Raw genomic sequence first — 62,277 nt, forward strand, 5'->3', positions numbered from 1 at the left:
GTGCCCAGGTTGGGCAGAACATTGGTCAGAATCCTCCCCACACACACTCTATTCTCATCCTCATCCATTCATTACGATCAAATCAAACGTGTGCCAAAAGACTACTGGTCATATCCGCTAGGTAGCACTGACATTTCCTTCAGCCAATCAGGAGGGACTTAAAGCGACTCTGACTGCCAACAAAGAGCCAATGATTTTTTTCTCTTTTTTTCTTCACCACTTTAATGAAATTGTAATACAGATGTTATAGATGAAAATATATAGTATACATAAGATTACTGAATAGACATCTATATATGAATTTTTTTAAAAAGTGCCTCATTTTCGATTGTAGCCATTTTTACACAGAAAATTCTGAACTGGTCTGTGAGAGAAAAGTTAATTTATGTTCCTTGTCTTATATGTCATCTTCTTTTACTACAGTTGTGAATATGTTTAAAAGTGCAGACAAAAAGCAGTGCAAAGGTATAAGAGTAATAGTGAGCATAATCGGATTGCCTTACTGTGTTAGTGTGAAGTGTATTGAGAACAGCCTTCTCTTACTTTATGCCGTGCCTCTCGCTTCCATCAGCCAAAGGGCTGCAACTCAAGGCAGCCTACCACAACCCAGCTGAATACAACACACACACACACACACACACACACACACACACACACACACACACACACACACACACACACACACACACACACACACACACACACACACACACACACACACACACACACACACACACACACACACAGATTGTATGCTTGCACACACACTATACAAACACAGGTAGACACACAAGTTGTTAAACAGACCTGCAACCTACATGTGCACGTACAACTATAAACACATGCGTACAAATACATGCACACTTAGCATGCTAGTTACACATACACACTCACTCTCAAACATACACATACACACACACAAACAAACACAGATAACCACAAATACAACTCCAAGTACAATACAATGCAAATGTGCAAATGCACACAGAATGCTAGCATTTTTCCCATACAGTTAGAACACACTCACTGTTCACACATAACAATAATACATCTGTTTACCAGACCATGATCACATTTGTCGTCATTTGATCAGTTTTCAGAGACTGCTGTTTAGGTGTGTGTGTGTGTGTGTGTGTGTGTGTGTGTGTGTGTGTGTGTGTGTGTGTGTGTGTGTGTCTGTCTGTCTGTCTGTGTGTGAATAAGTAAGTATGAGTGTGTTTATTTGCATGTGTCTATGTTGTGTGTGTGTGTTTGTGGCAGTGATAGAGCAGCATGATCTTATGTAATGACAAATTGAAGACAGTGTTATAGTGAATTAGTCTGAATACCAGGGTGACATTACACAGCCCCTTCCTGGCTCAATTTTCAACCATACTCCCTCACACTTAAAGATATTGCATGTGTAGACATGCACAAATACATACACTCATATACACACGCACACAATTTCACACCAGTCAGAGGTCATCTCCTTGATCCTCCATTTATGTACAGATTGCTGGGTAAACTCTAAAACGTTAAAGAAACACACTCAAGTGCCTGCTTTCAGTAACACACTCTAGAGAACACACACACACTCACACATACACACACACACACACACACACACACACAAACTGCCTCTGTCACTGTCGTGTCTCCTAAGGTTTATACACACTTCTACTCACACCTTTCACATTCCAACCTCTGGTCTCCAAACAAGAACCACACAGTTCAGATTCTACCTGTCCTGGGCATCGGTGCTAAGGTTTGGGATCCCCTGGTCGGTGTCACTGAGAGAGCTGTAGCCTAATAAACTTGTAAGAAAGATTTGATTATTGAAAGGGGAATCGTGATGTGATCAGCACTATATATATCTTTTTTTTTTAATGAATGTGGGCCTAGCTGTAGATGATGATGTTTAGGAAAGATATGTCTAAAAACAGGGTCTAAATATATGCTCATATCTTTTTTAATTCACTCTCTGGATTTTTTTTTAATGATCTGTTTGTTTACTGTTTTGTTGACATCCTGAATTTGTGTAGTTGATCCACTGTAAACTGTAGCATAACAGGGGAAGACAGTCCCTGGCTTAATGGGACCTTAGTGCCAAACCATCCTCTGGCCTTGTCTACACTCCAAAGTGTGGCCTTTAATGGTTACAGAACAAGTGCAATGACATGAAGTATTTACATTATTAATACCACATGACAGCAGTGCGAAGACTCGATGAAGCACTTAATGTGAAATGACTTTGACGTGGAGCATCATTTGTGCTTCTCACGTTTTCATGTTTGTCTTTCAAAGAGGGCGTGTGCGTTCATCCTGATGCTTTCTATTTCCACGCTCTGTCAGAAAGGAGTAATTTTGAGTCTGCCAGGCCACCGTAGGATAGCGGCCTATTCAGCATCTATTCATAACGCAGCACATACAATATGTTCAAGTCATCACACTGCTGTCATGCTACCGTTTCATTCTCCTCTGAGTCCACTAGAACGTTTTCTTTTGATGCACCGCGTCCCTTTTTTTTTTCTTGAATTTTCTGTGAAAGGCATTACTTCAGTATCCTTACCAGAGAAATATAAACAAAATGAGACATCACTCGTTTTAAGTTATGATGGGGCTGGACGCATTTTTTTTTTTAAATGTCCTTAGAAGTCATGTAAACTGCATCCTCCCCACCCCACCACACCACTTCAGATTCAACCATATCAACCCAAGCAAGGTCATGGAAGAGAATTCCAACCTGAAGCTACATGTCCGTGCGAGTGTATGTGTATATGCCCAAGCCCAAACTTTGTGTATCTACCTTGAACTCTGAACTCTATCTTTCTTTCTCATTCTTTCTTTTATATACAGAAATACCTGTCTTTTATTGCCTTATCGTCTGTACTAGCTCTCACACAATACGCGGCAGCTGTAAAAACAACGCTTTGCATTCTATAATCCCAATTCTGTTGAGTCGTAAAAATTCTTAGTTCGACAACATGCAGGGGCCTTAGTACCTCTGTGGCTATAGTCTAAGGAACATAAAAGCGGTACCAAGTGATGTAGAAACAAGGCGTAGGCCTATATATACTCCAAAACAAACAAACAAAAAAACTTTACTGTCTCAGTATCTACCAATAAATGTTGGAAAAAAGGGTTTGATATGTACAATCAGGGTAATGTGGAGTTACCAAGCAGAGAGTGAATCTGTATACTTGTTCTAATGCTCGATAATGACAATGATGTACAAAAATGTCTACGGAGAGAGGGTGGGGGTCGATTCTGTATGTTTCTGTGCATAAAGAGGGTGGGTGGGCGTGAGGGTTGGGGGTGCGGGGTTGGATTGGGTGGATATGGTATGGCTAGGGTAGCAATTTCTGTGATAAACAGGAGTTCATTAATGCTTGCCTGTGATGTAGACAGAATTACTTGTTTTCTGGGAGTAAATCTGGAAAAAAAGATTGGTCAAGCTAAAATATGTGTTGTGTGTTTTTTTGTGAGTCTGAACTGGATGAATGTGGGTGGGTGGGTGTTTTTAACGGGTGTTTCTTAAAACTTGTCTAGACTGAAAACCCTCTTAGGGATTAACTTAGCATGTCATCCCACCTGCCTAGCCCTACAGCTAGTGGACAGACCCTGTGTGTGTGTGTGTGTGTGTGTGTGTGTGTGTGCGTATGTGTGTGTTTGCACTGATATATGTGTGTGTGTGGTTATCTCCAGAGCAGATAGGTTTGTCTGATTGTCTTTGATACAAACAGAAACATTTACACAGCAGTGCACACAAACACCTTTCTAGTCATGTAAAAAATGGCCTGTGCCCATGCTTGCATTTGCAGTCATTGGCCACCATGTGGTTGGTTAGAGAAAAACCTTCACCATAATTGCTATTTTTCAGACGTCTGAAAAACAACAATTACAGAAGTATTTTCCTCAAGCGGGAAGCTTCACAGTTCTGCGTGACTTGTGCTTAAGTACGCACATAAACACCCCCGAATTTCCTATTTTATTATAGCTGGTTTCTGGGAGCGTGTACAGCTCCCTGCAAATGTCTGAATGCTCATTTCATGAAGTCAGTTGATTTGGGGATTACAGAGCATTATGACCCTTCAAGCCTTTGACACCTCAAATTTATTCGTAACACCCCGTCTTCACATAAGCTTTCTAAGCTATGCAGAAAGCAATGCATTTGTCAGTTTCAATTTTACATCATTTAAAAAACAGTGTGCACTGTATCCTACAGTAACACTCCAGGGTTTCATCTGTGTATTTAAAGGCCATACATACATTTTTTAAAAACAGAAATAGACTTACATTATCTTGTTATATATCTTCCCTATTGAGTGACAATAGACAAGTTAGACATAACTTACAAGTTAACAACCGTAATACTCACTATCAAATTATCATCATCATGTATTGAAGATCGTTTACCGGTAAGTCTGTTCCTGGAGGGTTTCTGGTTGAAACATTCAAAACCAATGCAGATACTTTGAAATGAAAATTAATCATTACTCTAAAAATGACTTTAGAGTAATGCTCTACAAAATGTTGATTATTATTTTTCTGTCCCCAATTTACCATTAGCTCAATGTTGTTTTCTGTGCCACTGGCCATACCTTAGGAACACACCTGTTTATGCAGTTTAAAGGGTCTATAGGATGCATGTGACCCAAGCATCTTCAGCAGTGGTCACATAACACCCTGAGAAGGAGAGCTGCATCTTTATCTACAGGTCAGTAACTAACTGTAGATGGAAAGGAAATATGGGCTCATGCATAATTCCACCTGTTTCATTCAACCCTATTTCGTCCTTACAGAGGCTGCATGTAACGAGACATGCCACATGTTACATAGTCACAGTACTCCATCTAGTGGACTATACTTGTACTGTTCAAATATTAATTATGTCCACAACATATAACATTAATGTATAATGATGATGATGATAATGAATACTTTTACATTACTTTACACAACAATTATAATGAATTGGTGTGTACATGTACTGATAGGTGGTAGGCTACATGCACTGTACATACAAGGACAGGGACTGGAACAGAAATATGCTGAAAGTACAGAAACATTTAAAACACTCTAACATTCAAAGCATGATGGGTTTCCCCTCTATTGTTAAAAAAAACCTATTATGTACATTTATAAATAAGGAATTCAGTGAATATTTCACTTATAGGCCTAATCTTTATTTTGTGTCTTTGAACAACATCATTAACTAACCTGCAGGTAGGATCAACACAACCTGCATGAGCAGGAAATATGTTCAGCTTTCTTCCATGGTTTCAGACGTTAAACCGAGGTCCTGACTGACTGGTCATTCATGGTTGATCCTATCCTTATTGCAAAGAGAACCATGTGGTCCTAAATGTCCAACCTGGCTCATTCAATCTGGCCCGCTAATCATCCCCTATGCAATTGGCTCATTCATTCATTCCCTCACTCTCCACCTCAAGCTGGTGAGTGTTCTGGGGCATAATTGATGTGCATCACCCAAGTGGGTGCTACACATTGGTGGTGTGAGGTTCCCCCTTCACTGTGAATTGATTGAGCAAACTTGCATTATATGATTGGACTATGTTCTACACTTTCAATAAACTATTTTGAATGATTCTAGAGATGCACAATAGCCTAGGCTACGGGATTTCGATACTGTAGCCTACATCTCATTCTATTTGAGATGCTTCTTCTGAAACCGAAATAGGTTTTGCCGTTAATAGTCTTGCCAATTCATCTGCAGGGAACATCTGCAGAAATGTTCGTATCTGCTCGGTGATATAATTCTTAAGTTATTATCTGTCGATACCGCGATGTTCTTTAGTTGATTTGCATTTTTTAGCACCAGAGGTTATCCCTTGCTCCTTGTCAACTGCTCAGTTAAGACATTGTGCTTTGGAAAATAACTTAAAGAATAACCAACTAGACCTGGTCCATGGGGTTGTAGTAGATAGCCTACCTTCGCCTCGCAAGTTGATCCTAGAAGTAGGCTACTTGATAGGAAAATCCTATTAGCCTATCTGGCCCGTGTAGATCTCAGCAGTGCAAACAGATATTTGAATATGGCAATTCTATACAACGACTGACTGTTACGAACCGAATTAAACGAACTAAAATAATAAAGGACACACGAAAAACATTGTTCGACGATGCTGTCCTTAAGCCTGTCACTAAGATTTAATTTTGGGAACATTTGTGGCAGCAAAAATAGAAACAAACACAAGGTGGCGTGGCGCATTTCCCCCTAGATTTTCAATCAACAAATTAAATCACCAATAGTAGCCTAAGCCTAAACGTGTAGGCATAGCCTATATCCTATAGAAAGTAGCCTAGCCTAGCCTAAGGTAGGATGTAAGTAGGCTTGGCTAGGATATAAAAATAAAATCACAGGTCTTCACAAATAACCTACAAACGTCTCTCTCTCTCTCACTCACTCACTCTCTATCGTAAGTTACACTTTCATCACTTCACTGTTCACTTTTTTCTCACGCCCACTTTCCGGGACCTAAGTCACCGCTTTTCAAAAGCCAGTCTCTCTCATTGTGTGACTTTCAGACGCCTGGCTTCCCAGATTAGGCTATAGGCTAGCATATAATGTAGCATATAGCCTACTCTTTAATTCATCCAATCTTTAAAGCCTGCTTTTTTCGGTTGGTTTCAGCAGTTTTTTTCCTATGTGAAAATCAACTATGAACAGGCACACTCTGATAGTGGGTTTGTTGCAAGGTAAGACATCGGCATTTCAGAACTCGACGCAAAGAATCTATTTATTATCATTAGACTATGACAATAATATAGCCTAAACATTCTTTAATCATTTTAATTAGCTGAAATGAGGATAATAAAAATATACATTTAAATAACATGTAGGCCTTTAGGCTCAATCTTTTCTGCCTGACTTTGTGTTAAGGAATTGTTTACTCCTTAGAGACCATTCCTTGTTTTATCCCTTGGTGAATAGGCTATACACGTAGGCCTATAATTACATAAATGTGAATGCTGTTTAGCTTGGGCCTAATTCTAAAGCAGACTCGTATTTTAACTGGCTTATGTTATTAGTTGCATCAGTTACTTGGGGATTCAACTTGGAGAAAACCAACCCCAGAATATTTTACCAGAAGCCAGGATCATACTTTGGATACCAAGTGTGTCATTTTGGACCAAAGGGCAGTAACAGGTAGGTTATGGTAAAGGTCCATATATGAATTTGCTTAACAATGTGCAAAGGTTTCATAGGCCTACTGATTCAAGGCATCTCATTGTTTGCGTCCAAGTAAATGTAGGTTGCCAGATGCTCTGTTTTTCAGCCTATTAATTATTAGTTAATCATTTACGATATGATACAGGCCACAATGCGATATGTATCACAATACATGTTGATTCTGAATAATTACCATTTCCAAAAGAGAATTCTCTAACAGCTGTTCTTCATAATTCTGTATAACAGTGATGGCAACACCTGGCTGTCATTAGCTTTAAAACGTACAATAATATGTTCTGTTGTCTCTTATGCTTTCAGTTTTGTTGATGCCGTATTGATACAGCAATATCTGTATCGATATGTACATCAACAAGGATATACACACAATATATCGTAGGCTAATATTGATATTTTGAGCACAGCCCTAGTTAGAAAGTACTCTGTGGTTCCAGAAATCTTTACTATTTTACCTTTCTTGCTGGATTTCAATGTAGCCTACTGAGTCTTTGTCTCATTCAGTATTTTAGTTACATCCCCACTGCATCAAAATGGAACTGGTGGAGTTTATAAATGTCCCTATACGGGTCAGTGTGAATTACTTCCTATGAAAGGTAAGGTTTTATTGATTACTGGTATGTATACATTTACTGATCTAAGAGAATCAACAAAGGTTGATGTTCAACAACAGTCAACTTGTTCTAAATGTATAAGTATAAGTATATATAATCTTTTGATCCCGTGAGGGAAATTTGGTCTCTGCATTTATCCCAATCTGTGAATTAGTGAAACACACTCAGCACACAGTGAACACAGTGAGGTGAAGCACATACTAATCCCGGCGCAGTGAGCTGCCTGCTACAACAGCGGCGCTCGGGGAGCAGTGAGGGGTTAGGTGCCTTGCTCAAGGGCACTTCAGCCGTTCCTACTGGTCGGGGTTCGAACCGGCAACCCTCCGGGTAGAAGTCTGAAGCGCTAACCAGTAGGCCACGGCTGCCCCCGTTGTTCAGCTCACTGTCCTGATTTTACTGGATGATAACTATGTGTATGTGTATTAAAGGTACAGTCAGCGATCATAGCATTTCTGGAAATGTGTATTAAAGCAACACCAAAGAGTTTTTTGTACCTTAAAATAATGTTTCCTAAATCGTTTCAGTGGTTCATCAACTCGTAACAGGGTGAACGGCACTTCTGCATTCGCTTCGCGGCCCTCTATCGGCTATAACCGCACTATGTAAGTTTGCCAGATCGGGTAGCGGATCTGTAGTTCGATGGAATGAGACATTAGAAACTACAAATTTGACTTGCATCTGATGTCGCAATACATCGTACTTTCATAAAATCATGCAACATATTCTACCTTGTCTGTGGACATCGTTATTTCCAAAGCCGGTGCTGGATAAACAAATAGTGCGTGCGACAGAGGAAAAGTTCTTTGGTGTTGCTTTAAAGATACAGTAAGCAATCATAGCATTTTTTGTCAGATTCAGCGAACATCTCACATTATCCATTGAAAACGGTGGAGAGTTAGCTTGCTGGCTTACTTTCGTTGGATAGTTGGTTCACAACATTTCAGACGTGTTTAGGGATTACAATAACGGCTTTTTTAAGAATGTGCAGGGTATTTCACGCTAGTTATCACAAAACCCAAGCATAAAAAAGCCAAACAAGTGACGTTTATCTGCAAATACGGCCACTTGGGACCATTTACTGAACTCCGGTTGCCATCTAACTTCCGGTGAAGTGATGTAGCTATATTCACTAGCTCCCTACACACTTTGCAGTTCACTTTGAACTGAACACCGTCGCTCCCTACGGAATGGAATATCACTTAATATGGCTGACCACCCTGTACAGTTCACTTCGCAGTCCACTACGATGCGATGGGAATGCACCACAGGAGTTGAAGACTTCACAAATGTAATGCCAAACATCAGCATGTTCCAAACAAATAGGCCTACAGGCACTTTGCATGTCTTACCATGTAGCTCACCGTATCTGTTGGCTTGAATTAGCGCTAATATCATTGGAAAGCTTAGATTCCGCTCGTTCACATGATGTGTGATATCTGTATAGGTTTAGTTTATTTGAACCTCATCTGCCAGGTATTTGACATACCAGGTTGACACTTCAGCGTGAAAAATACTCAATAAATACTCAAAGCATACCTAAAGCAGGGAAAATGCGGGGGGAAATGCGCCTGGGATGGCTTGTGAAGTAGCATCACAAATGAGAGAAAATTTAGAAAATTCCACAGACAGGGGGTGCTCTTGAACTCCTTCACCGTCTCTGAAAGCATAACTAGTCGATCTCGAGTGGCTCAACAGGTAGATCTATAGATAAACTCATCTTTCAGGCATTTGACCGACCGGGTTGACACTTCAGGGTGAGAAATTGGGGGTGTGACATGTGAGCGTGTGAAACTAATCAAATGTGTGTGTCTCATGGCTAATGTGTGAGAGTTGGTAGCCCTGTGTGGAGCTCAGACCCGCGGTAGGAGTCACGTGACCGCGGCAATGCGGTAATACGGTTACCTTCCCAGCCCTAGCTTGAACGTTAAAAATATATATGTGTCGCGACTAAACCATGGGAAATTGTGGGTCCCAAAGCCAGACCACTTAAGAACCACTGCTCTATATTGTATCAGAGGTATGTTTATAGTTTGTAGCAAAGACGCATATGTAGTTAATTTATTGTTGCGCTTCTCAAATGTAGGGGGACCCAAGAGCAAATCCCGTTTTAGTGCAATCACTGACTGCACCTTTAAATGTGCTTTAAGCAATGTTGGGTAACATCACTTGTCAACGTTCAAACAAAACAGAGAGCTAGCTCTCTACTTCCTCCCCCTCCCTCCTCCTAAACACACATCTCGTCGGTGATTGGCTGGAATAGTTTGTTATATTTTTATGGTCCAGGCTGGGCCAGGTTGTTTTTGTTGCTGTTTTTGGAGCTTGGGCTGTCCACAGAGACCGCATTTTTTTACAGTGTATTCAGGGCACAGGCAACTAACGGATGGCGAGGTGATGTTTGCTGTATGTGACAAAAAATGGTTTAGCTTAGAAACCGTATAACATCACTTAGAGCACCTTTAAGCTCACATGCTCATATTTATGAAAACTAAGATGTTCTTCAAAATTACCCTGCAGAATTCCCTGACAGTCAACTATGGAACAAGTTCACAGCAAAGCACTGCCATTTACATGATGATTGTATGGAATTAGTCATGTCAGATGTCATCTTTCACACAGATGTCATGACATAGAGCCCTAATTTGAATGATGGGCAAAGTCTTGAGTCAAACTAAAACTAATTTTATTACAAGGCAAAATCTTTTTGCTATTTTAACAAGACGGGTAAAACCATAAGCTCAAACACTGATGAGTCTGCTGAATTCTCCGACATCGTATAGCTACACGATAGCTATAGTTCATGCACAAGAACTTTGCCTGTTGACAGACTTTGTACTTTGCTCACCTATTAAATGATGCCCCCATAGTCTGGAATTACATGCATATTTCATCCATACTCTGATGTATCACCTTACTGAAGTTTTCGTCATGGTAGCGTCATTTCATTTCTCACTGTTGGTTACTGAATTAGTGTGGCAGTTTCACAACCATTTTTGCATGTTCAATTCCTCGTGCAGAAACATCAGTTTTCCACTTCTCTTTTCTAATGTATTAAGGGAAAATACAACAAAATATTCCAGATTTCACAAAAGAACACAGAATTTTAATCAATATTCAGAGGTTTTGGATATATCATCTGTTCAATCTCTCTCTGTAGTGAATCCAGGAATTTCATTGGGAATGTCACTAGCATGCACAGCGGACAGGGCCATGGTGAGTGTTTTTGTTTTCACAACTGTTAAGTTCCCTGTGCTTCCCCATAATTCTCACTTGTACACTGTAGTGTTATATGAAACAAGATGATGGTAGGTATGTGTTGGAGACTAAGTATGTTTTTCCATGTCAATAATTAAAGACTAGATGTCCTTCTTACTATACTGTACTATACATGTGCGTACAATACTGGCCACAATAGCACCAATAGCTGTACGATGGAAATCTGTTGTAGCCTACCTTTTGTGGCTAAACATTTATATTTTAAGAAGTCTTTGTCCTAACATTTAAGATGTAAGTATTAGGTGGCTTGTGTAATCAAACAACCTCCCCCCTCCCCCCAAAGAAAAGCATAAATCAAAATAGTGTCCTTCAGTGGAATTTTTTTTTTTAGCTCTGGAGTTAATGGCTATCCGGCTTGGAAAGGGAAGTGGCTGTCCCCTGTCCCCTTTGACCTATCCTGTTACTTTCAGTTTCTCCTACAACACTCAGGAGCTCATGTGAATATGGCGCACACATCTTGTGCTATTTTCACTGGTAGCCCTCTCCTGACCCCCAACTATTAATCAATATCACAAGGCATCATGAGCCTCAGCAAGACTCTGTGGATTCCTGGATTGAGCAAAGAGGTCATGGAGTGGACCAGTCGTGTAGACAAACGACTGAGTGTGTATGAAACGTTCCTGTTGAAGTTAAACAATTTTGTCCTTGCTTTTCATCCCTCGGTATCAGACTGTCAGTCAAACGTTTTTGTCTCGCAGGCTTTCAAAATGCTAATAAATCATTGTTTTTTACATTATTTTTTACTCCTCCCACTCATTGACTGCAGGTGTGTGGGCCACGCCTTACGGAAGAGTGTAATCATCTGACTCATCTCAATGGATTATGTGTGGAAATTAGCCAGAGATTCACAGAGAGTAAAAGTATCAAACCGGCTTTTCAAGGTAGAATTCATATGCTGTTCATACTCAAGATGGTGTGCTTTGTGCTGTATATTCTAATATTCCAGTATTTTAAGGGTAAAAAATCATCTTAGTTTGTGTGATCTGTCTTCAGTAGTAGAAGTGTCCCATAGTAGTGTTTTTGGTCTCCCTCTAGAGTGCCGCGATATTTCCTTGGATGCAGTAGTTCTTTATGATAGCTCCCAAAGCATCTCAGACCTTGAGTTTAGAACTATGATCGAGTTCATCAAGGCCATTATCCGCATGTTTACTGATCCAGGAACACAAGTAAGTGTGATTGTCTGTGTGTGTGTGTGTGTGTGTGTGTGATGATCCTGACACACACAAACTAGATCTTCAAATCAGGGTGTAGGCTAGTTAGTGTGTGTCAGGGTCTGGTATGTGTGTTTGTGTTTTGATGTGTTGTTGTGATAAAGGATATAGAAATATATTTGTTCTCATGGCAAATGTCACAATCTGAAAGTTTTTTTTTTTACCCAGGTGGTGTCACTCATTGTTGGTCATCTTTAAGTTTGGTTTTCTCTAGTAATTAGTAGGCTAACTATAGTTTTTTCCCTTCCCTTCACTGAAAATTGTATGTCTTTTATTGCTTATTACTTATTTAGTTTTGGTATATTTTTACATTTCAATACAACAAATGATCTTCTATTTCTTTTGATGTTGTTTTATTGTTATTGTAATCTCAGCATCACTGAAAATGAGGACTACCCTCAATGAACTTCTGAGAATAAATGAAGATTGAATGAGGTGTTAAAGTATGGATGGATGGAATTGAGGTGTTAGCTGAGGTGATGTGCTATGGACAGCTTCTACTCTAACCCACAGGTGGTTGTGGCTCAGGGTTAGTGTAGTTAGTGTGTGTCAGGGACTGGTATGTGTGTTTGTGTTTGTATGTGTTGTTATGATAAAGGATATGTTGGTCATCTTTAGTACGGGTTCTCTAGAGCAGTGTTTCTTAACTGGTGGGTCGGGACCCAAAAGTGCTACTTTATCAGATGTAATATTGGACCTTTATTTTATAGACTTTTTTGTATCAGTCATTGCCATGGACATAGGCAATCTTAATGTGACAGATCATGTTAGACATCAGTTTAGTGGTATAAGGGAAGTAGGCTACAACCCTGAATATTTAAAGTAGGGTATGGATTTACTTAAATTGAGGACAAAATGGGACTGAGACCCCAGTGTGTGGTCTGCAATGATTTGGTGGCACATGAGAGCATGAAACCATCAAAACTAAAATGCCACATGGAAACTAAGCACCCCTGTCAAAGACAAATCTGTCGAGTACTTTGAAGGGTGACATCAAGAGTTGAAGACTTCACAAATGTAATGCCAAATATCAGCATGTTCCAAACAAGTAGGCCTACAGGCACTTTGTGTATCTTACCATGTAGCTCACCGTATCCGTTGGCTTGAACACTAAAAACATATATGGGTCGCGACTAAATAAACATGGGAAATTGTGGGTCCCAAAGCCAGACCAGTTAAGAACCACTGCTCTATAGTAACTCCATGTAGTTCTAGCTGAGCTGATGTTCTGTGGACAGCTTTTACTCTCTGAGGATGGACCAGCCAACTCTGACTATATGTATAATTTATCATTGTTTATAATACATCATATATGTGACTCCCACAGGTGGCTGTGGCTCAGTATGCTACCGATAACCACGCTGTTTTCAACTTTGAGAACTTTGCTGCTAAAAGAAAAGAAAACCCTGTTGATCTGATGAATGAAGTGCGTCACGAGAAGGGCAACACTTACACCGCGGCAGCCATACGTTTTGTGCTGTAAGGAACTGCTATTTCTGTCCTTCTCTGTCTCTGCCTCTGGTTCTCCATGGGTGTATCAGAGAACCTGGTGAGAGAACATGAGAGAACCTTACCACACAAGAGTTTAAATGTCTGAGTTACAGTCTCTCTCTCTCTCTCTCTCTCTCTCTCTCTCTCTCTATCATTTCATCTCATCCTAAATTTTCTTTTAGTGAAAATATGTTTACTGAGGATAAGGGAATGCAGAAAGATTCAAAGAAGCTACTTATTGTGATAACTGATGGAAAATCCAATGACAAAACAGAGACACTTGATGCCGTTCTCCCACTGGCCCAAGACATGAATGTGACCATGTATGCCATTGGGGTAAGGGCAGTATCCTGTATGAATGTGACCATGTATGCCATTGGGGTAAGGGCAGTATCCTGTATGAATGTGACCATGTATGCCATTGGGGTAAGGGCAGTATCCTGTATGAATGTGACCATGTATGCCATTGGGGTAAGGGCAGTATCCTGTATGAATGTGACCATGTATGCCATTGGGGTAAGGGCAGTATCCTGTATGCCTGACATAACAAATACCATTATCATCAGTAAATAACAAAGCAGTCATTCATAGCAGATGTGTGATCACGTCTCATCTGCCCCTACATCAGGTCGGCAAGCAATTTTCCTACGACGAACTGCTGAAGATCTCACTGAACAATTCAAAGAATGTGATGATGACAGAGAGCTTTGATGCTCTGAACTCTATTCAGAATGAGCTGAAATCCAAGATTTTTGCAATAGAAGGTATAGAAAGAAAACAATGATGTGAAAAGTAATGCTTGCTCAAAGTCAACTTTTTGCAGTTGGGTAGTCTCATCTGTGTGCTTATTATCTGTCCTACTCACCTGTAGGCACAGGTGCTGTGTCGAACCACAGCTCGTTTGAGAAGGAATTGTCACAGGGTGGCTTCAGCATTGCTCTGTCTGAAGTAAGGAACTCTCACCACCACACACCAACAATATAATAACTGAATAACTGTAATAACTAACTGCAATAGATGATGTTCCATTACACTCATCCTACCCCTTGCTCCCCCTCTCCCTTAAGGATGAGAGTACGTTCGGGGCTGTTGGGGCATACACCTGGTCAGGTGGGCTTGAGAAGTATGGCCTCAGGCTTGATGCAACGTTTATAAATGCGTCCGCAGAGGAGAAGGACTTGAGAGACTCCTATCTGGGTGAGAACAGAGCAACAAATCATTGCTCCCAGAGTCCTGTTCCTGAAGCTGTTCCTGATATGGTGTACCATAAAAAAGAAGACACACTCAGCCTAGGTCCAGATAGTGACACTGAAATTGACCCTGATCAGGCCCTTTTCCAACTGATCTCGACAGTTCTGTTGCAGACCAGGGTCAGACAACCTGGGTTTAGCCCTTTCAGACATAAAATCAGAAGCATTGGTATAAAAGGGGGGTAATACTCAAATGGGTTTATTAAAGGCTGCCTTTGTAAATGTGACACATACTGTAAATGAAAGTGTCATCTTTGATGCTAAAGATGTGAAGTTAGCAACAGGAGTTATGACAGGAAGAGTGGTGGTTCTAACAGGAAGCTAACTGCAACTGTAAAAGTTTGATTCTGATGTGCTTTCTCATCAGACTTGTTATTGCGGTTGAGGACTTTCCATATTTTGTGAGGAAAACAATGCTCTGTACATACATCTGTCTCACACTTAATCATGCTCCTCTTTTACTCACTTTCTTTCTCTCTGTCTATCAGCCATTCACTTTCTCACTTTCAACAAGCCTGAAACATAGGACAGGCATACGGTATGTATATAACATGGATGTTCATCTCCTCTCTGTTTGTTTGTAGGCTATTCAGTGGCTCTACTGAGTGTAAATCGGAGAGCAGTCTACTTTGCGGGTGCTCCACGGTACAGACACACTGGTCTTGTGCTGGGCTTCCAACAGTCTCATAATGACACCTGGACCATTACTTACAGGATACCCGGCTCTCAGGTATCAGTGATCCCAGAGCTACAGTAACATTTGATATTGTCATGGTTGTTTTTCCGAGGTGACTTAAAGCTGCAGTTGGCAAGATTTTTTTGATCATATTCACTGAAACCGACACTATGCTCCGACAGAACAACATAAATCAGCCAGTTTTAGAAAAAAACCCGCACTTCTACCTCTACCTATAGCCTGTTATTTGTTTTGCAAAAATCCACAGCTCCCGGTTCTTCTGGTCCAATCAGAGCAGGGCTGTGTGACATCTGACTGTCAATCACAGTCTGGTGCGCACTGATGAGCACAAACTTGATGAGAGGGTGCTCGGTGGTAGTGGGGGAGGGGCATGAGAGTTGTAAATATTCAACATTTTGGCTAAGTCCCCTCAATCTGCCAGACTTGCCAACTGCAGCTTTAAGTTCAAGGCATTTTCTTTGTCTTTTTTGTTTTTACCCAGTTGTTTATTTTTACATTTGTAATTGTGTGTTTTGTTCATTTTTTACCCTCCCATGCAGTTTGGTTCATACTTTGGGTCAGCACTTTGCACGTTGACAGGGAAGAGTTACGGCACTAATGGACTGTTGGTCATCGGGGCTCCTTCCCACCATGGCAAAGGTGTTGGGGGAGAAGTGCACATTTGCCAGATGGAATATGAGGTGAGATGTTGTCAAACCTGCTACATGTCCACAAACACACATTCACACATCACAACTACAAAGACATTTGAGCATCTTAGGAAAACAAGCACAGACAGCACATACCCAAAGTAAGTTCATAGTTGCATCCCAATTTTATTTTCACCCCTGACCTGCACAGACTCCCAACTGCTCCCAGCGCCTGAGGGGTACTCCCGGAAACGAGCGCGGCCAGTTCGGATCGTCTCTGTCCTCGTGCCCAGATCTGAATGGGGACAGAGCACCTGAATTAGCAGTGGGGGCTCCATCTGAGAACAACGGGAAGGGAAGCCTTTATATCTTCCTCAGCGACAGCAGGGGCATCAGGTCTGAGTACAGTCAGGTGAGCAGAGATTCATCATTTTTTTATAATATATATATATATTTATTGTTGGGGCTTTCTATGCCTTTAATGTGATAGGACAGTGGAGAGAGTGACATGAGAAATGACTTGGGCCGTACTCAAACCCGGATCCCTGTGGGCACATGGACCCGGGTGCTGTAACCAGTTGCGCCACAGCACCCCCCAAATCATCTATTCTTTATTCAGGGAGAATATGGAGCAATGAGCTCATTTACAGCAATGCCCTGAGTAGACACATGCGCGTAGATTTAGTGAAAGATGAAACCTATCCTATTTTTGACAGTATTGTGTATATGTGAGTGGCAAAAGAGCCAGCAGACTTTTGTTATACTAAAATCTACTTCTGACCATGTCTCAGTACTCTCAGAAAAACATAGGCTTACATTTACATGAAGGTATCTACATAAGAGTGACATGAAACTGTCATGACACATGAACCCTAACCCTAACTCTGATTTCCTAACCCTAACTTGTCATGACAAAAAATGAATGACACTTAATGACAGGAGCACAGGACATAAACGTTTATAAATGTTTATAATGTTTTGGGGCAGCCGTGGCCTACTGGTTAGCGCTTTGGACTTGTAACTGGAGGGTTGCCGGTTCGAACCCCGACCAGTAGGCACGGCTGAAGTGCCCTTGAGCAAGGCATCTAACCCCTCACTGCTCCCTGAGCGCCGCTGTTGTTGCAGGCAGCTCACTGCGCCGGGATTAGTGTGTGCTTCACCTCACTGTGTGTTCACTGTGTGCTGAGTATGTTTCACTAATTCACAGATTGGGATAAATGCAGAGACCAAATTTCCCTCACGGGATCAAAAGAGTACTTATACTGTTTATGACATGTTCATGATAGTGTCATGTCTCTCTTGTAGATACCTTCAAGTAAAGTGTAACCAAACATAGTTTATTTTAGATGACAGGTATTTGTATGAAACTGTAAAATGAAAGTGAAATAAAATGAACATTATTGTGTGTAGGTAGGTACACGTCTCAGACTAAGAGTTATGTTATAACACATTTGACTGTGCATACATGCAAGAACGAGTCTGGGTGAGGCAGTACATTCTTGACATTGACATAACAATGACAGCGCAATCTGTGCACTACAGTTGTTGGAAGAAGTCAGGAAGATTGCAAATGAGTCTTTGACATGGTCATTTGGTATGGTAATTGTATAACGTACAGTGGATTGTGGCTCCTCAATATCAGTTTACAGCCACAGCTCTTCAATTTATGTAATTTCAGTTTCAAGAAGCACAACATGTCACCCACAAAAGAAAGGTCCCTAGAATACTGTAAAGAATTACCCTGTGATCCTGTTCTCAGTAATACGCATAGCATAGAATAGAAGATAGTGTCATAATGTGGTATCTGTGGCATGTCAGGAGAAGTGTCAGTTTGAAAGATAACTGTTTGTTATGGTTGTTCCAGTAATGTGTTGAATGTTCAAAACTGGGTAGGTTCTTGTGGTGTTTTACTGGTGTAAGAGGGCAACACAACTAGGAAATGTGCAATACAATATTACTGTCATTAGAGGCTATGTGGAATATTAATGGTTAAAGTGTGGTTCTTATGCTCAGATTGAGGTACTGATTCCTATGTCTGCTGTGCTTACTCTATTTTATTCCTGCTGTCTTTTATGTGGCATGTGGCGTTGAACTGGTGTGTGTTTTGTATGGTAAGCAGCTGAATGTAGCACTGTATGCCCAAGACAAATTTCCCTTCTGGGACAGTAAAGTTCATCTAATCTAATCTAATCTAATCTATTTTCAGTTCCAAATGAAGGGCTATTTTCCAAAATGCTCTATCCACCATTTTACTGCACTTTATTGATATTACCTGAAATACATAATTTATAGCGTTTTGGAAAAGAGCTCTTCAAATAAAACCCAGTCATTGGATTAGATTTGATCTACTGTGAAAATTATAGGAAGGTGTTGATTGCTTAACATGTATATCATGTGCATACATATTTGACTGTATAACTGCCTATAATTTCAGCAATAATGTAAACTAATATTAGTACATTCGCTAACACTTTACTTGACGGGTGAGTTCATAACACATTCATAGCAGCTGTCATAAACTGCACATAAAGCATTCATGACTATTTCATGAGACATGACTCAACATTCATACGAAACCTTTCATGAATGTGGAAGACAGAACAACGACAACTTGTCAAAATAAAAGTCCAACAATCGCAAAGGTAAACTAGCCTACATTCAGCTGACCCGTATTTGTGTAACCTGGATACCATTCATTTAATCTCTCCAGCCTTTGTAAATATTTCATGAATATCTTATGAAGTCTACATCAAATGTCACTTTACTATACAAGTTGTGAAGTATTCATAATCACTGAGTTTAACACTGGGAGGTAAACTAGCCTACTGTACATTCAGCTGACCTGTATTTGTGTAACCCGCAACGGTTGGACATTCCCAGTAGCAAAAGATGAGAAATCATCTGCAAAGGTTACATCATAAAACAAATACATTTTTATGAAACAAAAATTATTTGCTTGACCATGTTCTGTCTTTTATTTTGACAAGTTGTCGTCGTTCTGTCTTCCATATTCATGAAAGGTTTGGTATGAATGTTGAGTCATGTCTCATGAAACAGTCATGAATGCTTTATGTGCAGTTTATGACAGCTGCTATGAATGTTTTATGAACTCACCCATCAAGTAAAGTGTTACCGTAAATTCTTTTTATTGTAATATATATTTTTGATGTGTCCTGCAAACATTGCGTCACCTCAGCATTATCTGTGCCTTCATGCAGAGAATTGCAGGCTCTCAGCTAAACAGCAGACTGCAGTACTTTGGTCTGTCTGTCCACTCTGCTGGAGACCTGAGCTCAGATGGCCTGACTGATCTGGTGGTTGGTGGAAAAGGAAGTGCCACCATAATACGGTAAGAGAGAAAAAGAGCGAGAGGAGTGAGAGAGAGAGAGAAATAATGAGAGAGAGAGGGAGAGAAAGTCAAAAATGTCACCCAAGGACAGAAAACAGCAGAAGAAGAAAAAAAAGGGTAGAGAATCTAAGTGAATGTTGTTCTTGTTGTCAGTTGGTCAGGCTTTTTATACAACGCTTCTGGTGTCCAGGTCCCACCCAGTGATGTGCCTGAGGGTGTCCGTCACTCTGGACCCACCAATCATTCCGCAAGACAGCTTTCACTGCTCCGACCCCCGTGGCCTGGACAGGCCAGTGTCCACTGTTCACGTCTGCGTCACTCTCCAAGAGGTTGTCAAGGGAACCATACAGAGTAAGCGAATGCTGCATTGTCACTTTAGATTCGCACATATTGTGCAAACTGTTTTGTGTTAACATTTCTTGACCCCAAAAGCTTGGGAGTATAATAAGCTGGTTTTTTTTTTACAATCACCGGTATTGTGTCTCTTGAGGTTTTCATAGATATGTGCAAAGCTTCAGATGTGTAATGTTAAGTAACAATTGTTCAAATTAATCAAATCAACAAACGGTACAACAACCAGCACACCAGCACCATTCCCCATGACTCACATGGCTGTGGTGTTAACTTGGGTTACTCCTTGGCAGTTCCTTTTAAGACGGCGGTATCCGCATCCCTGGAGCTGGACGAGCAGATTAAACCACTTCGCTTGGTCCTTTCATCCAACCGTCAATGGAACATGAATCTGACCGGCAGCCAGACATTCTGCCAGAACCTCACCCTCAACCTACCGGTCAGTGTGCCTCGACAGGTTCAACTTCAGGTTCCATTTATTTGCCAATTTTGTGTCTTAAAGCAGCAATGGCAGTGAAAATTGATGATGAAAGCACTAATTTTTAAAGCAACGATGCCAGTTATATAGACGGTAGACATTTAAACAAACCAAAGGAATTATTACTGATAGATTATATGTAGAAATCTATACATGTGCCGATGTTCAGCTTTTCTTGTTCCCTTGTAGGCGTGCATATCAGATTATCATGACCAAGATCTGTTAGGAACGCTAGTAGCCGACGTAGAGGACATTCCAGGGTCCAATGGTTTAAGGCCAATGCTTAGCCCAGATTGCCCCTTGGAGTTTTTGAGCAAGGTAATAGTGTCTATGTGTGTGTGTGTGTGTGTGTGTGTGTGTGTGTGTGTGTGTGTGTGTGTGTGTGACCACAACAATACAACAACATTTCTAATACATTTTCACTAACATACACATCTCCTCAGTCAGTATATGCATGTATGTGATATTGGATGTGTGTGTATGTGATATTTTGGATTTGTATCGGAAAGTTACCTATTTCCGCCCTTTTTACGTATGTGTCACTTGATATTAATTTCTATACAAACCAAGACGGTGGATTCCTAAAGTGGAAATAGGGCACCCACCAGCCCAGCATCAAATCTACACCATTATGGCTACTGAAAAATAGGGGCGGAAATTGGTAGTTTTACGATATGTAGCCTATGTGATGTTTTGGATATGTGTGTACGTGATGTTTTGCATATGTGTGTTTGTGATGTTTTGGATAAACTGAGTCTGTCTGTGGGACCCAGGTGCTACTGGAGAAGGTGTGTGGAGAGGATCACGTGTGTGTCCCAGACCTTCATGTTTCAGTAAAATTCACAAGGTCTGACACACATCAAAGAGAATGAATCATATTTAATATAATTATGTACATTGTATGCCATCATGACAATGTTATGCCTTCTTAAAACCACACTCCTATACCAAACAATTATTTCAAATATTTATGTATAATTACATCAGTACTTCTTTAGAGTTCAGTGTTTTACTTGTTTGTTCATTCCTCATCTCATTTCCTCCTCTGTCTTGCTGCTATATAGTCCAGTGGTAGTTAACATCAGTGGATTTCAAGTGGAAGTCTTGGTGGATGTGTTGAATAACGGAGAAGATGCTTCAGCCATTAAGATGGAGCTCCTTTTCCCCTCCTCGCTGTCCCTCACTAAAGTCAGACAGGTCAGAACCAAACCAGAACTAGAACCAAAACTAGACGACAGTATACCCATAAGGGCACGTGTGAACATGTTTGTTTGGGAGGGTTCCCTTTTGAAAGCTCTCTGTCTGTGGCCTCGGTGTTCTCCTGCAGACTGTGGATAAGAGCCCTGTGCTCTATGGGCTCAACAGCACAGGAAAAGGCCTTTACTCCTTTATGGCCTCTGACCTTGGACCAACTGTGATCCGTCAAGGGGCAAGAGTGAGTGTTAAGAGTGTTGCATACCATTCATTTCTCTTTCTCTTTCTCTCTTTCCTTTTCTCACACACACATTTTGGTAAATTTTCACTGTTCCTGACTTTTTTATTATCAGTATATTTTAGTGAAGAGCTACTCACCCACTTGACACACATTGGTTACCTTGGTCTAGTTCCTTACAAGTGATGGTCAGATACAATCTGTGCCCAAATGCCTGAGTTTCCTTATGAGTGATGGTCAGACACAATCTGTGCCCAAATGCCTGAGTTTCCTTATGAGTGATGGTCAGACACAATCTGTGCCCAAATGTCTGAGTTTCCTTTCTTCTTATTTGTTTCCTTTCTCCCTTTTTCCAGACAGCGATACAGATATCACTCATGGTCTTCAATCAGACTTCTCTGAGTGACATACTGTCTGTGAATGTGTCTGTCATGAGGTCAGTCAGCATCTCTCTTCCATTTTCTCTCAATGTCCTAACAGGTCACTTCTCAGATCCAGTTACACAATCCAACTGTTGTCATGTCGATTAGCATATCAATCTCAAAGAGGATCGAGCTATATTTGGTGAATTGTTAAAAACTCAAATTGTGGAGTAAGCAGTTAGTGTGCTTTTTTGACTACACCCTGTCTGCATTGCTTTCCCACTCCCAGTGTCGATATGCTGTGGTTATTAGTCAATCATGGGTAAATTGCACCACTGAGTCCCACATTACAAGACCTCACTAACCTTTACTAAGATTCCTTAGGGAGTCTTTACTGTAGGTGTGGTTGTGAAATATGTAACAGAATGATGCAAAATAAGCCACTGTCCACCCCTCCTTTGCATGTTAACAGCAAGAATGAGGACGTCCTGAAACTGCAGGACAACTCTGCTCAGGCCACTGTGCCAGTGAAGCTGCCTTTTGATGTCATCATTCAAGAGTGAGTTGCAACCTGCTGATCTGGTCATTCAGCTGTGGTCAGATTAAATGTATGATTAAAATGTGTGTGTGTGTGTGCGTGTGTTGGTTTTGTGTTTCAGGGGAGAATCTACTACTCGTTATATCCGTTTCCCAGACAAAACAGAACTCAAACACGAATTTAAGGTGCCCAAACACAAATGTTTCTTCTCTACACCAGGTCTTGCCATATCAAGACAAGAATGCTGTGTACTGCATTATATATATTATCATGTATGATAACACCTCAATTTATTTAAAATTTTTTGTTAGGTTGAAAATATTGGAGAATTGGCCGTGCCTGTTAATGTGACTTTTGTGCTGCCGGTCCAGATGGAGTTTGGCTTTTCGTGGTCTGTGGGCCTATCAGGCAGAGTAAGTGATTTTGAAGCGTTAGTTTATTTCTCTGCAAAGAGGATATTGCAAAATACCACTCTGACACCCTATGCTGTAACAGTTACTCATGCAGCCTGCTTTATGCTCTGTAGAAATGACTCTGCATGCAGAAATTTTGTAGAAGTGGCCAGTTCACTCATGATAAAAGTAATGAAAGATTATGGAATACGTTTCTGCAACTGGAGGTAACGAGTTGCTCTGTTTTAATATTATGGGAAAAGTTCAACTCTGAAAAACAAGCCTTGACTAAAAAAGTTAGTCAAACAAGCAGCAAACACATACAGTACTCAGTGGTCATTAGGTTTATACATGGCAGAGCTAATTTTACAAACACATTACTAGCACTGTTAAATGTATAGTCCTTCAATGCCCGGTTGTCCTATAGCTGTAGTAATTGATCTTCATTTTGACTCTGAAAGTGTCATGAGAACTATTCAGATCACCAGATGCCTGTTTTGATTGGAGGAAATATCAGCCATAAGGGATATTTTTCTCCAGACTTCCTCTTTTTCATATCACTGTTTGTATGTGTTCATATGCACGTCTGTTGTAATTGCTTGGGGGGTATGTGTGTGTCATCATGTGACAGGAAGGACAAAAAGAGAAGTGCTTCAAAGAGAGACCCGTCACTGAAGAAGAAAACAAGGTAAAGGGGCTTTCTATTTCTACACAACAACCAGACAAATTAATGTAAAACAAGCAAATTTGTCTTGATAAGACGTTTTAAAATAAGATTAAATTAATTACAGAAAAGATTAGTCTCTTTATACTAAAAACAATACCAGCTAGATTCTTTTCTTTATCTAAATGTAAGATTAGTAACGTTTGGTTAGATAAGCAGTTTTTGGAATGCTTCACTGTTCATTCACGTCACTGTGACTTCCCTCCAGGACTGTAAGAGTGATATCTGCCATCTGATTGTGTGTGCCATTTCCTCGCTGTCTGTCAAGAAACCAATCAGCTTCATATTCTCTGGAGTCATCAGCAGAAACACTAGGGTAAAATATAATTTTAAATAAGTATATAATAAATAAACTTATAATAAATAATGCTGTTAACATTACAGTCCTGCTTGGTGAAAAGCTTTCACATTGCCAGTGTTCTCACCCTGCCTTTTCCTATTGCAGGGGTCAGGAGTTCAAGTGAAGGCAGAGAGTTGGGCTTTCCTGTCCCTCGATGAAACTCACTACACCCATTTCCCTGGCAGTGGAGGGCTATCACGCTCTGTGAGTCAACACACATTACATCACTCCTTTCATTTACTCATCCTTATTGTATTTCATTGATCATTATTATATTATGTTAAATGTTACTTTTGGTCACAATGTGCTCACTCTCTCTCTCTCACTCAGATTGTTTCAGAGTTGGAAGTCCCGTCCCAAGGCCCTGCTACTGTCATTGCTACCGTCAGCGTATTCTGCACTCTGATAGTACTGTTGATCATCTTTGGGATTCTGTATAAGGTCAGTAACTAGAATATCTCACTGAAAGGATTTTGGTAAGACTGTGGTAGGACTATCCATCAGACATAACTGAAGCTACTATAAATGCAAGATCAACATGATGGTGAATTTCACTTCAATTATTCTTCTAACACTGAATTCTAACAGTGTTTTTTCCCCCCCACTTCCAGCTTGGGTTTTTCAAGTCCAGAGAAACACTCTATGGTAGTTCCCCATCTGAAGACGCTGCTCCGGAAGGTGATGGCACTACGCCCCCTGGTGATCAGTCTGCTGACACTGCAGAAGCCAAAGTCGACGGTGATGGCACATCCTAAAAAATGTTGTTGCCACAATGAACTTTTTTCCTCCTCACTGTGAATTAACTTGAGTTTTTATTTTTATATAGTTCTTTTTATGTAACTTATTTGCCATGTGTCTCAAAACTGCATTTGCAGTTGTTTGACACAGAACAAACTGAACTGAGTTGAAGAAAAAACATAATTTGTTCGCAAGTAAGATTTCCATCAGGAGGATTTCATGCATTTGTAATTTCCGTGTTTTGTATTTACGTGTCAATTTGCTCTCATCATCAAACAGGAAACGAACAAAGTTTCTGTGTCTAATATTGTGCTTCGTCTTAATGTCATTGTATGTAATAATGTAATTCCAAACCAGGTCTCACCTTTCCATAAAAAAAAATGAATAATAAAAAAAACAAGATTCCACAAGACACTATTCCACTTAAATAACATTTTTACTACATCACCCTTTAAAAGGGTACATCAGACCATGAACACTAAAAGACATCCCTCATTATAAAATCATGTAACTACATATAGACACACAGCTAACTGAATTTTACAAAGCACGTTTACAACATAGTTGTAAGTGACTTCTATCAACTGCAGGCAGAACCACTGGTGTGATTGTGAGTTGCTGTGTTGCATTTAACTGTTGGATGTTAGCATCAGTAATAAACTGTAAAGCACTTTAGTCAGGAGTACTGTGGATAAGAGCACTTTGTGCCCTGAGACGGTGGCATGATTGGAGAGAATAACCCTGACGACCCCAGGGAATGTCCAGGCAAAATGGAGCATAAATGTGTGTGTGTGCATGTGTCTTCAAGCTCTGTTCATGTTCTAGGCCTATATACATAAGTGAATGCAAGTAATACAATAGAACTTAACACGAGTAGTGGACATGTGATATGATGGAATTAAAGGGTCAGTCCTTTGACAGTACCATGAAGGTAGATAACACTAGTAATCAGAGAAGTACAACATGATAAACTAAACCTTTTAACATACAAAAGAAACAATTAAGAGTGTGGAGAGTTTTAACCTGAAGAGGTAGAATGTACGCTCTTAAAATGAATGTGTTGAAAACAACACAACTTGTGTTGTTTTTAACACATCTCTCAACACAATTTGTTTAAAATAACACAACTTGCGTTGTTTTTAACACATCTCTGTGTCCAGATAGGGACAACACAGTTTGTGTTGTTTCCAACACATTCGTTTAAGAGTGTACTGTTAGAGGCAAATTCTGTCATGATCCTGTCAGGACAATAGAGAATGTACACAGCTTAGTATGACCAACATTGATTTCCCTGGCGTATGTGGCATTATTGATTTCCCTGGCGTATGTGGTATAAGGCATTATTTGGACCCAAAAACTGTAACTGAAAATAGACCTTAAGAGTTCATCTGTCAATTTGACAGTCTTTGACTTGAGTGTATGTGAATGTACGCAAGTGTGCCTACAGCCCTTCTGTTGTTTTCTAAACAAGTCCATTGTGTTTGATGAAGAGGCTTGCTTTCTAAACAAGTCATTGGTGATGGATGAAGTGGCTTGGGTCTGTTTTTGTTGACTTTGGACTGGACTCTTAGAAGCCCAGGGGATGAGGGGCCACTACGCCGCCATTCTCCACCACGGCCATGGAGATCTCGCGCATGTTCCTGAAAGTCTGCTGAGTAGAACTGGACCTCAGGCACTTCAGGTTCTGCATGATCCTCTCATGGGCCTGCAAAAGAGAGAGAGAGAGAGGGAGAGACAGAGAGAGAAATGCCCGGGAGAGGAAAGGGTGGAGAGGAAGAAGGAGAAAGGTAGACATGTGAGGCTCACACGCAATATAAAGACACATGATATTGAAATGGATACAATGTATATGCTTGCGCGTTTGTACGTGTGTATTTACCTCAATGCACCAGGTGTCACACAGCATCTTCTCATACTGGGCAGAGGGAGCCTGTTGGCTCAGTGCACGGGAAGCTCTGCAAGAGAAACGCACGCCACATTAGACATGCCGTCGTCCTCGTTCACAACACTGACTCCAAGCATCGGCTAAGTGTGCGTTACCTGGACAGCACCACAACCATGGCGTACAGGTCAATAGCCGAATCGGCCACTCTCTTCAGCACAAACTGCTCATCTGCAAGGCGGATTCAGAGATTCCATCAGTACAAAAGCCAACACCCATAGCATCCATGTAACATGTTTACAAATCCAATTTAACACACTTACTGATGATTTTCTTTCCGTGTTTGAGAAGCAGATCCTCGACTGTCACTCCAAACTGCTCGACTGCTTTCACAGCCTATGAGGGATCGGAGTAATGATATATATGAGATATAAAAGAGAATGAGATATATGAGATATAAAAGAGAATGATATATATGAGATATAAAAGAGAATGAGATATATGAGATATAAAAGAGAATGAGATATATGAGATATAAAAGAAAGATTATGAGAAATTTGCAGTGGTCTAGACTGTGCTGTGAGCCAACTCCTTACCAGATCTCCACTCTGGGCCAGTTCTGGGTGAACAGTTCCCTGAAGGGTCAGACCTGTGCTCAAGCCAGCTTTCCTGATAGGACAGAGAGTGGCGTTACATCATGTGTGTGTGTGTGTGTGTGTGTGTGTGTGTGTGTGTGTGTGTTTGAGTGATTGTCAATTCAAACCAACCTCTTAGCCCTTTTGCTGACTTCACCAACCAGTAGCCCAGCATTGCCAAGGGGATTTTTCAGAGCTTTCTGCAGACTCTTCAGATGGTTACCTGCGTTCTGAACCATAAACATTTCTCATGGTCAATTATGTATTCTTACTACATAATGATTCCAAAGGTGATAGCATGAAAGTTGTTTTAGCCTAGAAATCTAGACGCGCCCCTAGCTGCCAGGGCTAGTCTAGCAACTCTCCGTTGGCTTGTGAGCTCCAGATCCCCAGACTTCGCCGGGCCAATGAAATAGTGTATAGAGTCGGTAGGTGGGCTTAACATAATGATTGATGGCAGAGTTGCAACGGTTTGGCTTGCTACTTGAAAACAAATAAGATGGATGTTGCTGTTGGCGAACAGTGTGACACGAGTTAAGCTTTTATTAAGTTGGCAAACGTTTGAACTAGCCAACTAGCTCCGCTGGTGGGAAACGCATGGGACTCATAGCGCTGCCGCTGTCCTATTGCGTGCAGAGGGAATTTGAAAGACAACTGATTATCCTGCCCCTCGGACTGAGCACTGCGAACGGTGAGTGTCCAGACCCTACATGTAAATGTGGGTCTGGCTCGCCAGGCTAACAATGTTTAGCTACATATCACAAATACATCTCAAGACTCACCTGGAAGCCGTTCAAAGCCACAAACAATCTAAGAATATCATTGGTGCCCTCAAAGATCCGGAAGATTCTCAAATCTCTCATCACCCTTTCCACACCAGTGTCCTATAGGATAAGAACACACCACATATTGAGCATGTTATACTTACCAATTCATTCATTAATTTCTTAAGCCATTAAAATAAGTAATATTGTAGCTCTAATGAGCATGAGGGACTCACCTTCATGAAGCCCATTCCTCCCATGATCTGAATACATTCATCGGTCACTGTCCAGGCTGCTTCCTAATTAGGGTAAAACATTGCAAGTTATTATTAATGCTAGAGTTGCTAATGACTATAGCACTGCATTAAGCTCTAGTGTCTCCAAGTAATCTGCACAAGTCATGTATGAAACTCTGCTAAAGTGCTAAAGGCTATCAGTGAGTGAAAATTGTCATTCATGGTGAATTTACTCACAGAGGCAAAGATCTTGCTGATGGCCGCCTCGATCTGAAACTCCGCTGCTCCGCTGTCCATGTTACCACTGATCATGTAGGCCATAGACTGTATGTAAAAAAGGCCAAGGGACAAGAACATGTAAGTAAGAAAGCATTAGACACGGTCGATGAAATCAAACCAAGCAAAATTATCCAAGATGAGAACTTATACAGTCGTGGACCTCACATTTTGTCAGACACAAAGGGGTGCTGCTTTCGGAAAGCACAGGTAGTGGATTATCATTCCCTTACCTCAGTCACATAGTGCAGCATGGCCATCTGGGCCATCTTCTCCTGAATGGCTCCGTACGTGTGGATCTTGCTGCCAAACTGGGTCCTGTTGGCAGCATGGTCTACCTGTGGAGAAAAACAGACACCAAAGTCAGGGCACAAAAAGAGAGCACTGAAGATGCATTGCCATCACTGCTGCCCCTGGACCACTGCAAATACTGATATTGATGTGGTACTGGTAAAATATCTACATTTCCACATGGCTTTTATACCCCTTTGGAAAAAATTCTTAATACTGCATTAAAAGGATTCACAAACATTCTCACACACCAAGAGTGAAGGCAGGTCCTATACTATACTATACTGTACTGTATACAAGCAGCTCATGGGGATACATTGTTGAACGTATTCAATTCTGCAATCTACTGTTTGCTGATCTTATGCTCTGCCAACCATAAATGCATTACTAGGGCAAATAAGCCAAGAAGGTGAGGGCTGGCTAAGGGTGATGCAAGTCAACGCTGAAAAAAATACATTATGTTTTTTTGTTGAAAGAAACATGTCTTTCTTTTCAGAAATGTTTTTCTAGTGATGCTACAGGATCTCTGTTCCATGAAAACCAAAATCACTAAGTAGAGGCTGCCCCCATCAGGACAGTCTGACTTCATCACAGGGTGCTGTTTGTGCTGTTAGTCAGGCTTTCAAATGGCTGCTCCAGCACTAAATTTAGCCCTCTGGCAAATAGAGGAAACAGCACGACATCATTTGTTTGTTTGTGTGGGTTAAGGTTTGGTTGAATTTTGACAATAGAATTGAGTTTTTTCGACAATAGAATACTGCTTTGGTATGTGCCTTCCAGGAAGTGTTCAGAGTCCACTCACTACGCAACCTAAGCATGAGACACACCTCAGCTCTTCAGACAGCAAACAGTGGTACTCAAGTACCTAGTAAAGCAATAACATTATTGATTTACTAGGTAAAGCAATAATGTGTCCTCTTTGTATCCTCTTCTATGCTGTGGTGTGCTGGGGAGGCAGCATTAAGAAGAGGCACGCCGGGCGACGGAACAGGCAGGTAAGGAAAGCTGGCTCTGTTGTTGCCATTGAGCTGGAGTCACTCACAACAATTGCAGAGAAACGGACCATGAGCAGCATGCTGGCGATCATGGACAGTGACCGCCACCCACTACACAGCGCACTTAATAAACAGAGGAGCATCCAACTTTTCAATGCCAAACAAAAGGGGAGGGGAGAAATGGATCTTTCAGCATGAGCCTGTTTCTCTCAGCCCCTACCATCATATCACTTTTTCTGCTGTCCCCCTGACTCCTTTTACAGGCTATATTAGCCCTCCTACACAATCTGGACTGTGGTCATAACATCTACACCTTATAACTTATTCCCTGTACTATATTGTTCTTAAAGTATATTAATTGTCTTGTTTATCAGTATAAGTAAGTATAAGTATGAAACACACTCAACACACAGTGAGGTGAAGCACACACTAATCCTGGCGCAGTGAGCTGCCTGCAACAACAGCGGCACTCGGGGAGCAGTGAGGGGGTTAGGTGCCTTGGGGCACTCAAGGGCACTTCAGCCGTGCCTACTGGTCGGGGTTCGAACCGGCAACCCTCCGGTTACAAGTCCGAAGCGCTAACCAGTAGGCCACGGCTGCCCCTAATATCAATTATATTATGTTTACATTCTTGTCTTTCATAGACATAGTTAATATTTACTAATAAGAAAAGTTATTGCACTGTTTAATCCCTGCGCTGTTCACTTTTTGCACCACATTGCACACACTCTACCATAGCACCTTATCATAGTCAATGTATCATATGGTCACTCCATACCTTTGTAATCACTTCACATGCACTTTAAATGTTTATATTTCTGTGAGTGATTTTTATGTATGGGAGATATATGTGTGTATGTGGGTTTGTTGTGTATAGTTGTATAAGCTACTGGATGGCTGCAATTTCCCTCGGGAGGAATAAAGTATCTATCTATCTATCTATCTATCTATCTATCTATCTATCTAAACCTATAACTTAATGACACCTTATGACACCCTGATGGCCAAATTAGCCCTGTTCCTTCACTGGCTCTCCATGGTTTGCCTTTCATACATTTTCAAATCTCACTTTAGCTAGAAATGCGGGGACAGACACCAGCAATGTGTGCCACCACTCACAGCCTTGGTGATGACCCCTTTCATGGTTCCTGAGAGGGCGGCAGCCATGCCGAAGCGGCCGTTGTTGAGGATGTTCATGGCCACTTTAAAGCCTCCGCCCACCTCGCCCAGGACACAGTCAGCGGGCACTCGCACGTTCTCAAAGTACACCTCTGCCGTGTTTGACGCCTTGATGCCCATCTTCTTCTCTGGTGGACCACTGTGAGGGAAGAGGAGAGAACGACACAATTGGAGAGTCCAGATCATAAAAAGAGATGGAGCAAGACATAGGACTAAGTGGTGAAAACAGAGCAATCACTCCCAAAACATCCACAAAATTGGTCCTAATTCATCCAATTTGCTGTTTCTTTTTTCCTACATCATAATGTACTGTAACAGAGATAAAAAGAGGGAGATGTGATGGAAACAAAGCTGGTACTAGCTTATCCAATTTCCTTTTTCATTCCTCTTTTTCCCTCCTCATAATGTACTGTAATTGTGATGCAAGATTAACGCCCTTCACGCGGCCCACCCACCCCCTCCATCAGCTCCTCCATCCTCATACTCACTGCGTCACCCCCCCGAAGCTCCTCTCCACAACGAAAGCAGTGATCTTGTCCTTCATTTCTCCTGTTTTCGGGTCCTTAACTGGAGTCTTGGCAAACACAGTGAAAATCTCTGCCAGGCCCCCATTACTGCACATTAGAGAGAGAGGAAAAGAGCAGGAGGGAGAGGGAGAGAGAGAGAGAGAGAGAGAGAGAGAGAGAGAGAGAGACAGAGTGAGAGTGAGAGCGAGAGAGAAAGACACATGTTCATCTCACTACAGCCTTGGACATGCTATCTCACATTCACCATTGTTCCCTTGTTCTAAACAGAGTTAGCGGAAACACTGAAGATACTGTATGTGGGCGCTCTCTGGCTTCCTGATTAGATTACACACTGAGACCATCGGTCAGAATGTGCCAGGTCCGCAAACCCGTAACAGCTTCCAAAGGAGCACCAGCTACCACAGCACTCATTTTAAGACAGCCATGGCTTCATTAGCCTCACCTGATCCAGATCTTGCCGCCGTTGAGGGTGAAGTACTGGCCACACTCAGACTGCACAGCTGTGGTCTTGATGGAGGCAGCATCGGAGCCACTGGCAGGCTCGGTCAGACAAAACGCAGCAATGGTCTCTCCTACCAAGAGGGCAGGTAAGGACAAGGATCAATGATGCTGCATACAAGAATAACACTACTAGAACTGCTGATATAATAGGAAAATATCTTGAAAAATAGAAGAAATCCCTTTGCACAGCCAACTTAAAATGGTGCTGGTGGATTGCAGGTTTTAAAGTTCATATATAAAAAGAGGTGGCCACCGCACACTGTTATATTTCTTAGTGATAGTGGAAAATATCTTATTATGTATTGTATATGCTTCCCAACTCATTAAATCATAATAGTTCAAGTTATAAGCTACATAAATGTTAAGTACATATATTATTAAATATGCTATTTATTATGCAGTAGTGTGCAATCATAAGAACACCATAGGCTTCTGGCTCCTCACCTGAAGCCAGCTTGGGCAGGTACTTCTCCTTCTGCTCGGGGTTGCCAAAGAGCAGGATGCCCTTAAAGCCAATGGACTGGTGGGCTCCGAGGGTAATGCCAACTCCCAGATCATGCATACCCACAATTTCCACCAACCTGGCATACTATTGGACAGACAGCACAAAGATTAAGACAGTGTTCTGGGAACAATTAGAACTGCAACTAAGTACAAGGGTACGTCACTTAAGATTGAGACAGGATATCTACTACAGACTATACCCCGTCTGTATCTTGTCAGTTGTGCACTTCACTTTGGTGATTTTGTTTCTCTGCTCACCTGAGTGTTGGTGAGGCCAAGGCCACCCAGATCAGCTGGCACCTGCAGACCAAAAGCTCCCATCTCCTTCAACCCCTCCATGGTGTGGTCCTCCACCTTCTCCAGAATGTCATTCTTAGCCGGATCATTCACCTCCTAGCAACACAAACAGGGTGCCAATCATGTTTCAATCATGCAACTGATAGCACTGAAAAGCATTAGTAAAGCAAATGTAAGAAACACTAACAGAAACAATTACAAATACTCATGATAATAACAATTGGCTGCAGAGCACTATATGGAATTTGACATGACCATGTAGAATATGTATAAATAAATCAAAGAACTCACATCAAAGAACTTGGCAACTGGTGGAACCAGCTCCCTAAGGAACTGAGTCTGTTCTTCATTCATCACTAATAACATGAAAAACAGCAACAGCAATATCAACAACCCAGCATGGCATTACAAACTGATGGCTTAAGCTGAGAGAGACACATTAGCTAACCTCACTAAGACTCCGCTCAGTCAGGATATCATTATTCAGAGTCTGCTCACCTGAAGGATAGGGGAACACCTGGGCGGTGCTGATCTGGCCCTTGAACATGTTCACGGCAAAAGACTTGGACTCCTGGAAGAAACAGGGAGGTAGGCACAGTAAGTACTTTAATGTCACAACACTATGCTTTATATCTCATATCTCAATAAAACATGCAATATCTGAGTGGTTACAATTAACACAATAATATACCATCCCAAGTAATCCCATTTGCAATTCAACATAATAAATACTGTTATCAAATTATTATTATACTGTTATTATATTTAGTAAAGCAAAACAGCACAGGAAAAGTATAAGAATGTCTTGCACTATTCAGTAGTTGCTTTAAATGTAATGTGTCAATGGCTTTACTTAATTTTCACTTATCATTATATGATTTGTTCTGTTTTATTGAGCTGACTAACCACCTCTGTCAACAAAGTTCAGTGGAACAGAGGGCATTCTTCATATAACATGACCCTTCAATCAGAGCACTTCAGTATTGTGCGAGCTGATCCATATGTTGATGGCGTTTTTTAAGAATCTATACTGTAAAAAAAAAGTTAATTTACCACTGCCAGTGGCTTCTTCTCAGCATGCGGTTTAACAGCAGTTGAGCTTCCAACTTCTGTTTTATCCAACACAGCCTAAAGAAATTAAGAGATTAAATGTAGGTGGGTCAGGTCATCAATATAAGAGATAAAAAGCATACGACTTGATAAAAAGGGCTATGGCCAATAATGAGCAGTCATTGAACAAACACTGATTGTAGATAAGAAATAATTTAGAGGAGACTAATAATTGTTGGGAGTGGTGTACTATGTATGAATATGAACCTGCCAAGTCTCCGCCATAGAATCATATGTAATGTTGCAAATATAGAATTTACAGATAGTTCTTATCAAGAGGACAAGTGTTTTGTGTTCTGCAATGCTTGGAATTTCGACTGGCCATTATAGTCTATGTAAAGCCCCTCTCTGTGCATAAACAGACAAGGGAGGTCACACACACGTCTTTCCAGTTTCCATACGGGACACCATATCCAGGGAGCCTACTGCACTAAACCAGTAGGGATTCAATCCAGAATGACAATTGAGCACCTGACAAACTGTGATGCAAAAGGCAAGTGGAATAGATCCAGAGTGAAGAATCTAAACGAATTAATGACTCTCCCTTTCATTAGGGCTACTGAAACACACACATTTGATAATCAAGGCGTTTGAGTTTAGTCTTAGAAGTGTGGGTGAAGGGTGAACAGGGGGAACAGGTGTCATGACTGGTTGTGACAGACATACTCATAGACATACTGCGTCATCTTCCACGTAGGCTATACATTACAAATAGCACCATCCCCAGAACCCGCTGATCTTTATTTGGTCACGTGAGTCCGGGTTGAACTTTCCCCTACTTCATGCCTTGTTACATATCTTTGACTAGCCTACTAGCCTTGTACGTGTAGGCTAGGATATATACTGTAGTTACACAAGGTCGCAGGTGATGCATTTCGTCTATATTATCAATGAATCACACACACATTATAAGTCATAATTGTTACACTTACCTCTGCGGCCTGGCTGGCATAAAGACGAGCATTTTGCAAGGCTGCAGCAGCACCTTTTACTTGAATCCTTTGAACGATAAACATTAGGGAAAAAACAAGAAATATTCACTAAATACTAAATATTCACTAAAACAGCATAAATGTGGGAATAGTAACGCTGGAACTCATCAACATGAAAACGTATTGACAGATATTGCTAGACTCAAGAGGCCATATACAGAATAAGTCCATGAGCGTTGTATGGGCCATATGTGACATTATAGATTATTCATTTTGATAGCAAGATTATTTCACAAGACTGTGGAATCTAACGAGAAAAATAATAAAGATATTGTCCTATGAATAATTGGCTAGCCTTACCGGGCGGCTGCGGAGGACAAGCGGAGCGCACTTCCGCACAAAGCAGGAGTCAAACTCTTACTCAGGAGCATTTTTACTGCAGCGGGTAAAGAACCAAATACACCCAGTTGGAATAGTGTAATCTCTGAAAGAACGCTATTAAACAGTTAACGATAAACTAGTCAACAAAATAAGGTCGCTTTTAATTCAAAGAACCGCCGGTTTACTGTATCCTTCGGGGTTTCTGACCGGTCCTTCTGCAGTTCTATTATAGCCTAGCACCCTTGCGTAACCTACATACCAGTGGCGTGGCCTATTTTTATAGAAAACATTGACGCGCCCATAAACACAAAGCCACTAGATGGCAGTCAAATCAAGGTGGGGGATACTGCACAGGCTCTATGGAGAATAAATTGGACCTGTTTCTTTGAAACCCATATATGTAATGTGTATGTATTAGCTCTGACACATGGAGACATTTCCTTTTGAGTTCTCCACATGCAATTGGAATTGCAATTGTAGTAGGTTTTATGTTGTTTATGTCTTTCTAATAGCCTAGATTAAAAAATGTTGGCTATTATCCTATATCTAAGTATACAGCTCTAGAAAAAATTAAAAGACCACTGCACATTTTTCTGATGTCATCCTATGGTTGCTGAGTGACATTCGAATGGGTTGACAGTCATATTCAAAATTAAGAGACCACTGCAACCACTACTCATCTAATAAAATATAGCATGTATCAGCCCTTACATTTCTTTGAATTCATTTGACTTCACTAGGCCTATAATTTCAAATGTACTTATCCAAGTCAGATCATTTAAACTGCAATGTGTTTCTACACTAATACTACATTTCATGACATTTTTAATGACACTTTTTAAATGAACAAACGAAAAGTCAAGCTAGAATACATTTATTTCAAACATTTGATATTATGAGACAAACATGGTAAAAGTAAAAAGGCTTTTGTAGTTATACTACACTGTTGTTCACAACATAACAAGGTTTAATCTCTTCATGTCACGCCTTTATTTTAGGGTACATATATTAATACATATACAAACTGTATGCAACTCAGGATGCCTTTAAGACACATACTGGATTCCCATGGTTAACTTTCCAATAGTCAATAAAATAGTCTTTACTCAGACATACTTTATAAAATGCTCTGGTGAATGGCACTAGTATTAATACTATCATCAAAACATGTCAGCCTTCTCTTTAGCCCACTATGCTGTTCCCAAAATACTACACAATGAACACAGTCTATGCTTAAAATTCTGTCCGTAAAGATTCTAGGTCCCCGCTCCACATAGTTTACCCCAACAGGTTCTGTGCTTGGACCACACGTGACTTGGGCAGTACAAAAAGGGGTCCAATGATAAAGAGTCATAATTTGGTTCTAATACGGTAATACATTGAAGTAGGCTACAAGAGCTGCAATAAATAAGAGTATTTATCAGGTTATCCAGCTTTGCCAACATTTAATATCAAAACTTTCTTTAAACTCATCTTTTGTCAGATCTAAGGATGTGCTGGGTCTAGAGTACAAACCAGCGAAGAGCACCAAGATGATTCAGTTCAGCTCCTTTTGCTTTTTCCTGTACCATTGCTATCACAATACTTAAAGACTATACAACAACAGAACTACTCAAACACGTGCTTGACCTTAACTGCAGCTATTTGGTTGATGGCAGGATAATAACAGGTAATGTCTTCCAGCTGTAGAGTTGGGTACCTTTCAGACCCGAATATACAAGAGTAACAAAAAGTCAGATTTCACAAACATGTTCATTGAGCATGTGACATTCCCACAGTGAACCTACTGAAACTATTGATGCTATTGAAATGTCACTGTGTGTACAACCATGCAATTTCTGACCCATATCTGACACTGTAGTGTATGTAGGTTGGCTTTCCCTTCACACTACACCAGTATAGGAGCTTGTTGCCATTTTAGCTAGATAGAATAACTATGAAAACATGACTGTTACACTGCTTTGAAATTAACATAATTTGATTTGTGGTAGTGATGATGGATGGATGTAACAACAGAACTGCTGCTATGACAACAGCTATACGAGAAAGTATTATCAAGAAAGGAAACTGGTCACTCATTTCTGAACCTGAAAAAAAAAATCTGAAGTAGTGTGATTTTCAAGTCAATGTCAAAACCACTGTGACATAGAATATTCTCTTCACTTCAGTTAGGGAGAAAGGATTACTATTCTTTGATTAGTAGTAGTGCTTTCTCATCCCTCTAAGATCAGATGTCAGAAACCTGAAAGAAACAACTTCTTACATTCTCCTCATCAAACGTACCAGGGATGTAGAAAACTCACTGGACCTCAAGTTTCTTGTACCAAGCTATCACAGTTATACTTGTACTTACCTAACATATCTAAAAGCTAGTATTATGAACCTGATTTGCTTTGGTCCGTTGTATGCATATGACAAAATTACATTTCATCTTAAAACATCTCCAATAAAAAAGCAACGAGTTATGAAAATTTCGGACTGAAAATGGAATTTCACAACCACAAAGCCACTACTTCAGTGGACATTGTCAAGATTCTGGGTCCATCAAAACTGACCAGTTGTATTCTAGATGCAATTCTTTCACTTGGTGCTTTAGAAAAGTCAGGGAAATATTTGTTTAACCTTTTAGTCCACAAACCTTGCATCACACACACATACACACACACACACACACACACGCACAGACACACAGACACACAGACACACACACTCACACACAACTCCAGTGGGACGGGTTGATATGACCAAATAACCATTCCAGTTGAGAACACACACCGGAGACTGACTGATAACTGTCCAATAATGTGCAGTCTGACAGTGCAAACAGCTATCGCTATGTGAGTTGATCTAACAATCTTGTGGTATTTAGGTGTAAACCTCCAGCAGTAGAGTGTGTCCAGCATCATAGCCATCTTCAAGCACTCACTGCTTTGAGTTTCTGTACAATGTCATGTTGTGACATTCCATTCCATTTACATTAACATCTACATGCCATGCTCTGGCTACATGACATCCACAAAGAACTCACTGGGATTGCCCATGGCCAGGTGGAAGGACTGCCTGGAGGCTGTGAGTTCTGGTGGGACCGAGCCGAGGTCACGGGTGGGTGGTGCTCCCGGCGGGCCTCCAGGGGTGGAGGAGGGTAGTGGGAGGCCAGGCAGCGGCGAGGGCCCTGTGGGGAGCTGTGGGTGGGGGGCCCCGATGACGTGCGGGTGCTGGGGCACCATCATGAGCATCATGGGGTTGTAAGACAAGGGGATGCCCGGCGGGTAGGTCATGTGGGGTGGCGGCTGGGGCATGCGCTGGTGGTGCGACCGCTGGCTCATGTGGCTGTGCTCGCTGGGCGTGGCCGAGCCGTGGTCCCGCCTCCGGCTGCTGCGCACAGAGTACTCGGATTCGCTGCCACCGCTGCCCGACTGGGACTCGGCCCCGCCCAGAGGGGACTTCTCCTCCCGGCCGCTGGTGCTCCCGCCCCCTTTGCTGCCGCGCCGTCGCTCGCCCTCGCTACGCGTGGAACCGCTGCTTCGGCTCCCTGAGAGAGAGAGAGAGAGAGAGACAGAGAGACAGACAGAGAGAGAGAGAGACAGAGAGGCAGACAAAGAGAGAGAGAGAGAGAGACAGACAGACAGAGAGACAGATAGACAGACAGACACAGAGAGAGAGAGACAGACAGAGAGAGACAGACAGACAGACAGAGAGACAGACAGACAGACAGACAGAGAGAGAGAGACAGACAGAGAGACAGACACAGAGAGAGAGAGAGACAGACACAGACAGAGAGGCAGACAGAGAGAGAGAGAGACAGAGAAGACAGAGAAGAACATAACATTAGTTCAAAAGTACAATCCATTTGAATACATTCAGGGGTTAAAGTGGGGGGGGGGGCAGGGAGGAACGCAGTTCTGCCACCTCAGATAAATTAATAATATATATATTCTTTCATACCAACAATATAGCGCGATGATATTCTTAAAATAAATAGTGAGTACAGATCTTGTGTACAGATGTGACCAAGAAAGTAGCAATTATTGTCCAAAAAGTATTGCTACACCACGATACTCAATATGTTGTCCAACGGTGAGTCATTTTTCCCCGTTGCACCGACACTGGAATTTTTAGGGTTCCCCCACCTGCCAAATCCCACTTTAACCACTGAATACACTATTGCAGTGCTCAGTATTGAGACATATTCACCTTCGCTGTGCTGGCTGCCCGTGCTGCCAGGGGTGTAGTTGTAGGTGGAGAGCTCATGGTAGGGTGGGGGCTGGCTGGTGTAAGGGTGGGGGTACTGGTAGGGGAATGTATGGAGCATTGGCCAGGGGGTGGCCCCAGGTAGAGGCAGCGGGGCCAGCGTGTCCTGATCGGATGCACCACTGGAGCCATCATTGTCATTCAAGGACAGGTTAGCCATGTCTGAGAAAATAATAACAGAAGCATTATGGACAAGCATTATGGACAGACATTACATGACACAACGTGCTTTAGTTCTGTTGGGCAGTCTTACACAACACTGAAACTGCTAACTTGTTACAGCAAGATGTTTCACCAAGGCACACCCTTCCATGGTTTAATTTACATAGATTTCCATTAGCATTTTGTCCATGAGCTGAGAAAAGAACCCATGACCATAATAACCAATTATAAACAAAAATAACTGATTGAGGGGACTTACAGTTTTCACAGTCACTGAAGTCTCCAAAGATGTAGTAGCACTGCTCAGAGAAAGTGATTTTGTTGACGGTGTGACGGATGAAGCCAGCCTTCAAGAGGTTGCTGGCGTATTTCCGTGCCTCGCGGCGATCTTTGAAACCGTCAATGTGCTGAAAGAGCCAGTCCACCACATCCGAGCCTGGACACAGGCACCAATTAGCACAACACATTTATATTACAGGGACCTGCTCAGTTACTGCCACAAAACATCTTTGTCTCTTGTTTTTTCTCTTTTGTTTTCTCTTACCCAGGAAAGCGTTGGGGATGGTGATCTTCAGCCACATTCTGTCTCGCACCTCCAACCCGGACTCTGGTGAGGCCATGGCTTTGGCCACCGACGCCATGTCCGAGTGCAGAGACAGGTTAAAGTCCTCAAAGCCCGCTGTTCCCAAGGAGAATAAATACATAATAAATAAAAAAAGTAAGATGAGGAGCGCATGCCTCCAATATCTATCCATCACTTGCAGGTAGATGCATGTTGAAGAGAGCTTACGTTCGGTCCCAGCGACGGAGGGTGGGGGAAATGTAGGGTAGGCACCTCCCGTCAGAGCTGCAGCGTGGGTCACCCACACCGCCGGGTCAATCGGCCTGATTGGCTCATCTAAGATGACACAGAAAAATCATCACTGAAGAACAAGGTCTTCAAATTAAAAAAAATTAATGAATTAAATAACAAAGTAGTGCATGCCTGTTATAATAATCAGAGCCACTTACAGTTCAAACTGGACTTAACCTACATTTCTATTTACGGTATGTAACAATAGTTAGCAGTGTTAAGAATGCTGATGTTGACTCACTGCGAGGTAGGGTGAAGTAACCCTGGGGTGAAGGGTCCCAACATTTAGCCACAGTGAGGATAATAGGCCTACAGCAAGGAAGGAAGGAAGGGGGCAATGCAAGTAAGGTTAGAGCAACTGGTCTTTGTGAATCTTGACGGTGTTCTTCAGAAGCGAGAGAGAGGCCTGTGAACTACTCACCCAGGCTTGTGAACTATGTCTCTCAGGACTCGGACTGCATCGTCATTACTCATGTTCTCAAAGTTGATGTCATTCACCTGAGGCATGATGGGACATAAGAGACTTCATTACATCAAGTCACGTATCGTGATGCTCCCACCGGCTCTGGCCACTAAGATTTTCAACAGCAAACCTCTATCTATCCCAACCATCACCAAAGCTCCTTTAACACATCATACATTTCCAAAGCCCAGGAAAACTGTCCAGGAGGCTACACCAGGCACGTGACTGAAGCGTTCCCTTCATGTAGCGTCTGTTGCAACAATTAGCTTCCACTATAATCAATGGAACTGGCTACACCAGATGTGACAGCGGCGCATATACGTTCGAAAAAATTAGACCAGTTTTCTAAAACTACTTTTATGCTACATGAAAGAAGCCCTTCAGTTGTGGATCTGGTGTAGCCCAGGCCTAAGAGGTAAGACATAGACCTCAGCTATAATTACACAAGATCACTGACAATCTTTTATTTTGATATGCTTCTTTGACGTGATTGAATGGACGGACACCCAATTGCTTTCAGCCGTGTTACAGCCACTGAATAGATGCATCAGTATGACTATATCAGTAAAGGCAGTGAATGTGGTAAAAGCTGAATGGGCTCTCCTTGTCCTCCTCACCTGCAGCAGCATGTCTCCCGGCTCTATGCGTCCATCGGCCGCCACAGCCCCTCCCTTCATGATGGAGCCGATGTAGATGCCGCCGTCGCCACGCTCGTTGCTCTGCCCCACGATGCTAATACCCAGGAAGTTGTACTTCTCTGTGCCAGCGCAGCACGACACGACAGCCAATACAGAGGGAAATCAATTGTTGTAATGTTGTCAGTTTTGTATCATTCAAATTGTATAATATGTCATCTGTAAATTTTGTGAGACACTCATAATTGGCAGTGCTCAATGTGGTTTATTTCCAATTTCACAGAAACAATGCAACATTTCCTATCCAAGTGTAATTGAATAAAAAAAATGTTTTTACAAGTGATTACAAGATAATGAGCCAAACACACACAGTGCTTCCCTTCATAGAACCAGAGAGACATATTTCAACAAAATTATTCTGCCATCCTTAAATGTTTAGGCACACACAAAGATGAGAACTTCAGATTGAGTACAGCCAACATGTCTGTTTCAGTTTCTGGAGATAACAGAAGTAAACACGCAGGACTTAGCATAGCCAACAGAGCCATAACAATGGATTAAATCCACATGAAAATCCCCTGGCCCTATGAAGTAACAAATCACAGTGTAATGACCTCCATACCAGGCATAATTAGGAAAGGCAGATGGCAAGGTTACTGGGAAATCGCTGAGGCGAAGAAAGGAACATTCATTCCAACTGGTGGGTAGGTGACCTATTGTTTCAGGAATTTACAGGTCCTTAATTACAATGTTCTCAAAATACCACAGAAAAAGAATAAGGCAAAGAGTAGCCTGGTCCTAGTGCAGTAGCCTACTGAACTAAAAGTGAAGACATGTTTAGGGGAAAGGAGATGGGGCATCTCCAGTCCTCTGTGTAAAGAGTGCTCTTGGGCACACTATAACAAAAAGTGTACTTACCCATGTTGAGGGTGACTGTGATGATGTTGAGCGACATGGTGGAGTCTGTCACACTGCTAAAGGATGACGCCTTTGGATATAAAAGAGCACCATTACAACACATGCCATAGTAAATATCACAATGTTTTTAATTATCCCTTAAACAAGGTCGCTAACATTATGTATTTAGGTCTTTGAAACGTTTTCTTGTGACTGTGCATAATGCAACCATGCATATAGAAGGTGCCGTACCCGCTCAAGCCTTGGAGGGCGCTGTTTTCGCCGCCTCCGGTGTCTCTTCAGCAGCCGGGAGGCTGTGCTTTGCTCCGTGCAACTGCTGAACCTGGGGACAACAGGAAATCCTCCAGATGAACTTTTGTGCCTTAGTATCAGGGCTGTTTTCAATAGCACCCTCAGCAGAAAGAAAACATCATCTGTAGTCAGCAGTAGTAGAATGATACAGACAGATACAAAACCTGACAGACATCTATGCAGAGATGAAGGGAGGAGCAAGGGTGATTCAGGGGCGCCTAGCTTTGGGAAAAGCTATTGAACTGCATTAAGCAGTATAGATCGTTGAGTTTTAGACAAATATTTACATTTAAATTGGTTAAAGGTAAAAGGCCGGCATTTTTGTTTTCTTCTAACAGAAAGGACAGGAAACTGGCAGCTGCTGGTGCAGAACTGGATGAGATCTGACCCAGATCTCCCACATCTGTGGTAGGAGGTCCTCCTCTTGTCTCTCCCGAGAATCAGATGCTATCAGGCGCAGCGTAGGACGAACAGCGGACAGGCTGCTGTGAGCAGCTAACAAGGGCTTGACCATACGCAGCATACCTGCTCATGGTGTCGTCGTCCTCGGAGTCGCAGAAGCTGGTGGTCTCCAGCTCGCTGCTCATCATGGTGCTCGAGCTCTCGTAGCCAGCCAGGTGGCGCTCCAGACGGGTCTGGCCATTCACCCGAGGCCCTGGAATAAAGAAAAGGGATGGCAGAATTGGAAGAGTGAGGAACCAGAGTGAGCAGATCTCCATTTCAAAAGGTGCCACTCCACAGTGTTAATATGAGATTAATTGTATCCATGTGGATTTAACCAAAGATAATATTACTACTGTCCAAAACTGAACCGTTTAAAAGTCAACAGTTCTAATTCACCTATACTGCCTGGTGAATAAATCCTTCATTCCTGGGGTCTCTCGCTTACCGTGCTGGTCCATGCTCTCTCTGCGCCTGGGCCTCTCCCTTCTGAAGGACACCACAGATTCGGTCTCTGTGCGGTCATCAAGGTTCTCCACACTACCAGCCACATTTGGACTACAAAATGACCAAAAATAAGCTCCAGTGAGGAATTATGGTTCATGCTCATGTAGATATCAGCACTAACATTGATTAATGATAATTTAAATCTTAAATAGAAAGGGCGTTGAAGTTGGGAGTGTGTATGTGTGTGTGTGTGTATGCCTGTGTGTCTATGTGTGTGTGTGATTATGCATACTGGAATGAGGGTGGCCTGGAGTCCCCTATGCCGCCGAGTCTCTCTGCAGGTGGAGGTGGAAGAGGGGGCGGAGGAGGAGAGGGTTCTGGACACACCTCCACTGGAGGAGGAGGCAGCGGAGGAGGTGGAGGAGGGGGAAGGAGCTCCACAGGCTGGGAGTCTGAGGACACGAGCTGGAGGGAGAGAGGAGAGAGAGGGAGAGGGAGAGAGAGAGAGAGAGAGAGAGGGAGGGAGAGAGAGAGGGAAGGGAGAGAGAGAGAGAGAGAGAGAGAGAGAGAGAGAGAGAGAGAGTAACTATTTAGCAAGTCATTAGGGAGTCTGTAAAACTCTCTTCTAAAGTGTTCCATTCAATATCATTCTTTTAACTTACCCATGAGACTACTCGTCCATTGAAGCAGGGCAGTTTTGCAGCATCATCTGAGATCTCTTCCTTGACAACCCTATAAATAATCAAATACAAATATGTATGGTACATCTTACTTCACTCAAATGGACTAGTGCAGTCTGGGTCAAAATAACAAGAGATGGTCTTAGGCATTATCAGACAGCATCTTTAGACTGAACATTACTCTCTTCAACCACAAGCACTCGAACGAGTGCATCCCATGATTTTCCTCTGCCTAGGGCTTCTGTAAAAACCCACTAAATCACTTCCTGTGTCTACGCTGAAGATTATACATAGTTAAACCGTAGATGATGATGAGTCACTCAAAGGCTATCCATTTGTTGTGAACAGCAAAACTAAACAGCCAGCACTGCAGACTAATACTACACACAAGAGGGAAATAAATTATATTTGCACACACTCTTACACACAGTTTTACAAACACTGATGCATTCTGTCAACTCTTTGTATGAACACACCAACACGGTGGACATATGCATGCACACGAACACACATGCTTGTGTGCCACACACACACACACACTTTTTTTTGCTCTCCAAGCCTGTTCCTACCATCTAATCTGGGGTTCATTGGAGCATGTGGGAATGCCCTCCTGCCTGTCCCTGCCTGCTGCAACACTGATAAGGACCCCCCCCCCATCTCCATTCAGCTCTCCACCAGCCCTCAGATCAGCCTTCTGTTCTCTCTGCTTACACCACTTGTGGCTGAGAGCAGCGAGATATCCACAGCATTATGCCTGTGCATGTGTCATTTACAGATGATCAGCATTAAAGCAACACAATGGAAGAACTGGTGTTTATATCCCTTGTCAATTTTCAATGTCCTGAGGTATCCATTTAGCACCAAAAGGGTACCCAACACGTCCAACAAGGACGAAAAGGTTTCATGCACACAACAAACAACAATATGCTATATAATGTATATAGTATATTGTTGTTTGTACTATATATATTACAAACAACAATATAGTATATACTATACTATATATACTATATAACAACAAAGATGACAGAGACGCCTATTTTCTGCCTATTATTAAAGTAAGTTATGAGTTAAAGTTGTGATTGAAAGGTAAAATAACTGCATTGTGTTGCTTTAAAACCATGCTATATAGGTATCAACACACCACTTTCTAAAGCATCTGAATTTTGGATGCATGTCTTGTGGATGTATGATTTGTTCCAGGCAGTAGAGACTACGATGTCAGCAATAAAACATCTACCAAATTTAAATGGCTATAACTCCACCGTGGAGGACAGTGTACTTCATTTAAACCAGTGCAACACTGGAGACACCAAATCTGCATGCCAACGTGATCTGCATTGCAGAAACCTTTGACAGTTGCATGCCGGCTGCCATTAAGGCCCCGCTGAAGCAGAGTGGACGCCGAGGTGATGACAGATCATGTCCCGTGTCTCTTTTTATCTCAGACAGGACAGTCTTACCGTTGAGGACAGTGTCTGTAAACTCACTAACCTTGCTTATCTCCGACAACTGTTCCCAGCCTACACATACCACAGTTTCTAATGTGACACTAGGCATTCACGACTCCACTGAAACTTAATCTAAACACTGGATCAGACCAAAGTCATGAAACTTTCCTATGTCTGGACTCTCTCTATAGCCTTCACACACCAGTAACATGACGCTAGCCAGAACGCAAATGCATGCTTCCTTGCCACCCAGTAGCCATTGTGGATTTCTCTTTGGGAGAGAACTTGCCTTGAGCGTATGACCCACAGTGAGGGGTTTAGTCATCTGCTTGTGATATATTTACATGGACTGATGAGGGTGATAAGTGAATTACACTCTGAATTAGTCCTGCATATGTCTGTTCAGGTCTTTTGAACAGACAGAGGTGGTCATATTCTAATCATCCCCTCAACAGAAACATATAATCTGCTGCAGATTGTTTGAACAGTTATGGGCACATTTGTGATTTTTGTGCTGTTTAGCTCCAGTTCTGACAGCCCATGAACAAAACAAACAGGACATAACATGCTTTGTTTGATTTCCATCACATTTAAATTTAAACTTCCACATATTTTGAAGTGTTTTTAATACGGTTGTACCACCAGCACAGCTTAATGTCAAAATGTATAAATCCTGTTAATCCTTTTAAAAATGATGTCTTTGCCACAACCCAGTGAAGAAAGTAGTGGCTGTTTGTACTTAAAGGGAGCATTTCCTTGTACAGCCTCCATATTACACCACAAATACTAATCACAGTCAGCACTCTGCAAGTTAACGTAAAGTACGATTTCCAGTGCATCTGTGCAGGCCTATGGATATGCCGCCAGAGTGGAGAAATGGGATGTAATCAAAGAGCTAATGGTTTAATTGAACACATCACACTGAAACAGTGGGGCAGTGTGTAGGTCTGGCATGCATGGCTCAATGAGATTAAACCTTTTTATCGAGGTCCCTATCTCTCCGAGCTGTGAACCAGGAAAAGACCCATTTGTAGGAATGTAAAGGATAAAGAGGAGGGGGTGCAATTCTCTTAAATCTACTTGAGACCCTCTGGAGGAATGGGGGGTGTGGAGGAAGTACAGCTGCTGAGAAGAGGGGAAGTTGGCCTGTGGCCCAAAAAAGGCTGGCTAGGGGAGTTGTTGTTGGGGGCACAGAAACTGCAGAGATGCAACTGTGACATTGTAAATCTCACAGGGCCAGCACTAATTATCAATGCCAAAATGATACCCTATCAATTTCCATAAAGTACAATGTTTTTGGTTTTGCATACTTTCAGAGACTGTGTGCCACTAGCACTATTATAAATGGCTATCATGATCATGATCCTACAGGCTGCAAGCCATTGATCTGAAGTCTGTTCTGAGATTGGATGGAAACATTGTAACATCAGCACAACACCGTTGATGCGGGGAGCAGCTGTGAGAGAGCAACATTCCAGAATGTTGAATCAAATTAGTTAGGTGCTCAACTTAGCATGTACAGTAAATTAAGGACACTGCTACGGGGTTTTCCACTTTGAAGGGGTCTAATGGCATTCCTCTCCTTTTCACACAACAGTGGTAGAGAATTTAGTCCAACGACATTTTGCGTAACAGCGCACAACAACAACAAAAAACATAAAGTAAGCTTCTCCTTGGTTCAAGCATTATTTTGCTGGTATATCAATCGCCAGTTGGTGCCAACGCATATCCATAAAAAATAGAGGGCTATTACTAGGATGGACAGTTGCGCAGAGGAAACTGATTAAACACTAGCCCAATGCCCATCGGACAGCGGCTACACAGCCAGAGCCTCAGAGCTACTCACCCGAAATCCTGATCCATGGACTTGAAGAAGAACTTATAGTTTGGCTTGTTTAAGACCTGTTTAAAATCCAGTAGAGTGATATGTTCTGATGGTATAGGAATCTTCACCAAGTACGGCGTCTCCTCTTCGTCGATGTGGTAAATTATTTTAGTTTCCGCCATTTCTTCAACAGCTTTTAGGATCCCACAAAACTAATAGGCTACACCATCCAAGAAAGGGGCGAATACAATCAAGCGATGCAGCTAGCGAAATGGCAAAACTCTTAGGTAACAACAATCTTTTCGGGGCATCATCCCTTAAATGCTGTTGCTCTCTTTGGGGCAACGCTCGGAGTCCCTATCTTCTTGTATTGTTAAATCTCCCAGGTATGCGTACATTTATCCAGATCACAAACTTTTCCAGCACCGACGGAGTGTGGTTGGGGGAGGAGAGGGCACAAAATTTGCAGCGCTGAAAGCCAACGCGGCGTATGACGTTATCCAGAGGCGTCCCTCACGCCCTCTTACCACAAACCCCATTCCCCTTCAGAGAGTAGCCTATAGTTCATATGCAATCTGTCTGGGCAGTACTGCTCCCGGGCTCTATTTGGGGTGATACCACGCGTAAACAACCCGCAGTTGATATGGAGAACATTTCAAACTTCTGTGGAGCCATTCACTGTATATGAGTTTGGAATGGATACATGTAGAATCAGAAGAGATGTGAATGGCTACAAACAAAGAAACATTGTTTCAAATTTGAACGATGAAGTTTACAAGGTATAAATCTGAGAGCATCTTATATTTAGAGAACATATTCTGCTTGTCCAGTAAGTCTCCATTAAAACAGGATTAAAAAAAAAACCAAAACAGTTAAATAACTGTGATATGAACACCTGGAAACTGAATGAAAGGGTGAGTCAGTCAGTGAAAAGATCCACATCTATAAGACAGCTCAAGCCTCTGATTGGGGTTATTGTCTTTTCCAAAGGGATTGTAACGAAGAAGAGGCTCCTCTGACCTATCACAATTACTCAGGGAAGTTGTCGCCTACATACTTCTATTTCAGTTTCTTGTATAGACCTACTCCGCAAGGGGACATTGTCAGAATCGTCTTCCTTCAAGTTTCAGAAGAGTATGATACCACTGTGTTTGAGTAAGAACATAATGCTAAATAACTAATGGAGATGGTGCCTACTTTTTTTTATCTATCTACGTCTTTATATGCTAGGCCTATTGATGGACATGTTAAAAACTTGGCAATATCATTACAATTGTGTAATGTAAAGGAGGCCCGTTAAAAAATCCTGAATAACTAGACTAGAATATATCTACAGCTTTTTAAAAGCCTTCTGGATAAACCACCTACTACAACCATGTCAGCTCTGTATATTTTTAAAGGATTAACTGACAGGGTTCATCAAATCTTTACCCCATAAAAGATAAAAGATACAGAAGGCCCATGAATACTGTTCAATATAAATCAATCACTGTGAGGGAACAAAGTTATGGAAACTGGAATGCAATTTTTTGTAGGAATGCAATTTTTGTACTAATGCCATTTTTAATTTTTCCAGATGTGAAAAATTACTTATTATCCTTACTACCCAGGTGTTAAATAAGTGTTCCACTATGTCAATAGTCAGAGTGTCTTAGTGCTAAACATCAAGTAGTTTACATTTGAAGTGAAAACCAGAAGTCCGGAGATTCTTCATTCAGCCAGAAGGTGATGCTAAAGGGCGGCCAGAAGTCACATGCAGCATGCTCCAATCCTTGCATGCATTTACCGCAGCAGTCGGAAGTTCACTATCCAAAAGGCAGATAGCTTATACAGATAGCATGCAACCACTCACAACCAGCCTAGTTGCTATATAACTGTCATGAAAACTGACTGGCTGTAACAACAAACTTTGAGGGATTAGAGTATTTCAAATACTTAAGGAAATCTGTCATTTTTTCTCTAATAAGCCAAAATGTCATAACTCAGTTAAGTTTATAACCATGACAGTAAGCTATGCTTAGGCCAGAAGCCAGAATCTTGGTGAACCTGGTTTTGTCGGTTAAAGTTTTTTTTTCTCTCTCCTGTTTCTTGTTGCCTAGGGGTTACTCCATCAGAATAGGGTGGGTGCCCAATGATATCCCTTGGGCAATTCCCTATATTCAGCTCTAAAGTTGACCTAAGTATCGATTTGTCCATAAAAGTATACTAATTGCAGCCGTGGCTACTGGTTAGCGCTTCGGACTTGTAACCGGAGGGTTGCCGGTTCGAACCCCGACCAGTAGGCACGGCTGAAGTTCCCTTGAGCAAGGCACCTAACCCCTCACTGCTCCCTGAGCGCTGCTGTTGTTGCAGGCAGCTCACTGCGCCGGGATTAGTGTGTTCACTGTGTGTTTCACTTATTCACATTAGGATAAATGCAGAGACCAACCAGAGACTAATATATACTTATACTTACTTATACATTACCCTTTTGGAAGGACAGCATAAAATGTAAACCCATTGTCCTTTTTCTTGCAGTATGCCACATTGTGACCAACTATTTGTCTTTTACGACCCCCTCTGGACATGTCTGAAGTTGGAAAAAATGAAAAGAAGTCAACTGAGGGAGCCAAAATGGTCAACATAGGTTGTAAACCAATTTTTTTTGTTTGTGCCGTTAATTTTATGTCACCCTGTAGACAACAAAGCCTTATATCTCTCTTTTCTGTTTCATCATCCCCTTAGCACGGAAAAGTTAAAAAAATAAAATGTAACTAACTTCGGGACCTTGAATTGTCAGGTGCTTCAAATGCTACAAGACTAAAATTTGAAAACGATACAGATAAGATACTAAGGGAAAACATTAGGACATGGACCCCATATGATGACCTTTGACCCCATGACCTTGAGTACCTAATAGCTGATGATCATTCTCACTACAGGACAGTATTAAAACCACTTAATGGATTTGACATGAGGATTTATGCCAGGGATAACATCCTCCGAGGTATGCAGAAATAATGGAGGAGACGGATGCAAAGACCTTCCCGATGCAGAGTTTTCTCCACCAAGTTAATTAATTCTGTATATCAGGACACCTTACAGGATGTTATTCTGTTTGTACCCCATGTTGCCAGTAATGTATGTGGGCATAAGGCATGCATTAATAGCACACAAAGGGAAATGCAGTTCAGTTTCAAAAGAGGGCGACCTGTTAAATTTGCCGTACTACATTCATTGGTTACGGAAATGATGGGGGGTAGTCCGCTGGCGGGTTGCAGACAATTGGCCCAATATATTGCCACTATTGGTCTAAAATCTGGTGCTGCTTCGATGCAGCTGGTCAACAGTCAGTCTTTTTTGCCATCATAACTGGATATGGTGTCATCTTGACAGAGCTGTTATTATTGAAACGGTATGCAACATTTTTCTTAACTCTTTTGAGGGCTAGCTATTACAAGCAAATAAATAAAAATAGGAGTTTGACTCCACATGTGCAACCATATGTCCAGGGTGACAATAAAAAACACAAAAGGCAGCAACATGAAAATATAATTTAAAATCTACCAGAAGTATTTGCCTGATTATACAGCTCTCGTGAAGAAATATAAAGAGTTTATTAAAACGCAATGGCCTGTGGTCAGGGGTGGACTGGCAATCTGGACATTCTGGAAAAGTCCAGAACGGCCGTCCATCCAACGGTTGTCGGCCTGGCTCAATAGCCTACTTTATCAGCCAACCCAGTGTAGCTCTCCAAATAAGTATGCTTCACTTATGCCTGTGTAGAAAAAACTAGCAAAATGTGTGTCATCGCGTTTTCAATAGCAGGATAGGCACAAGGGACAAATGGCTACCTCACATGACTTTTTTCATGCAACCTTTCATTTTCGCTTCCTTCGATGTAGCCTTTTTTTAAGCTGACAACGAGATGCATATGAAACAGGCCAGCTATAGGTCACCGAGGTTCGGATCTCTGTCATTTTTATTGAAGCTAAATATGAACCTGAATAAAAATAAATAAATAAATAAAAAACAGCATTAGAAAACATCTCCGTGGCAAGTGCATTCTTAATTCACTTTCTACCGGTAGGCCTATCAGTGTCTACTGTCTGTGCGTGTGTGACGGCACGTTTGGAGGGGGAAAACACACACACACACACACACACACATTTGGCATGCCCTTGATGTTATAGTCTACGATAAATTAACATGGGCTATCTAAAGGAAAATGCACCTCCGTTCAGTGTCACCTGTCCAGTGTTTTCTGTCCTTGCGCAAAACAGACAGGTTGTTGCCATTATTAAACGTCACTTTAATGATGAAGAATGAGTTGCATTGTCTAGACGTTTGCTACCACAACTACCACATATTTTGCAATAGCTCTAACCCTAGGTCCATAATCCATACACATATTAGTGATACGGTGCACCAATCTGACCAAGTTGTAGGCTTTGTATAGCATGTGCACTCAATGTATGTTAGTCTTAAAAAGATAAACAGACACTCAAGGTCATTTAGACACCTAATGTGTGTGCGAGTGCGAATGGTAGTGGGCATTTTTGGAAGAAAGTCCAGGGCTTTTTTTTTTGTCTCAGTCCGTCCGTGTTTGTGGTCTGAATAGTCTAGGGTAAACTGTTGGTTTTCATCTCAGTGGATGGGCAGACATGAATTGTACCTTTAGATTCGAGCCTCACGCCTCTTAGAGTTAAAGATGGGATTATCCTTAATTTAAAAAGAAAACGAACGCTTCTAATTGTTTTGCATTTTCACTAACAAAAAAAACCAGACAAGGCCGTTGCTCGGCTTCCTTGAATCTCCTGCACTAGCCTAATAATAGGAAGTGAGACAGCAGTAAGCGCGCAGCAGCAGGCAGTAACACTGGTCATACTTTCGCTTGGCTTTCTGTTAATTTCCTCAAATCAGAAGACAACACTGCATGACTAGGTAAACTTTCTCCTCCCGATATTGGTAAGCATTGAGGAACGGATGTTTGGCATGTGGTAAATACCCAAGTTGTCTCAGAAAATATCTCTGATTATTTTGTTGGCTACCTGTGTTAAACGAAACGAAGCAAATGCGCGCGTGTCCATTTGGCAACTCGTGCAACCAGATGTTAAAATGGTTCGTTTATTTTTTTAAATAGGCGAATGTTATGTTACCACGACCACTTTTAGAACGTGTTGTTAACGTTAAAGTTGTTATCTGAACTAGTGACACGTTGAATCGTAAAGGTTCTGAAACATGGCTACTAACTTAACTAGCACTACCATTGGCTTACTGGGACGTTTTGTTGTTTTACTGGGGTTGACAATTTATATAACCTGTAGAGGTATAGCAAAATATCCACCAATAAAATGTTGGATAACCTGCTGTAGGGAGAAATTTTAATTTTGACTTGTCAACTAGATTTCAGTGTAGATAACAACATCCGACATATTTCACCACCCAGGACCGTATCATGTGATCCTGTCCTCTCCCCCTATAAGTAAAGCCTACGTGTGTAGTGTTGGGCGTACATTCATGCTGTAATTTGTTGCAGAGCAGACAATCCTACTTTGAAAATTACGTGTAGCCTGATGTAACACCGAATGTAACACAAAATATTAATTAAAACAAATGACTCTCTGGTGCTTTAAGGTTATAATAAGTGATTATATTACACAAGAAGGTTATAGTTTATTAGAGGGTATATCATATGGTCTACAGTATAAATTCACATCAAACATTCCTCAGTTATTCATTTATGCTGACATCACAAACAGTGAAAGGGGTCATGCATAAACGTTTTCATCTCAGAGTTTAGCCATAGTACCTTGTGCATCAATAGCATTTTCATGCATGAAGCATGAACAGTGCCTGTTTTTTTCTTCTCATGTCATCTTTCCTATATTCAAACCAAATGAACTGACCAGTGCCCACCACCTATACTAGCTATTGTGTTCTTGGCCATGAGTGGTGGGCCCATCTTGTAACTGGATTACTTTGTTTGCTGAAGGGTCAGGGAGTCACGCAGTGATTTGGCCAGTAATGTAGTTAGGGTAGCCTGTCGTGCCGAGTGCATGTCCGTGTCTCCTAATGGGTTTGAGTGGATGTGGTTGTCCTTCATACCTGCCAACACTCCCGTTTTCCCTGGGCTTGTTCCGTATTTCCAGGTCATCACCCGTCACCCTCCCATTTAGTTATTTCTCCTGGAAAACTCCCGGAATTTGCGTGACCATCACACTTCTTTTGAAAATTAACAGATTCATTAATTTGTTCTGTTAGTCTGACATTTCCCAGGTTGTCAAATTGTGTGTGAAATACACCCTACACATAGCCTACATAATGACTTCCTTTTGTAATAAAACTTGCCAACCCAAATAAGGAAGCGGGTTCACACTGTGCAGCCACTGAGTCACAAGAAAGCTGTCTAGTTGAATAGCCTAGTTTGTCAAATTGTTAGAGAAGAAATGTTGTGATTAACATATCACATTATCACGTTATTGAGTGTTGATACTGTACGCAATAGGCAAATTGTGTCCTCGAAACATAATCTGATAGGCTGCAGGTGGATACATAACTGGCATGTGTATCTCTTTTGGTAAGGTAAAAGCAAAGACTGAAATGCAGTGTTGCAAGGAGTGAATGAAACATCTTAAATATGCAAACACTGTTTCTGTGCAAACACTGACACCCCAATGTTGGCAGGTATGCCTGTGGTCCAAGTCATTATAGATGAACCATTCACATGTAACTGTATGTTCAGCTGCCCTCCTTACTGTGTACCTTGTATTTTACCTTTACCTTTGTATTTTTGGCATCATAGTATCTGTGACAATGGAGGACAGGACTTTACTCCAAAACATACGCCGAACCCCTAAACTCAGTACACCTGCTTTAGGTATGCCACTAGTTTTTCTTTATTGCTGTTGCATTTTTCTCAGACCTTTCATTCATTGCCGTTCCAACTTGGCAGAATTATCGTAGATACAATGTTTTTTTTTATTATAAATTCTGTTTTCCAACAGTAAGTTCTAAGCTTATAGTGATTGGCATACCCATTGCAGAAATTGTAATTGGTGAGTGCCTTTAAATGAATTCATTTTACTTCAGTTGCTGCTAACCAATATTTGAATATACAAACTTGCATAATCGTCACATTGCATCACTCTCTGTTCCTATCCCAAGGTGCACTGTACCTGCAGAACTGCCCGATACAGAGGTACATACCTATCTACCTCGTGGTGATGGGGGCCTTCACCCTGTCATTGACACTGCTGTCCTGTCTGCCCGGCACGCAGGAGCCTGAGGACGGCGGCCAGACCGTCATCAGCAGCATCTGCACCGCATGGAACTCCATCGTCTCCCTCTTCCTCTTCTGTTGGTTTATTGCTGGTAAGAAAGTTCAAGTCAACCCTACAGCATATAAATGGAAATGTAAATCCATTATGATATCATATCATACATAAATGTAGGGGTAAATACAGGAGTAATGATGACATACTTAGGCCCTGTCCACATGAGAACAAAAGGTTTTGAAAACTATTTTCCTTTATATATCAAAAGTTAATACTGTAACTGTAGTTGTTCTATGCAGAGACAAAATTGGCATTGGTTTATGATGTTGCGTATATTCATTGATGATTAAGTGTTTCTCTATATATTTAAGATGGTCTATCTGTCTGCAGGGAACGTGTGGATCTATTCAATATACCAGCCCAGTTATGATCCAAAGGCAGGGGCCTACTGTGATAAGACTCTCTACCTGTTTGCCTTTTGGATTACTTCGCTGGTCTATATATTGATAGGCGGATTCTTTGTGGTGGGTTGTTGTGCATTGATCTGCATGTCCATGTGTGGCAGGGGAGGCTTTGGATACGGACAGCAAGAGGATGTCTGATGAACTCAGGTCAGAGTTCAGCTTTGGCCCTCAATGCACATCAAATTTCATATGGCCTTTCCACCTTCATTTGTTTGTGTATGGCATCACTGATGGTCATAGGGTGTATTGGCTAATGATGCATTTGTCAAAGATCTATTTTAATGTTTGATAGGGGTCCTACACTTGAGAGCCATCCAGTATTTTGTCTGCACCAAGTTTGCATTGTTTTTTGCACTTTGGAGTCCTCTGGCTTTGGCTGATTTGTTTTGCACTAATTTAATTCTATGCGATGCTTTGTCAAAAAAAGATTGTTTATTTGAATTTGGTTTTATTTTGTGTGTAATGAAAAGCATTTTTGTTTAGATTACTTGAGAAGGCCAACATACTTCAATATACTGCCATAAACATCAGGTGTAAGCTTTGCCATTTATATACTTAGAGTAGAATTTGTAATTTGTATGATTTGTGTCTATATTCTTCTCTACTCTATTGAAAATATATTTCTTTAATGTTTACAAACAATGATTAAGAAAAAAATCATTTTTGGTGGAGGAGAGTAGTGTTTATCAACCCAGATAAAGCACTCCTTTCAGTCTTTCAGGTAATTGAACCTTTTTTTGAATATAGTCAATGTCAACAAATATATTTTCTAACTTTGTACATTTGTAGTGTGTTAAAATACAAACATGTATGTCTTTGGCTTGTCGACCTTAAATTCAATAATAAAAGAGCTTCTCACAAAGTAAGCAATTATATAACTTTATTCATAGAGACATAGAAAATATGAAACAGAATAGTAAAAAAAATACATAAAACAAAGCTTTGTAAAAATGGCAACATGTTCTGAAAACAACACTATTAAAAAGTGCTGAAATTTCTCCAAAGAACATTCTGACAACTTGCATGGTGATGAAAATAAAAATACAACAACACACTATGGGCTCTATCTTACACCCGGTGGAACGTGGCACCAACTGCAAAGTTTTGTTCCTATCTATACACCCAAGGCAGTGATAGATTTTTCACCATGCACTCCAGTTCAATTGAACATTGTGCCCACGGGTGTGTCAATAAAGAAAAAAAATAGGTTAGGCGCATGATTTAAAAAAACGTATCTTGCACCCACTAAAACTCATTAGCCACTGACCAAGAAAAACCTGGTGTAAAGCAAAAGGCGCATATAGAGCACAGCTATTTTAAAGACGCATTGTCACAAGATGTAAGCAGCCCTTAGCAACGAGTCCCAGGCCACGATTCGTCTGCAGGATAAATATCCTTAGTATTTTTATTCAATCATTCAAACATTATTGGGGTTAGTGTGCTTTTTTCAGGCTGTTTTCGATTGTAACCAATTTTCAGTCAGTGAAAGTAAATAACTGTAGAACTATTTTGTTCTTCTCTAGTCAGTTTCACTTTGCCTACGAGTTCAAATAATAGGCGATTGCAGATGCATGTAGGGTATACTCCTAGTCACACACAAGTTTTAGTAAAGCAAGGTTTGGGATCCTGTTCTATTCTAAGGTGGAATCATGCTCCAACTGAAATAGCTCTTTCTTATATCAACAGGGTTTTTTTTACAAGAGGTTAAATAACTGATATGGAAACCTACTATGTAGGAATGTGACTGTCTTGTGTGAGAAGTGTGAAACATCACACCCCCCCCCCTCTCATTACTACCCAGTTGTTTAATTAATGCTCCACCATGACCCACATTACTTCACATTTACTACACAAATAGTTTACATTGGAAGTGAAAACCAGAAGTCCAGAGATTCTTCATTCAACCAGAAGGTGATGCTAAAGAGCATGCCAGAAGTCACATGCAGCATACTCCATCCTTGCAGGCATTTACGCAACATGAAACTAAAGGCATACAGTTAACTTGCCACCACTAGCACCAGCCCAGCTGTCACTGTAATTGTCATGAAAGCTGGCTGGCTGGAAGCTGTTATTGTCATGCTAACTGGTAGCCTGACGATGTATTTGGTATTACTGTGCAGCTTAATTCATTTTAACTTGTGTTCTGGCCTGGAATATAAACCTATAGTAGCCTACATAATATCCTGGATGGCTAATGATTTGTCAGTCTTCACATGACTGTATACCATGGCATGAATTTGAGGAAGATTCCAAGACTAGGACAACCAGGAGCAGTATTTGTGTGTATGTATGTGTGTGTTTGTCCGGACTAGCTTGCACATGCTGGACTCCCAGGCAGGCGATGCAGTAGGGATGGGTGTCCCTCGCCTCTATCAGGAAGCCAGAGCCCGTAGGACAGTTCTGTGACTCCTTTTTCTCCTCCATAGTAGCACACTAGTTGGGAAACTAGCACACTAACCACAAAGGTTATCATGTAAACGATATCGGTAGGTGCTGGGTAGCTAACCACTGAAGCTAGCTGTCGGAAAGCTGGGAAGCAACCGTAAGCTAGGAGGGGTTGGGATCCTAGCACTGCACATGTCATTGGTCTGTCAGAGACAGACGTGGTGTCATTGGAGCTAGTGATTGGGCATGTGTGGGGTGCGTTCCTGTATGTGAGATGTGCTTGCATATGTGCAGATGTCATGTCAAAAACACACTTGATCTGTGCATGACATGATCAACTTTTGATTATTTGATATGGAAAGCAAGTTCATTGTTTTGGGGTGCTATCACATTAGAATTTCGGCCCAAAGTAGGAAACCATGTAGAATTTTGCTGCAATTTCAAAACCGGATTTCTCAGCAACAGCTTATCATGTCATGTGTTGAGTCAGGACTTTGTGAGATATTGCACTGAGAAGAATGGGTGTGTGGAGAAAGACACAGAGCTGTGCATGTGATATCTGTGTGATGAGCTGTGCATGTGATATCTGTGTGATTGGCAGTGCCGGTTCAGACCTCCATGGGGCCCTAAGCAAAATCCTGCTAAGGGGCCCTCCTACCTGAACTCTGAGCGTGAAAATGTCAGTCGCCCGCATTCAAACAAACGGAATATGCGATTATATTTCACAACTTTGCGAGGTACTGTGTCTGGGAAAGGCTGGCAAGCAAGCCGCAGACAGATCAGGGGATTCACTTCTCTGTTAGGTAGGCCTATGCTAGACCAGCAACAGGCACTGGAGTGACTCCTTTTTCTCCTCCATAGGCTAGCACACTAGTTGGGAAACTAGCACACTAACCACAAAGTTATCTCACACCTCAGTGCTCCCAATACAATCATCCCACCCCATTTTGGATGTCTATGGAAGTTACCAAATATAGCGTTTTTCTATAAACGACTAGGAGAAAGAAACATAATTGTGTGTGAATCACCTTCACACAGCAATAAATGCCCAGTTTCAGTGTCTGGGCTGTTTGCTTTTGATGCTTTGAAGTACTGGGCTACAGTGCAGTATAGTATTTTCATGTCCAAAATACTGCATTTAAGTAGTAAAGTACAGTAATATGCAGTACAATGCCGTTTTTTGTGTCTAAAATACTGCATTCCCTGCACAAGAACTGCAAATATTTTCTCCAAAGCTGCGGTTTTCATACTCAGAAATCTGCAGTTTGACACTTGAAGTAATGCAGTTTTTTTTGTAAGGGTCTGGTTGTGCAGTAGTAGCCTACTGGCTGACTGTTCTTCACCTGTGTCTGTAGTAGGCTACTTGCCAAAGACATAGGCTATGAACAGGCTTCCCTGATTCCCTTATTATTTCAATATTTTTTTCAAACGTAGACTATTTTAAACAATCATTTTAATACTTCATATAGGCCTGATTTACGATGTGCATCTATTGTCCATGCAGCACAGCGAATCAAAGTTAATACATTAGGCTAGGCCTACTTTCCATTTTGCATACGTTCAGTTGTAGGCTAAAAGCTTGACTGAAACATTGTAAAACAATTAGTTCTTTTAAAAATGTATGGGAAGAGTGAAATCAACTATTAGGGTTCGAAGGGTCCTCGCATGTTTCTGCTGAAAAACTGCTAGTTTCATCCCGAGCTGCACGTTATTAACGCATTTAAAGATGCGGCCTTTTTTTTTTTAAATGTCAGTCGCCCGCATTCAAACAAACGGAATATGCGATTATATTTCACAACTTTGCGAGGTATTGTGTCTGGGAAAGGCTGGCAAGCAAGCCGCAGACAGATCAGGGGATTCACTTCCCTGTTAGGTAGGCCTATGCTAGACCAGCAACAGGCACTGGAGAGACGCATGTTGACATCAAACCATGGAACGAAGCAAGTTTACCCGACTGTTCCCGCTGTCATTCTCGTGCCGTTTCTTCCGTTTTTCATGCTTTACCAGGGATTATCATAGAAACACATATGATGGCTTATGGGAAAGGTAGGGTTGTTCTGAATCCAACAATACCAAATATGTAAATAGTATTGTAGTAGTAGTATGACGAATCAGGGTGTTCTGTCACTCAATGTACGAGGTGTCCAAAATGAAAGAAAATGGAACACTGGCAAAATACAGTCTCAAGTCCAAATCACATTATCAGTGGTGAGAAGAATGTTGACATTCATTGTTACTGCAAGGTAAGCAGGGCTCGAATTATCTTTTTGTCTTTAAAGGGGTCTGTCTATCTTATAAAAAGTTGGCACATCCCGAGGCGATACAATTAAATAGCCTAGGCGCGAGTGGTGCTTTTGCGCAGTATGCGCACGGTAGGCTAACTTGACACGCACACAGCTGACAGATTTTTCATAGAAATTGATTCCTTTTAATTAATTTCAACATATTATTGATTGCAATAGTCCATATTTCATTTCAATTTCACAATACAAAGAAATAGACTAAACGATTTAGTCGGAGTGTCATTCTCAATTTCATAACGCAACTCATTTGAACCAGACCGCCGTCTCAGATAGGCTATCTGGAACCATAGGCAGAGGATAGCTACAGATCAATTCACACAATCATTGAAGTAGACTGTATTATGGGTCATAATTTATGGGTTTGCAAATAAACATAGAAGAGGCGAAGGGCAAGTTCAACAGCAAACAGGACTTTTTCAGCACGTATCAAACCATAGGCTAGCCCAATGGACGCCTATGTAAATAGACAAAACACTCGCATCAAAGCAGGGTGACTTCTTCGGACTTGTGAGTGCTGTCAAATCGATTGTATGCAGTTTGCTCATATAGTCTAGTGGTGTGGTGGTGAAGTGCAGTCATGCTTTGTTCAAGAGCGTAGGGTAGGTCTATGTCCAGTAGTAGCCTATATTTGAATTTAACGTCTTTAATGGTAAGAGACAGGGACGTCACTATGATTGAAAGACAGGGGGGGCTTAGCCCCCAGGGTTGTAGGTAAAATTTCATCACACCTTAAAAGGGCTTCAATGAATTGTACAGTAGGTACCCTTTGAGGCCTAGGCCATTTTCAGTGTAGGCCCAATTTTACTATTACAGTAAGCTCATTGTAAGGGCCATCTGTTATAGGCTATATAGTTTTCAAGACAGTATAGGCTACCCATATCTGGGAAAGTATATGATGTGATCATGCATGTATTAATAATATACTATACAAAACACTAAAAGATTTCTATAGTTATTTTTTTGTAAGGGGTTACTCATAAGTGAAGTGAAACCTGACTAAGAGAACACTGACTAGACTTGCACAATAATCCTCTCTTGAGCCATCACTGACTGGATGTGAAAGTTGCAGAATACCATGGAATTATAAAAGTAGATGTACAGATTGAGAAATTACACACTGCCTTTTCTCTCCGCCCTTACTCTCCTGTAGCATTTGATCAGTGCTCTTTTTAAGTTGAACTAGGGTAGTGCTTAACTATAGCTACTACACACTACTGTTACCTTATGTATTCATTCAATAATCAAACAATCATCAAACAATATTCAAACCTAAACAATTGCACTCTAGACTAAGTTATGACCCTTTTTAACCAGATAAGTCATATATTAGTTCTTTGAGGCCTAGGCAATTTTCAGTGCAATTTTACAATGAAGCTCTTTGGTCATTGTAAGGGTAATCTATTATGCTATATATGCGTTTTCAAGACAGTATAGGCTACCCATATCTGTGAAAGTATGATGTGATCATACTTATGGCAGCCAATATGTCAAGGAAACATAGTCTCATGATTGTTACATTCATGTCACCTGAAGCATGATGGTAGAAATATCTATCCAAAGCTCAGTTGATCTGTGCATGTCATGATAAACTTTTGATTCTTTGATATGGAAACCAAGTTCCTTATTTTGGGCTATAACATTAGAATTTCGGCTCAAAGTTGTAGAAATTTGCTGCAATTGGAGAACTCGGGAACGGCTTACTGTAGAGAAGAATGCTTCATATTGTCGTGTCCGGTAAGGTCTGCTGTTTATTCTTATGGTTTACCCTGTATTGAGTGACACGTTCATGAGATATACTTTTGATCATCTTAGGGTGGCTTCAGCGCCCCCAAATAGGCCTCCCTGGTAGCCTAAGAGATCGCACAGGGATGGATAATGAGC

At 41.4% G+C, this 62,277-nt stretch overlaps 4 protein-coding genes across 6 annotated transcripts; 2 read left to right on the top strand and 2 right to left on the bottom strand.

Annotated features, from left to right (window-relative positions):
- Positions 1 to 6,511: 6,511 nt before the first annotated feature.
- Positions 6,512 to 25,473, top strand: LOC143111436 (integrin alpha-X-like). Its single transcript, XM_076273674.1, has 30 exons — positions 6,512 to 6,702; positions 7,036 to 7,153; positions 7,697 to 7,788; positions 10,961 to 11,016; positions 11,846 to 11,960; positions 12,115 to 12,245; positions 13,618 to 13,769; positions 13,964 to 14,117; positions 14,410 to 14,545; positions 14,653 to 14,729; positions 14,849 to 14,978; positions 15,616 to 15,761; positions 16,268 to 16,408; positions 16,569 to 16,769; positions 19,576 to 19,706; positions 19,897 to 20,057; positions 20,351 to 20,496; positions 20,725 to 20,853; positions 21,309 to 21,382; positions 21,600 to 21,732; positions 21,863 to 21,970; positions 22,324 to 22,403; positions 22,802 to 22,888; positions 22,989 to 23,052; positions 23,179 to 23,280; positions 23,891 to 23,947; positions 24,192 to 24,299; positions 24,429 to 24,527; positions 24,654 to 24,764; positions 24,935 to 25,473. Exons 1-30 carry the CDS (start codon positions 6,666 to 6,668, stop codon positions 25,076 to 25,078), a joined length of 3,420 nt encoding a protein of 1,139 aa, XP_076129789.1. The 5' UTR covers positions 6,512 to 6,665; the 3' UTR covers positions 25,079 to 25,473.
- A 5-nt stretch (positions 25,474 to 25,478) lies between these two features.
- Positions 25,479 to 35,786, bottom strand: LOC143111439 (very long-chain specific acyl-CoA dehydrogenase, mitochondrial-like). The gene is made up of 20 exons (XM_076273677.1): positions 35,551 to 35,786; positions 35,191 to 35,257; positions 34,202 to 34,276; positions 33,647 to 33,719; positions 33,440 to 33,504; positions 33,110 to 33,244; positions 32,792 to 32,936; positions 32,289 to 32,418; positions 31,808 to 31,933; positions 31,260 to 31,458; positions 29,088 to 29,192; positions 28,816 to 28,902; positions 28,579 to 28,641; positions 28,361 to 28,462; positions 27,711 to 27,808; positions 27,540 to 27,612; positions 27,267 to 27,339; positions 27,102 to 27,174; positions 26,941 to 27,016; positions 25,479 to 26,766 (listed from the first exon to the last, which is right to left on the bottom strand). Exons 1-20 carry the CDS (start codon positions 35,619 to 35,621, stop codon positions 26,629 to 26,631), a joined length of 1,974 nt encoding a protein of 657 aa, XP_076129792.1. The 5' UTR covers positions 35,622 to 35,786; the 3' UTR covers positions 25,479 to 26,628.
- A 643-nt stretch (positions 35,787 to 36,429) lies between these two features.
- Positions 36,430 to 48,421, bottom strand: LOC143111438 (segment polarity protein dishevelled homolog DVL-2-like). 2 transcript variants are annotated; one of them, XM_076273676.1, is made up of 15 exons: positions 48,010 to 48,421; positions 44,695 to 44,764; positions 44,325 to 44,497; positions 44,034 to 44,143; positions 43,670 to 43,799; positions 43,085 to 43,175; positions 42,854 to 42,923; positions 41,918 to 42,057; positions 41,259 to 41,335; positions 41,079 to 41,146; positions 40,775 to 40,882; positions 40,529 to 40,663; positions 40,244 to 40,420; positions 39,766 to 39,984; positions 36,430 to 39,103 (listed from the first exon to the last, which is right to left on the bottom strand). In XM_076273676.1, exons 1-15 carry the CDS (start codon positions 48,168 to 48,170, stop codon positions 38,574 to 38,576), a joined length of 2,259 nt encoding a protein of 752 aa, XP_076129791.1. In that variant the 5' UTR covers positions 48,171 to 48,421; the 3' UTR covers positions 36,430 to 38,573. The 2 variants fall into 2 exon arrangements, with proteins under 2 accessions (XP_076129791.1, XP_076129790.1); XM_076273675.1 differs by having other exon boundaries at positions 40,529 to 40,882.
- A 4,343-nt stretch (positions 48,422 to 52,764) lies between these two features.
- On the top strand, positions 52,765 to 56,570 carry LOC143112217 (transmembrane protein 272-like). 2 transcript variants are annotated; one of them, XM_076274465.1, is made up of 5 exons: positions 52,765 to 52,911; positions 54,773 to 54,847; positions 54,975 to 55,025; positions 55,135 to 55,341; positions 55,635 to 56,570. In XM_076274465.1, the coding sequence occupies exons 2-5, from the start codon at positions 54,784 to 54,786 to the stop codon at positions 55,844 to 55,846; spliced, it is 534 nt and encodes a 177-aa protein (XP_076130580.1). In that variant the 5' UTR covers positions 52,765 to 52,911; positions 54,773 to 54,783; the 3' UTR covers positions 55,847 to 56,570. The 2 variants fall into 2 exon arrangements, with proteins under 2 accessions (XP_076130580.1, XP_076130581.1); XM_076274466.1 differs by having other exon boundaries at positions 52,788 to 52,935.
- Positions 56,571 to 62,277: the final 5,707 nt, after the last annotated feature.

The sequence above is a fragment of the Alosa pseudoharengus genome, unplaced genomic scaffold, assembly GCF_046254945.1.
Source record: "Alosa pseudoharengus isolate Yale_2024_CS ecotype anadromous, Long Island Sound unplaced genomic scaffold, YU_APseudo_1.1 YU_APseudo_1.1_scf_8, whole genome shotgun sequence".
Classification (NCBI taxonomy): Eukaryota; Metazoa; Chordata; class Actinopteri; order Clupeiformes; family Clupeidae; genus Alosa; species Alosa pseudoharengus.

Excerpts from the sequence above, each read along its gene's own strand:
- LOC143111439 (XM_076273677.1), bottom strand. The coding sequence starts at position 35,621 with ATGCTCCTGAGTAAGAGTTTGACTCCTGCTTTGTGCGGAAGTGCGCTC. Across the intron at positions 33,245-33,439 it reads CAGTTGCCAAGTTCTTTGAT|GAGGTGAATGATCCGGCTAA; the intron begins GTGAGTTCTTTG and ends TTGTGTTGCTAG. Across the intron at positions 29,193-31,259 it reads AAGGGGTCATCACCAAGGCT|GTAGACCATGCTGCCAACAG; the intron begins GTGAGTGGTGGC and ends TTTTCTCCACAG.
- LOC143111436 (XM_076273674.1), top strand. The coding sequence starts at position 6,666 with ATGAACAGGCACACTCTGATAGTGGGTTTGTTGCAAG. Across the intron at positions 7,154-7,696 it reads GGACCAAAGGGCAGTAACAG|TATTTTAGTTACATCCCCAC; the intron begins GTAGGTTATGGT and ends TGTCTCATTCAG. Across the intron at positions 24,765-24,934 it reads TCTTTGGGATTCTGTATAAG|CTTGGGTTTTTCAAGTCCAG; the intron begins GTCAGTAACTAG and ends CCCCACTTCCAG.
- LOC143111438 (XM_076273675.1), bottom strand. The coding sequence starts at position 48,170 with ATGGCGGAAACTAAAATAATTTACCACATCGACGAAGAGGAGACGCCG. Across the intron at positions 42,924-43,084 it reads GCCCTCCAAGGCTTGAGCGG|GCGTCATCCTTTAGCAGTGT; the intron begins GTACGGCACCTT and ends TTATATCCAAAG. Across the intron at positions 40,883-41,078 it reads TTACTTCACCCTACCTCGCA|ATGAGCCAATCAGGCCGATT; the intron begins GTGAGTCAACAT and ends GTGTCATCTTAG.
- LOC143112217 (XM_076274465.1), top strand. The coding sequence starts at position 54,784 with ATGGAGGACAGGACTTTACTCCAAAACATACGCCGAACCCCTAAACTC. Across the intron at positions 54,848-54,974 it reads ACTCAGTACACCTGCTTTAG|TAAGTTCTAAGCTTATAGTG; the intron begins GTATGCCACTAG and ends GTTTTCCAACAG. Across the intron at positions 55,026-55,134 it reads CATTGCAGAAATTGTAATTG|GTGCACTGTACCTGCAGAAC; the intron begins GTGAGTGCCTTT and ends TCCTATCCCAAG.